This window comes from Colias eurytheme, chromosome 28, assembly GCF_061535395.1.
Source record: "Colias eurytheme isolate Ceu_HAF_F1 chromosome 28, ilColEury1 Martin Lab GWU primary, whole genome shotgun sequence".
NCBI lineage: Eukaryota > Metazoa > Arthropoda > Insecta > Lepidoptera > Pieridae > Colias > Colias eurytheme.
The window spans coordinates 1,065,586-1,130,420 of NC_143007.1; the positions used below are offsets into that span (position 1 = coordinate 1,065,586).

General features: G+C 34.4%; 2 protein-coding genes, 1 long non-coding RNA gene and 1 pseudogene across 3 annotated transcripts; 1 reads left to right on the forward strand and 3 right to left on the reverse strand.

Annotated features, from left to right (window-relative positions):
• LOC149896439 (uncharacterized protein B0403.1-like) overlaps nucleotides 1–2,209 on the reverse strand; it is a 4,881-nt pseudogene extending 2,672 nt beyond the window's left edge.
• Nucleotides 2,210–24,842: 22,633 nt separating this feature from the next.
• LOC149896440 (uncharacterized) lies at nucleotides 24,843–26,579 on the reverse strand. The gene is made up of 2 exons (XR_016458321.1): nucleotides 26,210–26,579; nucleotides 24,843–25,412 (listed from the first exon to the last, which is right to left on the reverse strand). It is a non-coding gene; the product is annotated as an uncharacterized LOC149896440 (long non-coding RNA).
• A 751-nt stretch (nucleotides 26,580–27,330) lies between these two features.
• LOC149896441 (uncharacterized) lies at nucleotides 27,331–30,874 on the forward strand. The gene is made up of 5 exons (XM_090117397.1): nucleotides 27,331–27,366; nucleotides 27,798–28,106; nucleotides 28,296–28,574; nucleotides 28,945–29,406; nucleotides 30,152–30,874. The coding sequence occupies exons 1-5, from the start codon at nucleotides 27,331–27,333 to the stop codon at nucleotides 30,797–30,799; spliced, it is 1,734 nt and encodes a 577-aa protein (XP_089973523.1). The 3' UTR covers nucleotides 30,800–30,874.
• A 271-nt stretch (nucleotides 30,875–31,145) lies between these two features.
• LOC149896442 (cysteine dioxygenase type 1) lies at nucleotides 31,146–60,519 on the reverse strand. The gene is made up of 7 exons (XM_090117639.1): nucleotides 60,352–60,519; nucleotides 44,863–44,967; nucleotides 43,176–43,325; nucleotides 35,827–35,973; nucleotides 33,857–34,227; nucleotides 33,270–33,439; nucleotides 31,146–31,332 (listed from the first exon to the last, which is right to left on the reverse strand). The coding sequence occupies exons 2-7, from the start codon at nucleotides 44,961–44,963 to the stop codon at nucleotides 31,294–31,296; spliced, it is 978 nt and encodes a 325-aa protein (XP_089973765.1). The 5' UTR covers nucleotides 44,964–44,967; nucleotides 60,352–60,519; the 3' UTR covers nucleotides 31,146–31,293.
• Nucleotides 60,520–64,835: the final 4,316 nt, after the last annotated feature.

Genomic DNA, 64,835 nt, shown 5'->3' on the forward strand with positions numbered 1-64,835 from the left:
TACTTTTGAGTGCTAGATAATGTTTTGGAACCGAAGCCGTACTTAGTCAAATGACCCCCTGGAGTGGGGAAAGAGAGGGGATTGCAACTCTCGATTTTTTCCCCTTGTCCCCATGATTTTTGTACGGCGTTGCGGAATAATGGATTAAAAGCAGTATAGCAATAGTATGACACAGATGCCGTACATGGTCAAATGACCAAATTTACCCCCGGTAACTCTCGGAAATGAAATTAAAATTCCGACTTGGTGGACCAACATTTTTGTACGGCACTGAGCGGTTTCTTATTATTTTTAATGGATCTATCGATGGTTAAGAATGCCGTACAAAAATATATGACCAAAATTTACCGAGTCTACCTGTACTTTTCAATTCTCATCTGCACTCAGTTGGACAGCTTACAAGTGACGGCATAGTGATGAATCTTATTATTTTTTGCTCTTCTTTCGTTCTAGATATGACCCCTGGTGGTTCATTTGACCCATATTTTTTTCATATGCGGGCTTGTAGTCTATTACTATTAATATTATAAATGCGAAAGTAACTCTGTCTGTCTGTCTGTTACTCAATCACGCCTAAACTACTGAACCAATTTGCATGAAATTTGATATGGAGATATTTTGATACCCGAGAAAGGACATAGGCTACTTTTTATTGCGAAATATGTACCACGGGCGAAGCCGGGGTGGACCGCTAGTAAGAAATATGTTTCACTAAAGCTATTCTAGATGGCGCTGAACATTTTGAAAATACATACCTCCTTTTCATCACTAAATCATTAATTGTGAAATACCTAGCTGATTACAGTTTCTACTAAGATTCAACGTTTGTTTTGTGAAATAGTTAATTTATAATTACCACATACCTAAGTAATAGGTTTTAGTTTATTTCTAAGAATGGAAAGATGTATCTAATCTATTTAAATTAAAATAACATGTACATGATGTACAGTGATTAGATATTGTTTTATTATTATAACCCTTCTTCTACCTTCCTGGTGCTTTTCCACTAGAGATGTGCTATGCTACTTGGCTGGCACTAATCATATTATACCTAATAAATATTTCAGGACATTTTTCACACACGGCACGATCTGAACCCATGCTAAGCTTTTCACTTGTGTTATGGAAACCAGATTTTTAAATATACCTACACTTAAATAGATAATTAACAAACAGACACAGAGCAAACATCTATGTTCATCACACAAATATTTGCTCCGGGTGGAAATCGAACCCACGACCTCATGGCTTGGAAGGCAGGGCGAACCAAGCCAACCAAGCCAACCGGTCAGTCAATATTCATTGATGCTTATAGCACTAGTGGAAACGGATTCAACTAAGATACGTTTTTTTATTTGGAAGGATACGAGCTATGAGCAGAATTCTTGCATGATCTTCCTTAACTGTAGTAACTGCTTTCCGAACCGGTGGTAAATGGTTAAACTATGTTATGATTTTAAATGTTTGAGTTTGAAATAAAGTATGAAAAAAATGAAAATGAAAAATATATTTATTTAAAAACTATACATATGTTTTATACAGTTACAATTGTATTTATGTTGCACGTTTTACATACATTTGGCTTTATCTAGGTTTATAATAAAGGTTTACCAATAGTACCCACACTAGGCAAGCCTGTATCGTGGGCACTGAGACGATTTTACAAAAAATTGGGTGTCCTCGGTATAATCAACTCTGATAACAATACGTTCAAAAGCATTCAATGACTTTAATGCTATCTTTCCAGTAAATAAAAACGATCAATGAAATAAAGACCATGGTCTAACTCCTAATATAAGATTAAACGTCACGAATTTAAGGCATTTTTTTAAGCTATTGCATAGCTTCTATCGCGGGCCTTGAGCGCGGGGACCGAATCCAGAAATTTTGTAACGAAAAACCTCACGCTCCCCACTCCGACGGGCGCGGAGGTGTGGCTTGAAGGCATAGCATGCAATAGCTTTACCGCGGCAGTCCCCGAGTGCCACACGTCTTTTTTTTAATATAAAGAAAGTGTTAGAGTGCCCTCTTTGCAATGGGCAACGTTGGACCAACAAAATATCGTTGATGTTTGCCGCCTTTGCGTCGATAAGATTATGAATAAACATTTACTATGACGGCCGAACATAGACATTTCGACTCTTTGTGGTGCTTTTCCACAAATAATGTGCGAGAATGTGTAGCGAGGAATGTGTACAAAACCAATCATATCGCTTCATGCAGTTTGAAGTTGGAAGAGCGTTTGAAGCGATACTATTGGTTATTTACAAACACATTCGTCGCTACACATCCTCGCACATAAAGCGCGTCACACACGGTGAAGATACTATAATATTTTATCTTAAGATACTGTTATATTGCACGCCTCATAAGAGAAGCGTTGAGGTGGGTACTACTGTCACTTCGCGCAAAACATCTGATTTTTCAAACTTAAAATGTCTTTATGTATCATACATTGCACTTGTAAGATAATACATACACACACATATTAAGAAAAAACACTATTTTTAACGTTCATGATATTTTTGATGTCATTTTTGTTATTTAAGAGGAGGCTCCCTTTCTCATTTCTGGCACTGAGAGACCGGTTACGGTACTAGACGCTAATACAGGCGTAATAAAGTTGAATATCGCGTGCGCTCTTTGATCGCGTTCGAGCTCGAAAAGTAAGTCTCAATTCTTATTTCGTCTATAACTAAAGTAATAATTGATCTAGAGAAAAAATATCTTGGGATTCGATAGTAAACTCTATTTTCTTACTGTTAACATTTATTTTAGACATAAAGTCCAAGTAAATCTTTAAAAAAATGTAATAATCCTTAAAAAAGGCATCATTTTTGAATAAAAAATGAATCGAGCGAAAATGTTACAATTATGTTTCTGTCTTGTACATCGAAAGAAAAAGACCCAATAAACCATATACTAAATTTCCATTTTGATTGTATGTGTGCCTGTTTCAGAATATTAATGCAAATTCACATAAAATTTAGGGAGCTTCCCCTTAAACTAGTTAAAAAACAGTTTAAAAAAGTTCTGTCTTGGACGTCCGTGTGTCTGTATGTGCGGATCCTTTTTCTTGTTAACACGATAGCGACCGAAATACTTTACTAATCGAGTCTTTTTTTTTCTCTTACGCTTGAGTATGCTCAGGAATAGAACCCTTTCATTTTTCAGGGTCTGATTCGATGTGGTTTAATTGTTATTAAATAAACAAAAATAATAATTAATAAATATTTATTAAAAAAAATTATGAGGCGTGCACTTTTGGATTTTCCAAATTATTTTATATTACAGTATCTTAAGGTATCCGGTATCAGCGTTCTGACCATGTTGATCTGACCCTGTTACAAATGACCCGAAACACTGACACAAAATTTCGGGTCATTTGTAACAGGATGGCGGTTCTACAGGGGTCTTAGTACGCAATGACAAAAAGAAAAATTATGGTCAGGACGCTGATACCGGATACCTTAAGATACTGTAATATAAAATATAACAGTATCTTAAGATAAAATATTATAGTATCATCACCGTGTGTGACGCGCTTTATTGGTGGAGAAGCACATTTAAACTATCGTGATTGTTACTTGTTACGCTGCAATTTGTGAAAAGGGCCCATAAAAATTACAAGTTGTAATTTCATAAAAATATTACAAACATTTTCTACATGCTGAACAAGGCTTAAGAAATTTTCTTTTATATTATAGAAATATATTTTTTTTCTTCATAAGAAATGTCTATATTCTATCCTACCCTAATCCTTCTTACTAATATTATAAATGCGAAAGTTTGTGAGGATGTATTGTATATGTATGTGTGTTTGTTAATCTTTCACGCAAATACTACTGAACCGATTACACGTATAGAAGGTAATTTGGAGTATCACATAGGATAGGTTTTATCCCAGAAATCCTACGTGAACGGGAACTATGCGGGTTTTTCTTTGAAAACGCTGGCGAAGCCGCGGGCGGAAAGTTAGTAATACATAAACATCCTTTTTTTTAAGTGGGGAAATCTTCCAAAGATACCCACGGCTCCCGGGGAAGGAGCCGTGGGTTATGCCGGATTCTTACCGATGAAAACCCCACTGTGTTCCTTCGAGCCGCTTATACATAAACATCCAGGGAACATAGCATTTTTCCATATCTAAGTTGGCGATATAGGTATTATCAATTCCGATAGGTCATTGGAAATTAAAATAAATCAGGAAATGATAGTGTCATAACAAGTTTTGATTAATTTGATGATAATTTAGTTAATGAAATAATCATACGGGGCAACTGATAAATATTTTTATATTATTTCCACGAATCAATTAAGTTTTCTTGATATGTTCGTTATTTCTAATAGATTACTCTACTACAGGATAGAGTAGAGGAGAAGAGTAAATTATGTTATAAAAACAGGGTGTCGTGGACGAATTCCAACCAATACCCGTGGCCCCATCATTAATAAATAAATATTTCAGGACAATTTTCACACACAGCACGATCTGATCCCATACTAAGCTTTCGCTTGTGTTATGGAAACCAGATGGCTGTTAAACTGTTTTTGTGAAATCCAACTTGTAAGCTAACGCAATCAGAAGATACGTTCATCCTGCAAATTTTCGCAATTTTTACATTAACATGGGAATCCAAACCTACAGGTTACTTCCCGTGTACGCAGAGTCTTGAAATTTGGTAAAATACACCGTCTTATGAGTTATGGCACAGATAAAGGAAAAATGACATAATGTATAATAGACTACAAGCCCGCATAGGACAAAAATATGGGTCAAATGAACCACCAGGGGACATATCTAGAACGATAGCAGAGCAAAAAATAATAAGATTCATCACTATGCCGTCACTTGTAAGCTGTCCAACTGAGTACAGATGAGAATTGAAAAGTACAGGTAGACTCGGTAAATTTTGGTCATATATTTTTGTACGGCATTCTTAACCATCGATAGATACATTAAAAATAATAAGAAACCGCTAAGTGCCGTACAAAAATGGTGGTCCACCAAGTCGGAATTTTTATTTAATTTCCGAGAGTTACCGGGGGTAAATTTGGTCATTTGACCATGTACGGCATCTGTGTCATACTATTGCTATACTGCTTTTAATCCATTATTCCGCAACGCCGTACAAAAATCATGGGGACAAGGGGAAAAAATCGAGAGTTGTAATCACCTCTCTTTCCCCACTCCAGGGGGTCATTTGACACAACACGAAATAAATTTATTTTTAAAGTATTTTATGCATAGATAATATTTTTTCATGTGCCGTACATTTTCGTTGGTTCAAAGGGGAAAAATCTTAAAAAGAAAAAAATCCATATAACGAAATGTTTGCTTTATATTTTTATAATAAAATATAAATATACATTAATATTAAGAAGCTCGAGGTGGTTAATTATCACCTTGGAAAGTCGGAGTCAGGTGGAATGGACTCCGTTAAATTGATGAACTAATAAAAAAGCTATGAACGAAAAGATGTGAATTATATGCAATCAGTCCATGAATACAGGTAAAGTCACAAGCAAATGCTAGTAATATATACATATTCAAAATGTACAAGTAAAGCGCTTTCAAATGATACCAAACACTGCATATTTATCTTAACTTTATTTTTTTACTCTGTATGTTTTGTCCGCTAGAGGGCGCCACATTAGATTTTGTGAAACCCCATATAGCTTTTAGCTAGCTGGTCGCTGGTTATCCAGTGAACAATTCAGACGCTTCTAATGATATGTCATTTGTCGAATTCTGATAAGTAGTTTAGAAGTTACGAGGGAATAGATGAACATACATACATGACCTGTAAACAACCATAACCCTCCTTTTGCTTTGCCGTAGTTGGGTAAAAATATGTTAATGCCGTACTGTATCAAATGGCCATAAAGCACCCTTAAAATTGTAGCTTTCGTCGCTTTCATCAGCCTAAAAGATGTGGTCTGCACAAAAATGTACGGCATCGTTTTTTCCTAATTTATCTATGTTAATACTATTTAAAACAACGGATAAAGTGTAGAAAACTATTATATTTCATTAATCTACGATGTTTAAACTTTAACAAAATTTCTGGTTTTGCATTTCTCTATAACTTTTTTTAGAACGGTTTCTTTTGAACGGCAATACTATACAACAATTGAATTTTACAATATCATGTTAAAAAAAAAGTTCCCGTACAGGGTCAAATGACCTTACAGCTCTTTATATTAAGAATTCGATGAAATTAAGATGATTATTGGTATACATTTAAAAGAACAATTATTTTTTGACGGCATTGCTTTTAATAGTACTTTTGAGTGCTAGATAATGTTTTGGAACCGAAGCCGTACTTAGTCAAATGACCCCCTGGAGTGGGGAAAGAGAGGGGATTGCAACTCTCGATTTTTTCCCCTTGTCCCCATGATTTTTGTACGGCGTTGCGGAATAATGGATTAAAAGCAGTATAGCAATAGTATGACACAGATGCCGTACATGGTCAAATGACCAAATTTACCCCCGGTAACTCTCGGAAATTAAATAAAAATTCCGACTTGGTGGACCACCATTTTTGTACGGCACTGAGCGGTTTCTTATTATTTTTAATGTATCTATCGATGGTTAAGGATGCCGTACAAAAATATATGACCAAAATTTACCGAGTCTACCTGTACTTTTCAATTCTCATCTGCACTCAGTTGGACAGCTTACAAGTGACGGCATAGTGATGAATCTTATTATTTTTTGCTCTGCTATCGTTCTAGATATGTCCCCTGGTGGTTCATTTGACCCATATTTTTGTCCTATGCGGGCTTGTAGTCTATAAATTATAGTTACAACATATTAGGAGCTCTCGGTATTTAGCTTTTAGTTTTAGCTTTAGCGTAACTAACGCTTTTTACAAATTAGTAGCATTTTAAGAACTACTACATCTATATTATTTTCTGAATATTTTAATTTATCTGTATCTATTGGATAAAATTAAAATAAAACAATGCTGAATAACACAGACAGTATTTATCTATTTATTCATATATAATTTTGTATCGTCGTAATATTATGTACGCGGAGTTCCTTGCCGATTCTTCTCCGTAGATACTGCTTTCCGAATCGGTGGTAAATGCTAAAACTATGTTATGACGATTCAAAGTGCTTCTAGAAGTCTAATTGAATAAATAAATGTTTGCGCTTGAGTTCGATGTAGATTTAACTGCATCACGATTGCATTTCTGGCACGTCATTTCAAAAAAATCTGCAAAAAATAATAGTCCGGGATACATCGCCCATTTTTGCAAGTGATTACTATCAAGCTAATTTTTCGTGAGTAGCTTTATTTTGATGAGATGCCCAATAATTTCATGTATGAAACTCTCGATTGTGGTAGCTACCAGAGGAAACAAGGATAAAATATTTTGATTTGATGGTTCTCAAATATTAATTACTAACTGAATGTTTTTTTTTGTTCAATCTCAAGATAATTATCTAAATTATTCGAAAAAATATTTGTCCTACAAAATCTATGGTTTGATCAAAGAGTCCCCCTTTCCAATGTGTATCGATAACGAAGTCATCATAAATGATTACTAACAAGCTGTTTTTTTTATTTTCACTTATTTAATACTTATATAATTCAACAGACATATTGTCCTACAAATTGCGTAATAAATATTTGAGAACCGTCAAATCAAAAATTTATATCCTTGTTACCTCTGTAAGCTACCACAATCGAGAGTTTCGTACATGAAATTATTGGGCATCTCATCAAAATAAAGCTACTCACGAAAAATTAGCTTGATAGTAATCACTTGCAAAAATGGGCGATGTATCCCGGACTATAATAAAAATATTAATATTGCATTGTCATGATGGGTTTTATAAGATATTGATTTGATTCTTGTCTTAGATTATCATTTAAGAGATCTTATAAGAATGCAACATGATAAAATGTAAAGTAGTATAATTTTTCCTTAATATAATATTAATCATGAGCCGTGAATTAAAAAAAATGTAATTATTAGGATAGTTCTTCTAAAGTTTGATGTTCAGTTTTGACTTTTCTACTACAATTTTACATATTGTATTATGTACTACCGGCCCGCCCCGGCCTCGCCTGTGGTACATATTTACGTTTTCTCACCATAAAGCGCGTCACACACGGTGAAGATACTATAATATTTTATCTTAAGATACTGTAATATTTTCTATTACAGTATCTTAAGACTTAAGGTATCCGGTATCAGCGTTCTGACCATCATTTTTCTTTTTGTCATTGCGTAATAAGACCCCTGTAGAACCGCCATCCTGTTACAAATGACCCGAAATTTTGTGTCATTGTTTCTTCACCGTGTGTGACGCGCTTAAGAACCATCCTCGTACTTCAAGGAATATACATATAATAAAAAAAAATTTCGAAATCGGTTCACCCGTTCACGCGTGATGCCGAGACCAAGGAAAACGGGTTTCATTTTTATATACATATACATAGATAGATAGTTATTATTATGTATATCATATTATTATCAATTGGAATAGATATGATTTCAAATTTTTAATTACTCTGATATTGCCTATTGTATAATAGAGATCCTACAGATAATAAATATTAATAGATTGATAAAAAAATTGCAATCATGACTCTATATTATGACGTCTATTTTGTTATTGTTAAGAAAATCTAGGTACTAGCTTTGACAGAACAAAAAAAATACCTAGATAACTATATTACTTTTAGGAAAGCACAAACTAATCTGCACTAATATTAGAGACAGGAATCATTCCTTCGCCCGTGGTACATGCTTACGCTTTATCTCCGTAAGAACCACCCTCGCACTTTAAGGAATTAAGTATTAACGAAATCGGCACAGCCGTTCTCGAGTTATGCGCTTAGACATTTGGCGATTCATTTGTATTTTATTTGATAACGTTTATGCTCAAAAACTGCTCTATCGAATTTTAAATTCTGTTTTTTCCATAAAGAAGCTACATCTTTACCGAGTTAAAAAAAGCCTCGTGTTACAAAAAAATATGTGAACCGATCGGTTCTGGGTTCGATTTCAAAAGGGTACAAAAAACCCCACTTACTGATAAAACAGAAGGCTCACCTACTTGTCTGTCAAACATTTATTTATTCAATTAGACTTCTTTTAGAAGCACTTTCTAATCGTCATTACATATTTTTAACAATTACCACCGATAAGGAAAGCAGTATCTATGGAGAAGAACCGGCAAGAAACTCCATAGTTGCTAGATTTTAAAATCACGTCAATATTACATGTCAAGAAAATCGATCAGTGAAACAGATGCATAAATTTAATGGACCTGCCTTATAGGCCATATACCACAGAAGCATACTACACTCTAAATTACATTTCTGTCGTTTTATTTCAACTACATAAAATACTAGGTATGTTCTGGCCCGGTTTCACCTGGCTACTGGCTAGACAATTTTGTTTTTGTAAGTTTTTCAATTGTTTATCGGTTATTACCCTAATCTAAATGGACTATAACAAAGCAAAAATTATTTTAATCCGTCCAGCTGTTCTTGAGATATATATATATGAAGTAACTAACACGACTTTCTTTTATTTAAAACTAGCGGTCCGCCCCGGCTTCGCCCGTGGGACATATTTACGTTTTCTCTACATAAAAACCATCCTCGTACTTCACGGAATATAATAAAAAAAGAATTATCGAAATCGGTTCAGCCGTTCTCGAGTTATGCGCTTACCAACACATTTTGCGATTCATTTTTATAAGAAGAGTATAATATTATGAGCCCTCTTCACAATGGGCAGCGTTGGCCCACCAAATGATCGTTGATGTTTGCCACCACGGCGATTATGAACAAACATCTACAATGACCGATCATAGACATTTAGGCTCTACACTATCGTGATTGCCTCTACTCGCCCAACGCTGTCCATTGTGAAGAGTGCCCATTATTAATAACTAGCTGTGCCCCGTGGTTTTATCCGCATTGCTCCGCTCCTGTTGGTCTTAGCGTGATGATATTTAGCCTATAGCCTTCCTCGATAAATGCGCTATCTAACATCGAAATATTTTTTTAAATCGGACCAGTAGTTCCTGAGAGTAGCGCGTTCAAACAACAAACGCTTTATTTTATAATATTTAGTAAGTATGGATTGACCCCAGTAACAAAGGTCAGTAGAAACAAAGTGTAGTGGAAAATCCAGATTTCAAAAGATTTATATTTTTCATAAACAAAATATCTTATTATTGGAAATAAAGATTAATTGCTGATTATTATAGGAACATAATTAGAATTATCGCAATGTCTTTAAAATCTAAAGATAAATCTACGATAAAATGTACTTGAAAATGCATTTAAAATTATACAGGCTGTTCTAAATAGTGTGTTATTTCCTCATAATTAAGCAGTCATCATCATCATCATCAGCCCATATACGTTCCCACTGCTGGGACACGGGTCCCCTATGAAGGTATAGGCCATAATCCACCACGCTGGCCAAGTGCGGGCAGATGTCACATGTCATCGAACTTTTGAACCTTCGACATGTCGGTTTCCTCACGATGTTTTCCTTCACCGTTCAAGCTTAATGTACTACTGTAAACTATCGAGATAAGATTATTAAAAAGAAATATATGAACAGTACTGATGGTATGTATGTAGCTTGAAAAAAACCTTACTTTTATTTTTGGAAGACAATTATGACATACTAGCTGTTGCCCGCAGCTTCGCCTGCGTGGAAAAGATAAATTTACATAATACAAATTTTCCTCCCCTATTTTACCCCTTTAGGGGATGAATTTTCTAAAATCCTTTCTGAGGGGACGCCTTCATTATGACATCTACCTGCATGCCAAATTTCGGCCCGATACGTCCAGTGGTTTAGGCTGTGCGTTGATAGATCACTATATCAGTCACCTTTGAGTTTTATATACATATATAGATAATAATAATAATATAGGTACGTATGTAGTAAATTGAAAGCAATTAATTAATTAATTAAAAGAAAGCATTCTTTAGGTTAATGTGTTTAAATTTGCGACAATTTTTATTTACAACATTTTTAAAGCTCTGCAGTCTACCTTATAAAAAGGAATACTAAAAGCTTTGGTCAACAATTAGAGCTAATCCTGTCTTTTTTAATATAGTATGTTTGTATTGAGAAAACAAGGCTTGATTTATTTCACCCTAGATTTCCGCCCGCGGCTTCGCCCGCGTTTTCAAAGGAAAACCCGCATAGTTCCCGTTCCCGTGGGATTTCCGGGATAAAACCTAGCCTATGTTACTCGTGGATAATGTAGCTTTCGAATGGTGAAAGAATTTTTTAAATCGGTCCAGTAGTTTATGAGCCTATTCATTACAATCAAACAAACAAACAAACAAACAAACAAAGTTTTCCTCTTTATAATATTAGTGTAGATGTAGATTAAAAGAAAGCATTCTTTAGGTTAATGTGTTAAAATTTGCGACAATTTTTATTTAAAACATTTTTAAAGCTCTGCAGTCTACCGTATAAAAAGGAATACTAAAAGTTTTGGTCAACAATTAGAGCTAAGCCTGTCTTTTTTAATATAGTATGTTTGTATTGAGAAAACAAGGCTTGATTTATTTCACCCTAGATTTCCGCCCGCGGCTTCGCCCGCGTTTTCAAAGGAAAACCCGCATAGTTCCCGTTCCCGTGGGATTTCCGGGATAAAACCTATCCTATGTGTTAATCCAAGTTACCCTCTATATGTGTGCTAAATTTCATTGTAATCGGTTGAGTAGTTTTTACGTGAAAGAGTAACAAACACACACACATCCTCACAAACTTTCGCATTTATAATAGGAAGTAGGGTACTTATGTATGTTTGTATTGAACAACAAGATTCTTGATTAATTTCACATTATTATTCAACACTTTCAAATACTGCAAAGTGTATATTAGATAATAATCGATTTTATTAAAATTCCATTAACATTGATAATGTTCAATCCAATCTTGATTTGATATCATGTGACCATTTTGATTATCGACAAAATCTTCAACAGTGCGATTTGAAAAGTTAAAGATCTTTTATCTAATATTTTATAATATCCTCGTTATTATCAAGTCTATTATTGTTTAAATTTCAAAGATTTGAGCCTATATAAAGATAGCATCTATTAATTAAGGATATATGACTCAGTCAAACTCAAACATCTATTTATTCAATTAAGACTTCTTCTAGAAGCACTTTTGAATCGTCATTAGGTACATATTTTTAACATTTACCACCGATTCGGAAAGCAGTATCTATGGAGAAGAACCGGCATGAAACTCCATATCTATACTAATATTATAAAGCTGAAGAGTTTGTTTGTTTGTTTGTTTGAACGCACTAATCTCGGGAACTACTGGTTCGATTTGAAAAATTCTTTCAGTGTTAGATAGCCCATTTATCGAGGAAGGTTATAGGCTATATTTCATCACGCTACGGGCAACAGGAGTGGAGCCACGGGGGTGAAACCGCGCGGAGCAGCTAGTTGGTTAATATACCCACTAGGTTTATTCATTCATTTTCACTCACACTTCATTTTTTGCTGAGTCTGTGTTCCCCGACGAGTACAATATGGAGGTCTTCAAGAGGAGAGTGAGTTTAGAGAAGCGCGCTCCATCTTAGACCACACCTCAGCTTACCATCAGCGAGATCGTGGTCAAGCGCTGCCATTTCATACAATAAAAAAAAAATTTCATCCACACTTAGCGAGACACAACAAACGACAATTTATCTTACCTATAGGTATCGTGCCTATATTACAATAATAAAAATGAACCGCCAAATGTGTTGCGCAAAAGTCTCATTAATTAATAATTTTTAATGATATTCCTAAACACGTAACCACGTAAACACGGGCGAAGCCAGGGGCCAGGGCGGAACGCTTTTAACTGATATTTCTGTATCAGTATATTATTATTTAAAGACAGGTTACCTATATTAACTAGCTGTGCTGCGATCCTATTGGTCTTGGCGTGATGAACGCCTTCCTCAATAAATGAGCTATCTACCACTGATATAATTTTTCAGATCGGACCAGTAGTTCCTGAGATTACCTCGTTCAAGCTAATAAACTCTTCTCACAACTCTTCTGCTTTATTATGTTAGTATAGATACTCATATTTTATCAACAAAACTAGATATTTCGTAGAAACTTTAAAATAAGGATCTAATCTATTTCATAATAATTAAGCTCGATAAGCCATTTGTATAGAGACGTACCGACAAAAAATATGACATTTGCAAAATAAACAAGTATCATTCGTTCTATTGCATTCAATGCTTTTTATAGGAGATTTTTAAACTATTGCATAGCTTCTATCGCGGGCCTTGAGCGCGGGGACCGAATCGAGAAATTCCGTAACGAAAAGAAACCTCACGCTCCCCACTCCGACGGGCACGGAGGTGTGGCTGGAAGGCTATGCTATGCAATAGCTTTACACTACCCGATATGAAGGGCCCTGCATCAAGGGTGGGCGTGTACCCTAGTTAGTGTGGCGCTTATTACACTTCTCTGCGAATTGGGCCCTAACTCAGTTTATACGCGAATGTCTAGAGAGATAAACGTATTGTTGCATTTTACATTATGCCGTCTCAGTATCGAAACTTCAAAAAGTTGCTGTAGCCGTTGTCGCAATAACAAATATTAAAAAAAGAAATAAGAGAAAGATCTGGGTGAGAGAGTATTTGCGATTACGTGAAAAGCTTTCAAATATGCAAATATTAAGCGTGGTTGAACCGGGAATTAATTAGAGTAGGTGCAGAACAATTTGAACACTTGTTGAGTTTGGTGACACCTTACATACAAAAGCAGCCACTCCACGCACTAGTCGCGCGGCAACTGAGCTCCCTAACCGCCCTAAACGTTATTACATTACCCAATCTGCAGGGCGCTTAGGGAGCTAGGCAGATCGGGCAGACCCGATCGCCCTAAATCGGGACACTAACTCCCTAAGTCTTATTACACCACTCTTAGTTAGGGTTAGGGTCCCTAAAAATTGCCACACTTCTTTTTTACACGCTTTATATTAGCTTCACCTGTAGGTATGTTTGTAACCGACTTCTTTGGGCGCGATTTTGACCCACTTTAAACGGCCAGATTTCGTTCTTCTTCTATCTTTGTAGATTTATTGAGGACCGATGACAATACACTAATTTGATAAAATTTTCTATTTTTTAGTTCGGTTTTCTATAAAAAGCGTGTTTTTTAGTTTTTTTTAACTACATATTTTTTAAATAGAAGGACAGTTATCATTTAGCGGGAATCGAACCCGCGTCTTTCGGTTTACTTTGTTGTTTGCACAAATATTTGAGAACCATCAAATCAAAATATTTTATCCTTGTTACCTCTGTAAGCTATCACAATCGAGAGTTTCGTACAAGAAATTATTGGGCGTCTCATCAAAATAAAGCTACTTACGGAAAATTAGCTTGATAGTAATCAAGTGCAAAAATGGGCGATGGATCCTGAGCTATAAGAATCTAAGGCTATAAGCATTGTAACCTGCATCAAGCTCTCTCTTTACTAATGTATTTACGAAGTAACTATTCTCTAATCTGTGGTATTACGGTGCGAGCGAATGCTCATTCTAACAAATTAAAAGAATTTGACATAGTGGGGCTATGTCAAATTCTTTTAGTGTAAACAGGCGTAGAGCATTCTTTCGTTGTTCTTAGTGCGTTCGATACGATTCTATACAATGTTCTAATACTGAACAACACTGAATACGAGTTTTCCTTTACACTAAAAGATCACGAAAGAATGCTCTTGCTCTAGCTCTATGTTAGTTTGATGTAAATGCTAATAACTAACAACTGTAGCAAAAAGTGACATAAATCAAACAAAGAAAGAGATTACACAGAATAACATATTTTTAAATTAAAATGATAACAGGTGAAACCCCGATTATCGTATAGAATTGACTCATGTGTCTGTTTATAACCGACTTCAAAAAAGGAGGAGGTTCTCAATTCGGCCGGTATATTTTTTGTAATAGGGTAAACAGTAAAATTAAAATTACAGTAAACCGTTTCAAGTTTGGAAATTCGATATTAAATATAGTTAAAAATAAACTAAAAACACGCTACTTATGGCAAATTATTTAGCCAGGATAATAAAATAAACTAATGAAATTATTAAAGAACTACTACCGCCCCGGCTTCGCCCGTTGTATATGTATAATGTATATGTTTACGCTTTCTCTCCTTAAGAACCGTCCTTGTACTTCAAGGAATATTATAAAAAAGAATTAACGAAATTGGTTTAGCAGTTTAGTTCATTGGTTGGGCGAAGCCGGGGCGGACTGCTAGTATTATATAATATTTTTTGTATACTATTCGTCTTATTTATGTGATGCTTTGTGCCGTTTATTTAAAACGATTTCTTTCTTTATATCTAATTTTATTTGTATAAACCAAAATAAAATATATTGGTCCTGTCTAAAATTTTATAACCCACACGCATGTTCATTAAAATTGACATGTGATTGCTAGAAAAGATTAGAATTATAACATCAATTGGAAAAGCTTTTTTATAACAATGATTTTTAATATTAGATAGGTAATCTTTAAAATCTTTGCGAATTTAATAAAACGTATAGAAAATTTTCACGTTTTTTCCTCAATTATGGAAGGATGTCTTGGTAAGGGTGCTTTTCCACCAATAATGTGCGAGGGCGTATACCGAGGAAATAGCCAAAAGTGTCACTTCAAACGCTAAACGCTTCAAACTTCAAACCCACAGCATGGCCGCCAGCAGCGCGTCACTCACCCGCCAGCAGCGCCGCCAGCTCTAAATGAAGCGAAATGATTAGTTATTTACAAACATACTCGAAAATCTCAGATGGAAAATCACCCTAATTTTGAGCAATAAAAGACATTTTCACAGCTCAGCTAGACATTCCTCACAAATTTCCCTCGCACATCTCTGGTGGAAACGCACCCTTAATTACAAATATCGTATTTAACAGACAAATCGTATCGTAGACGTGTCGTTTAGTACGATCTTCAACTTAGCTGATATTATAGCACCAATGCACAAGTACAAGATATTTAACATATTTTATTAGCTGATGAACTGACTGGTTCTCTGGACGAAGAATATTTTTATTATTTTTCAATTATGATAAGAATACAAAGAAATGTGCTTATTCTATCCATCAATTTTTCACAAATAGGTACATAAGAAGTACTTTAACATTTATTTTTTATTTTTCTTTATTAGAGATAATAAACAGCAGAACAGTGGTTAATAATTGTACAATAAAACTTAATCTAAATACAGGTATAACTGCCCAACCAACAACATTATCCACAATTTGGATACATAATTTTTTATTTGTTTCCTACACGTGTACTTTAAAAAGATAATTAGGTACATCCGATATATGATTATTTAGTCAGATAATAATATTTTGTCTTATCATTTATAGAAAATCAATTTTCACGCCTGCGTTTTAGTTTTTAAGACAATACTATAAACACCTAGACTCGCAGTTCTATTAGAATATCGACAAATAATGTCAGAGCGGCGTTTTATAAATCGTTCCTGGAAATAAACACCTTATTTGTTATTTCATAGCAGAAAATGAACATGATTTACGCTACACTGCATCGCGAACGAACCATGCACCGTCCGGGTTCTTTAAAGAATAAAATAAAAATAATAGTAAAAAAACTAAAAAACACGCTTTTTATAGAAAACCGAACTAAAAAATAGAAAATTTTATCAAATTAGTGTATTGTCATCGGTCCTCAATAAATCTACAAAGTTTGAACGAAATCTGGCCGTTTAAAGTGGGTCAAAATCGCGCCCAAAGAAGTCGGTTACAAACAAACATACAGGTGAAGCTAATTAGCGTGTAAAAATTCGATCACGGTGCAGGATTTCAATCCGCGTATTACACCAGATGCAGAGGCGACGCTTGACTTCTCGGCCACCCGTGATTCCACTAATCGAATTTATTCTACTCTTTCGGTTTTATGTGTCCAAGGAAGAAGTTGGTGCTTATTCCTTTCGAATAGATTATGTCCACTGCGTAGTACTTGTATACGTAGTTTATTATTATTAGTCTGTGGTAGAACGATACCACTCCATGTCCATTTAGACATTACTTTAAAATCAAATTTCTTTTCGAATGATAATTAAAATTTAATCTCTTAATACATTAAATTGGAGCAAAGGCTTTTGTTTCAAAAGGTTTTCGGATTTAAAAGAAATAGATGCAATAAATCCAACGGATTACTGATAAGGGGCATCCATACGAAATGTATAGAGATTTCAGATAATTTCGAATTTTTAATCACTACGCCTTATCACCATTATCGAACATTCAAAATAATATATAATTGCGATTTCCAAATTGCAACCGTAGTTTCAATAGAGCGAACGTTAAATTAAGTGTTTATAATAAAAAATACCTTCATGATAAGTAAGTACCTTAGAAATTTTGCTTTAGGTTAAGTTAAACGTAATTTCATTTCAGAATATATCGAGGTGACGTGTTTTGTCAGTGTGTGCGTTTATTACGATTATGGAAGTTATCTTTGTAGTGAATACGGTGATGTGCAAAATTATTTGAGTGATCAAATAAAGGATAAAGAATTTAAAAAATATGAACCGAGAACCATGGCTTAAATAGCTTAGTTAGCTGTAAATGACAGTTTAAAATTATGCAATTTAGTATTACGCATTGTGAGCAAAATGGTAGAAAGATAATTTGGCTTAATAATTAGAAGTAAAAATGAAAATAATATGCAAGAAAGAAATCATCAAAAGGACAATTAGCAGGCAATGAATTTAATTCGATTAAATTGCACTGAATAAATAAAGTGCTTTTAGTAAAGTGACTATCGAGCTTCTAGACAATTCCATTACTAGAAACAAAATTCTGAAAAGTGCTAGTTTTCATATAATTGAAAAATTTGACAGTAATAATATAGAATTCAAAATTGATGAAAATCCTTTATCTGTATTGGTTAGGGAGCCAGGTGCAAATTTGGTTAACTATTTCCTCTCAAGAGATAATTCGTCAGACGCATGAGAGTATAGTATTATAAAGCCTCGTGAACGTCAGCTGGCGGTCGGTTGGGGGGGTGGCTCCCACGCACATAGGAAAAAAAATACATTCATTCATTCATTTCCTCTCAGCTAAAAATTTGTCAAATTGTAGCTAACCCAATATCTCAACGAAAAAATATAGTCAGCTGGTTACAACATGGTGTATTATACGTCAGCTGGTGTCTCGAACATGAAAGTTAAATTTAAAGAAAAATTTATTTTCCGTTATTTCCTCTCAAACAAAAATTTACCTGATGATACCTTATATGTAACTGTGGATAAATATATATGTCAGCTGGCTGTATCTTGGTGGAAAAACCGTCAGCTGATACGGGAGGCTACAACCGCTCTTCCCCCCAACCGAGCTCCAGCTGACGTTCACGAGGCTTCATAATACTATACTTTGATGCATTTTACTAATTACCGCTTGAGAGGAACTTGGTCATAAAATCTGCTGCTGGCTCCCGGACCAATATTATTTTATTACTTTGTTAGGGAGTGGCAAATTGCTCAAAACAAGGCTTGGCAAAGCTTATGCAATACTTATACAAATGTCTGCTGCCATTTATGCTATAAATTTCGAAGATAAATACATATATCGCAAATTTTGCTATAGAGAATACTTTTAGTTACATTCAAGCAATATAAACTTTAATAGTGGAAGTTATAAATTTTACTAAAGACGAATAAACAATAATAATAATAACTTGTGAAACATAATGAAATATAAATTATCGAATATGATCGTGGAAAAAGATGAAAATATAAGAAGGAACAATGATAAATTAGGTGCAGATAAGGATTTTAGCATTAAATAAGATAGTGATCAATTAATTGCAAACGTGAAGCTGATTTTGAACAAAAATTTTCATAACTTGATAAATCGTTACTACTTGTACATTTTTGTTTTAGATTCTCTTCGCAATAGAATAAAATCAATATCCACTACTTCAAGCTTCTGCATTCTTATTCTTTGTTTGTCCTGTTAAGGATGCTTTTTGCTCGGAATAGTTCCAAGTAATAGCTTGGGTTACCTTCTATCTGATTTGATATGATTCTGACTTTTACATTTTCAATATTGTTTATTTTTTATGAATCATGCTGAGCTTCTGATTTAAACTCGATAACGATTAGCTTCACTCTTCAGCGAATGACTTTGCGTGGTAACTGGATAATAAGTAGCTTACAAATTTCAAATCAAGCCATCATGTTTAGTAGCATTTTTGCTTTAAAGGACAACAAAATACATATCTTTCTTATCTAAAATAAAACCGGCCAAGTGCGAGTCGGGCTCGCGCACAAAGGGTTCCGTAGCAGCAAATATAATAAATTACAGTTAAATCAACCTATCTCAAAAACTATAAGAGATACTTTGATCAAACCAAAAATCGTTGAAAGAGTTAATTAGCATGCATCACCTCTATTTTTTTTAGAATTTTATACCCCGTAGTTATAAAAATAGAGGGGGGGGGACATACTTTTTACGACTTTGAGAGCTGATATCTCAAAAACCGTTCACTTTAAGAAAAATGTTTTTTAGAAAACTTTATATCATTTTAAAAGACCTTTCCATTGATACCCCACACGGGTATGTACATCGAAAAAAAAAATTTCATCCCTCAGTTACATGTATGGGGGGCCCCACCCCCAATTCTTTTTTTTACTATTTAGTGTCATATTTTTGTAGCGGTTCATACAACACATATTCCCATCAAATTTCATCACTGTAGTACTTATAGTTTCCGAGTAAATCGGCTGTGACAGACGGACAGACGGACAGACGGACAGACGGACATGACGAAACTATAAGGGTTCCGTTTTTGCCATTTTGGCTACGGAACCCTAAAAACTACCGGAATGATAACATTAATAGTATCAATTTACGGTACTTTAAAATTTAACTCAGTTAAAAACAAAAGTACCTTGGAATTTTATTATGGTACCATTATCAGCTACCGTTGTATTTATTATTTTATTTTAGTGAATTACTTAATAAATGTTGTGCTAAAGATTGTACGTCATATTATATTGTATTCGCGATATCAACTCATCATTTATCGATAAAAATAGTATTATTATTGATAATCGATAATTTTCACATTCAGGAAAATTCAATACACAATTATTGTTGTTTTTTTATTTGATAGATTCATACTTTCGATAAATATAATAGATGGTAACAAATCTAGAGATTGATAGCTTATATTAAGGGGAAGCTCCCTAAATTTTATGTGAATTTGCATTAATATTCTGAAACAGGCACACATACAATCAAAATGGAAATTTAGTATATGGTTTATTGGGTCTTTTTCTTTCGATGTACAAGACAGAAACATAATTGTAACATTTTCGCTCGATTCATTTTTTATTCAAAAATGATGCCTTTTTTAAGGATTATTACATTTTTTTAAAGATTTACTTGGACTTTATGTCTAAAATAAATGTTAACAGTAAGAAAATAGAGTTTACTATCGAATCCCAAGATATTTTTTCTCTAGATCAATTATTACTTTAGTTATAGACGAAATAAGAATTGAGACTTACTTTTCGAGCTCGAACGCGATCAAAGAGCGCACGCGATATTCAACTTTATTACGCCTGTATTAGCGTCTAGTACCGTAACCGGTCTCTCAGTGCCAGAAATGAGAAAGGGAGCCTCCTCTTAAGTGCGAATCTTACATAATTACTTTTTTTTATTGAGCTTATTTCCAGACCATTTCTTCGGACTCAGTTTCTATATTAAATTGCTGCTTTACCACCTGTACAGTTTGTGATTGTCTGGTAGAGACAGCTCAATAGTGATAAGGCCGCGTATTGTATTTAAATCAAAAATTTATTCTTATTGCTTTCAAACATACAGTAAATAATTCTCAGTTTTATTTAAGCCATTACTGTTATAATCCATACTAATATGTATTATAAATGCGAAAGTAACTCTGTCTGTCTGTCTGTTACTCTATCACGTCTAAACTACTGAACCAATTTGCATGAAATTTGGTATGGAGATATTTTGATACCCGAGAAAGGACATATACTTAAAGCTTTTGATAAAGATGCCGTAACTATAAACTAGGTACAAAGCCTATTTAACCTGTGTATTTAACCCTCTTTTTAGACGTTGAAAACAATTAATCATAACATTGTGTCACTAAATCCATTTTAACCAGCGTTATGCCGACCAGGTCGGCATGACATATATGCTGAGGGCCTCACCATTTAGGTCGCCACACAAATTTTTTATAGTGTTTTGATTTATTTTTTCTCATTCCTCCTTATTTTTTACGTGTCATTTTAATTATTTTCTCTGTTTTGCGTTCTGTTCTTTGTTTTTTTTTAATTTTGTTTTTATGTTTTATGTGTCAATGTGGTGTACCTAATAAATGATTTTTCTTTCTTTCTTTCTTTCATTTTAACATGCGTTTGTTTTAGCATTTACTAACTATTTATCTTAAATCAACTTAATTCCATAAAGGTGTGGTACAGGGATCTATTCTAGGTCCGTATAGCTTTAGAATGTTTTTGTTTGTTTTAATCAGAAACTTAAATTGATAAGTTTCGAAAAAATGTGAATATCATGTAATAACAGGACATAACTCATAATGATTATAATGACTCAGTACATATTCACCTCATTCTGAGATTTTAAACATTATTGCTTGTAAATGTTGTTTCTTCAAAGTTCAAAGTTTCTGTGTGAACGAGAAAGGGATTTTATCGTTATTATTAGTTTTTCATTCAATAGTTACTACTCCGATATTTATTTTTTTAGCATTCCAATGCCTTATAAATATACATTTTTAAATAAAAGGAAAAATTCCGCTCACGAGGCGGAATCGAATATTTTAATCATTAAAATAATGTAGCAATCGCTTGAGATGGTTGTTTTATCGAGAAAAAAAAAAGAGTAGATTAAATTCGATAGCTCTGGGGGTATAACGGGTGGTCAGGCGTCACCCCGGAATGGCAAAAGACGCAGGTTCAAATCCCGCCTCGTGATCGAATTTTTCCTATACTTTTTTTCTATTTAAAAATCTAATAATATCGCTTTTCTTTGCAGAGACAGTTCTCTTCCTGGGGGCCGTAGGTCTTGCCTACGGTCAACCTCAGGCTGAATGCCCTAAAGATGGCCACCATTATTTAATTCCTGACGAGTCTGACTGTTCGAAGTACTACCCTTGCGTGAATGGCAGGAAATTTGACGATGCATTCCATTGCCCTGAAAACACACTATTTTCGTTTGAAATACAGGTAAGTTTATTTTATTTAAAAACCTATTGGTACGAAGTTTTAAAGAAGTTCCATATCGCGCGTTGCGAAAGGGGGCTAGACGGAATTAAGACCAAAAGTTGTAACTCAACATTTTTGCTATAGTTGAAAACCGTGCGGCGTGCGCGTGTTTCTCTGTATTTCTCTCTCTCATAGAAAGCAAGCCAGATATTTTAGTAACTTCGTTTCATTCGGTTGTCCCTTGACACCTCTCAAGCTTTTTGTCTAGTAGGTATCTTTGAATGAGATGATTCACAGCGCTAAAAAGTGGCCAATGTCACTCTAACTTCCTAACTATTTTCAACTACAAAAATCTATACTAAGTAATATAATAAAGCTGAAGAGTTTGTTCGTTTGTTTGTTTGAACGCGCTAATCTCAGAAACTACTGGTCCGATTTGAAAAATTTTTTCGGTGTTAGATAGCCCATTTATCGAAGAAGGCTAGGCTATATCATCACGCTAAGACCAAAAAGACCGGAGCAATGCGGGTAAAACCGCGGGGCACAGCTAGTCTTATCATAAAATTACTCCTTTGGCCGTGTAACACAAGACAAAAATCACGCGTTCTCATTTATAATATTAGCAAGGATATTAAGTAAGAAATAATAAGGATACTAATACTATTAGAAACAATATTGAATTACACAGAATTTATAGTGTAATCGGGCATATTATCCGTAACCACGCTCGCTGTAAAATTTTCGAGACTTCGGGATAATATCATTAAATAATCGATTTTAAATAGTGATAACATGTGTCAAGACTTCCTAATAATGTACTGGCTTAAAATCAAACAAAAGAAATTACTTAATAAGTAGAACTTTAAACAGAATTTCAAAATCGACAAAACTTCCTGATTCAAAACTTTCACGTCTGTAAAACAATATTAACAACGTGTAACATGGTTTGGTATTTATTTAATTGATAAATGGAATAGATAGTAGGTAGGTATTTACAACTGCAATATAATGTTCGTATCTGATAAAATGTTTTGGGACTATTGTATTGAATACAAAGATCTGTAAGAAATAACCTAAAAGTTCACTTATCAGTCAAAATAATTCTATCGGTTTGATAATTAAAAAACATAAACAATAAACATACGAAAACAAAATAAAAGCAGTATTTTTCTTTAAATCCTTCTGAATAGTTTTGTCTGTTTTCATACTTCTCTATTCATGTTTTCTATACAATAAGTAATAACATCTTATATATAAAATTCTCGTGTCACAATGTTAGTCTGCATACTCCTCCGAAACGGGTGGACCGATTCTCATGAAATTTTCTGTGCATATCGGGTAAGTCTGAGAATCGGCCAACATCTATTTTTCATATGTACCACGGGCGAAGCCGGGGCGGGCGGCTAGTCTTATATATAAAATTCTCGTGTCACAATGTTAATCTGCATACTCCTCCGAAACGGGTGGACCGATTCTCATGAAATTTTCTGTGCATATCGGGTAAGTCTGAGAATCGGCCAACATGTATTTTTCATATGTACCACGGGCGAAGCCGGGGCGGGCCGCTAGTTGTATTATAATATTCACATTTACTTGACGCCCCGCACCGTTCTCTATTTTCAATAAATTATTGGACCCTCATCACAATGGGCAGCGTTTTTCCAACATAATATGATCGTCGATGTTTGCCGCCATTACATATACGGCGTTTACGAATAAACATCTACGACCGCCGATCATAGACATTTAGGCCCTACACTATCGTGATTGCCTCTACTCGCCCAACGCTGCCCATTGTGAAGAGGGCCCATTAAAATACGTATTGGTCCACATATTTTCAAGCTATTGCATAGCTTCTATCGCGGGCCTTGAGCGCGGGGACCGAATCGAAAAAATTCCGTAACGAAAAAACCTCACGCTCCCCACTCCGACGGGCACGGAGGTATGGCTTGAAGGCATAGCATGCAATAGCTTTACCGCGGCAGTTCCCGAGTGACACACGTCTTTTTTCTGTTACATCTTTTAATTTTAAAACTAATCATTAATCCTTGAAGGATAACATGACTGATAAAGGTAATCTCGCAAAAGCAATTAAATACCTAAAACACGAAATACAGTTTCAGGAAATCAGTAATTATTATTGTAAATGACTGATGTTCTGCTCCTGTTGGTCTTAGCGTGATGATAATATATTATAGCCTTATAGCCTTCGTAGATAAATGGGCTATCTAAAAGTGAAATACTATTTTAAATCGGACCCGTAGTTTCTAAGATTAAACCAAGCAAACAAACAAACTCTTTAGTTTTATAATATTAGTATAGATGAAAAATCTATTAGTTTTTTTGTAAATAAGTCTCTATAGTTTTATGTAGAACACGTTAAAAAATTGCAAATTAATATAATCACTAATCAAAAACTTAGTCATAAAATAGTAATACAAATGAATCAGTTACACCTATAAAACAATTGACTAATTTACTTTTTTAATCAGAAATAAGCCGTGTAATAAAATAAGTCGGACACAGATAAAAAAACTTCTATTTCAATCTTTTGATAGAATGACTTTACTAATCATAATTGTCCGTATTTAAGCAAAAAGGAACCACCCAGCAAAAACGCACTTCTGAGATATTAAAGGATTTACAAAAACATTTGCAGCTCTGTCAGATGAAGTAAAATTAAAATTTATTTTATTTAAATTCATTGATAAATTACTTATTTAAGTATGTGTATATAAATTTGCTCTGAATATTCTTAAACTTTCTAGATAATTAAGAAAATGTGCATGTGGTTCCTTTTAACATTTATCAATTGATAGGTTTTCTCTTATACAAAAAGGAACCACATCCCAGGGATTTAATGATATAAATGAAACTATGTATTTATAATATCGTAATTAAAGCTTTAATTAATAAAATATATAAAATAATACTTATATAGGACGTTTATTCGACGTTAGCATCAAATTGGATTTCGAAATCCACCGTGTCTAGTCCATCTATGTGGTCTTCTATTGCATCATCACTAATGAGACCGTTATAAAAACTGTGCATCTTGTGGAATGAGATGTTATATGGACTGAATATCGCTAGAAGGTGAAGAAAGCTTCTCCAGAGGCAGCGACGTATAAGGTTCTTCGTTATCTTCTGTAATAAAAAGAAAAAAAGCTTTAAATCAAAACAATAAAGCCGCGTGGCTTTTATACGTAGGTATATGGCGACAGCAAAATATTATTAGTTCTTATAAAGCCGTGTCCCTACTAGATGACTAAGTATGTTGTATGTACATGCGCCATGTACAAAAAACTGGCTAAGTGCGAGTCGGACTCGCGCAACGAAGAGTTCCGTACCATTATCTATAAAAACGGCAAAAAAATCACGGCTTATTGTATGGGAGTTTCTTAAATATTTATTAAGCTATTGCATAGCTTCTATCGCGGGCCTTGAGCGCGGGGACTGAATCGAGAAATTCCGTAACGAAAAAATCTCACTCCGACGGGCTCGGAGGTGTGGATTGAAGGCATGCTATGCAATAGCTTTACCGCGGCAGTCCCCGAGTGCCACACGTCTTTTTTTATTCTTTTTTTTAGTATTTGTTGTTACAGCGGCATCAGAAATACATCTAAACGTATTTTACCAAAATAGTAGGTAGGTACCTAGATCATCGACAGTTATTTTTAAAACAGGGTTTAGACTTTAGTAGTTTCATCTCACAATGACAGATGAATCGTAACAAAATGATCTCTTAATTCGACTCGCCGCGCCTTCGTGAACAACGACATTGTCGTTAAAATACGTAAATCCACAGAGGATTCCTCTTGTACTTACTTAATGAACTATCTTCTTAAAATCACACCACAATCGGGAATGAATCAAAAGTGGATAAAGCGTACCTGCATCTCAGATTCAATAAGTACTTAAATGCATTAAATAAAACTACTTACCCGTTGTATCTTCATTATTATCTTCGGTGTTCGTCTCCAATGCTTTTCTTACCCATTGCTTGCTTATTTATTTATTACTAAACATTTTCACATTTAATTTTAAAGGTAATTAACAAAAACAATAGAACTTACTTCGCGGAGGAAAAAAACACCGTCACGTATTCGAACTACTTCGCTGAATGTCACCTATATTGACAGATGTTCGACGTTTTACTTTAAAAATTGGAGTTTTGCACTTTGAGCTATTTAAGTAATGAAATACGTTGTTTAAAGATGAGAAGCATTGTAACAAGTCAAGGCATTTGGTTCCATATAGCGATGATGGGTTTCAGAATGTTTTACAATATTTATTTATGCATAATAGAACCGAATGCTTGTAGTTTTATTTTGCAATAAAAAATTACAATTAAATTATGTATTTATTTTACGCATAACCATACCACAGAAACCTGGTTCCATTTTGTGTATTAAAAATAATTGTTATTAATAGAAATATGTGTAATGTATAATGGTACCAAGTAGGTGTGGATCTGTTTTGTATAAAATGACATGATAGTAATATCGTTTATTTGTTTGAACAAAGCAGTCCCGTGGTGCTGTGGTTCGGTTTTGCTTAATATGGTATTATTCGTTGTTGCTGGTGGTTCCTTTCTGCTTTTAGTATACCTTGTTTCCAACGTAAAAATCATGTGGTTCTTGTTTGTATAAGAATTTAGACCACTTTTGGATGAGTATTCTTCAATAAAAGCAAAAAACGAAATTTGTCGAGTGGTTCCATTTTGCATAAATACGGACAATTAAGAGTTTATTTTAAGCCATTTAACATTGATTTAAGTTTTATCATTAATTCACGTTACCCGCTTTTATTTATCTATAATATTATTAAAACGAAAATATTTGTATTCGTTCTGATAAATCGTGAAAACGCAAACAGACTTCGATAAGACTAGTATATAGCCATTTGATAGGCTTAACGCAAAATTTAATGAAATCAGGAAAGTTATTTGAATTTGAATTTGAATTTGAAAGTTCTGGATTCACAAAAATAAAATCGTCAACAATATAGCCATTCCAAAAAATCGCATATGTAATATATGAAATACAAAAAGGGCCAGGACAACATGAACGAAATAAAATGTAAAATAAAAAAGATAAAGGTCTGGTTTCACTTACCAATATTGTTCGTGATACCTAGTATCTATACTAATATTATAAAGAGGAAAGGTTTGTAATATGTATGTATATATGGTTTTTACGCAGTAACTACTGGACCGATTTCAAAAATTCTTTCACCATTAGACAGCTGTATCTTCACTGAGCAACATAGGCTATAAAACATGTAGGTACCACGGGCGAAGCCGGGGCGGACCGCTAGTATTATTATAAGTCTGTGGTGATACATTATTTGCCATTTTGAAGATAATCTGAACACAATATACCTAATATCTAGAAGTAATGAAACTGGTTATTACAAAAATAAATATGATTTACGGCCGGATATTTGTATAATTTAGTAACAATAAAAATGTATGTATTTTGTTTTTTTTTGTTGTATTTGTATTTTGTATAAACAAATTCAATTCCGCAGGCCTGCGCGCACGCCTCTCAAGTAAAATGCCAAGTCGGTCCGATCGCGATCGAAGCATTCAGCTGCTGCAACAGCAAAAGCGGTAACTGCGTGTGCAGACCACCTGTAAAAGAGAGCGAAGAGATAGAAGAAGAAGAGATAGATGAGGGAGAAGTTGTATGGCTCCCCAATGGTTGTCCAGACCCTAGGAATAGGACTGTGGACAAACTGCTGCCCCATCCAGACTGCTCGAAGTACTACCAGTGTGTGGCTGGTGATCTGGTTGAGAGGCCTTGTGCTGATGATACCTATTTCAGCTATGAACATCAGGTAATTCAATAAATTGTTATTCATTTGACTAGGTAAGCAAAACGAGCCAGTGCGTCACATATAGGAAAGTTTGTCGTCTCGTCGCTAATTACCTATAAAAATTTAGTATATGTATGTCACGCACAAATTCCTTTTTATTCCTACAAAAAGAACTCCTTGCCATATTACTGATCCAACATACTCTTTCAGCGTTGTGAATGGGCACATATAGCAAACTGCACACCTGGTGAGATTCCCCCTGGTGCACCAACACCAGCCCCATCCCCAGGAGACAATGGTAACAACAACTGCAACGGTGGTCTCTGCCCTGAAGGGGAAATCGATTTACTGCCAAATGGATGCCCTAAGAACTACTCATATGAAATGCTGTTACCCCATCCCAATTGTGAGAAATACTACCAATGCGTCCACGGTGAAGTTGTGGCGAGGCCATGTGCCAAAGGCACACATTTCAGTTTTGAATTACAGGTAAATAATCGTAGAAAGTTTCTATAAAATAATATTTTGAAATTCTGCTCTAAACTGTCTATCGTCACAAAATTCACAGTTAATTAGGGAAACATAAGACACAAATATAGTTAATTAATTTAAAGTTTAATAATTATATTTCTTGCTGTCAGTCATAATTTTATAATTAAACAATATTATGTCTTAACTATTTAACAAAAATATGTACAGCAGTTATTTTAGTACCCTATTTACTTGATAAATTTTTACCTTACCATACATTCATCACGATCCTGCTTTATACGATTATGCTTTACATATAATATGATTACCTGATTTGTTATCATATAAAGCAAAATTCACTAAAATTAACATCAAATTAACATTTCAGCGTTGTGACTGGCCCGAAATAGCCAAATGCGTGCCCGGAGAGATTCCAGATGAAGATTGCGACTGCGAATGTGACAGTAGCGAAGAGGCTGGCAGCGGTGGTGATAGTGATGATTGTCACTGTGAAAACACACCGGCCCCTGGTGACAACAATCCTCCCGGCCCTGGTGACAACAACACTCCCGCTCCCGGTGACAACAACACTCCCGCTCCCGGTGACAACAATACTCCCGCTCCCGGTCCTGGTGACAACAACACTCCCGCCCCTGGAGATAACGGCAATTGCAACGGAGGAGCCTGCCCGCCTGGAGAAATCGAATTGCTACCAAATGGTTGTCCCAAGAACTACTCATACGAAATGCTCTTACCTCATCCAGATTGTGAAAAGTTCTACCAATGCGTGCACGGTGATGTTGTCGAGATGCCCTGCGCTCCAGGCACTCACTTCAGTTTTGAACTACAGGTAATAAACTCAATACTAACAATTACCCTAACCTAAGGGTATTTTTCCACCAATAATGTGTGTAGGAAGGAATGTGTTTGTAAGTGACCAATCATATCGCTTCATTTAGTTTGAAGTTTGAAGCGATACTATTGGTTATTTACAAACATTCCTCGCTAACCATCTTCGCACATTATTGGTGGAAAAGCATGAAATCTATATTTTAAGCGTATTAAAGAAGCCTGAAACACTAATACAGCAAAAATAATATGGTGAAATAAGTATACAAAATTAAATACATCTAACGAACAGTATTTTCCATTTGCAAGGTCGTTAATTACGTGTTCAGCTTAAGTTTGAGTATTAGCAAATACTTTAAATGCTATCTAATAATTTTATAATTGCAATTTCCCAATTCTAAGAGATTAGTATTGCTTTTTAGTATACGTCAATTCTATCAGTAATCGATTGAATGATTTCTGTAAACGTATAGTATAATCTATTAAATTTGATTTGATGAGCTTCAATAATGTGTTTAATTGTAACTAACATTAACATTATAAATGCAAAAGTTTGAATATTTCTTCGTTTGTTTGTTACACCTTCACGCAAAAACTACTGAACCTATTTTCATGAAATTTGGCACACATATAGGGTCAACTTGGATTAACACATAGTTTTTATCCTGAAAATCGCACGGGAACGGGAACTATGCTGGTTTACTTTTGACAATGCGAGCGATGCTAGTAATAACTTTTTTCTTTAATTACAGCGCTGTGAATGGCCAGAAATAGCAAATTGCAAACCCGGAAACGGAAACGAAGATGGTGACAAGCCTGGTGGTGGAGGTGGTGGTGATGGTGGTGACAGTTGCGAGTGCGAAAACCCAGGAGGCGAATGTAATCCCGGTGAAGATGGTAGCTGTGAATGCGAAAATGGACCCGAAGGCCCTGGTGAGGGCCCTGGTGAGGGACCTGGTGAGGGACCCGGTGAGGGACCTGGTGAGGGACCCGGTGAAGGACCCGGTGAGGGCCCTGGTGATGGCCCCGGTGACTGCGACTGTGGACCCTCTGAACCAGTAGACAACGACAAAAAATGCAAAGAAGACTGCCACGTGCCTTTCTGGAAACACGAAACAGACTGCGACAAGTTCTGGAGGTGTGAAGGCGAGAAAGCAGTCATCGGTGTATGCTCTGAAGGTCTATTTTTCAATGAGGAGAAACAGTCTTGTGATTTCATGTGCAATGTAGATTGCGTGAGGTCGGAAGTACAGTCGACACCACAAGTTGATGGGCTCAAGATTTTCCTTCCTTGGAATAAGGTGGATAACCTTGTTGAACTTGCGCACAGGCCAAATCAACATATTATAACCAAACACATAGCACATGCTAAACACACTTACAATAAGAAGTGAAGAAACATATTTTTGGTTGACATCCAAAATTGATACTGTGTTATTTATTGATATTAATGAAATAAACTGATTTTGTTGCACTATTTTTGTTTATTCATTACAAAGAAACCTTCACTTAATTTTAAGTTATATTTTATAGTTTAAATCACTAAAATTGTGCTTAATTTTTTTGGAAAGAGTTGCTTTTACCACCAATAAAAAACATAATTATGAACCATTCCATAATTCAAACTGATACCTTGTTAGTTATTTAGATATGTATAAGAAATATTTTAATGCATAGTAAAAATATATGTAAGCGAACGAAGCCGTATACAGAAAACTAGTTAAGACAAATAAAAAACCGTTAAAGATACAAATATTTATTCCAAAGTAAATTATAATTTGTAAAATACCTTAATTACTCTTACATTTATCATACAGTAAATAAAATACATTTATTACTTATGTAATAATTTAAATAATATACAAAAGTTATTTTTTCATGAAACAGTTTATTGTTGACTGTCAGCTATTTCGCTGGCCTCCATCACCTGAAAAAAAAAATGAATTGATTACAGCGCCATCTATTTTCAAACAAAATGAAGCTATAGTCACTACATAGTATAAAACAAAGTCGCTTTCTCTGTCCCTATGTCCCTTTGTATGCTTAAATCTTTAAAACTACGCAACGGATTTGGATGCGGTTTTTTTTAATAGATAGAGTGATTCAAGAGGAAGGTTTTAGTATATAATTTATTGGGTTTTAGACAAAGCGGGCGAAGCCGCGGGCGGTAAGCTAGTAATATTATAAAGCTGAAAAGATTGTTTGTTTGTCTTGTACGCGATAATCTCAGGAATCACGGGTGTGATTTGAAAAATTATTTCACTGTTAGATAGTCCATTTATCTAGGAAGGCGTATAGGCTATTATTATGGCCGTTTTCCAATTACAGAGTATAATGCGCTCTAGTGCTGTAATTGGAAAACGGGGTATATCATCACGCTAAGACCAATCGCGGGTACAACGGCAAACAGCTAGGGATTAAAGTTGTGATTAAAACAGGACATAAAGGAATTTTTTTGTTGCTAATTACATAAAAATATATAAAATGCACGTAATAATAGGGTAAAAGTGGGATAGATGCCGCACTAGGATAGATGCCCCATTTTCAAAAAACCTCACTTCCCAGAGTCCTGACTACGAATTAATGATTTAAATAGGAGCTCCTATCACCCCGCACCTCGTGTACGCATGAGCTGTTGTTTGGTGAAGACGTGTTTCGCTAGTGCGTGTTATAATATCGGCGGCGAACTTCACGAACACGTTAAAATTTAAAAAGGTTGATATTTGCCTTTTCATAACTTTATAAGTATTAATAAATTTCACTATATTTCTTATTATGTCTATACACTGGTTCATTAAGTACAAATCTAAGTGAAAATAGTGGCTCTTTTGTTTTTATTTAATAAAAAAACTACTGGGGCAGCTATCCTTATCAAAAAGGATAGTTGCCCCTTTTTTTTCGAGGGATAGATGCCCTTAGGGGCCTCTAAGGGCATCTATCCCTCAATACATATGTACATGTTAGTATCGATAATCACAGGTACTGTTTATATTTTTACCCGATTGCGTCAGAGGTTTTCTCTATGTTAACCGATTTTACTCGTTTAATTTGCTTTTTTTTTGTTATGTTTACTTACTTATTAATGATCTGCCCTTATACTGATTGTAGGAGAACCACGCCACGAAAATACAAAAGAAAAGAAGGAGTGCGAGCGCAAGTATATTCTTGGACAACAGAACAACTATGTGAACTTGACATTTGCTGGTTTATCATATTAATTTTATTAGATTTCGCGTTTATAGAGTATGTCAGGCATCTATCCCACTCTGCAGGCATCTATCCTCCTTAGTATTTTCATGGTGGGGCAACTATCCAACTAGGTAGGCATCTTTCCTCAAAAAAGGTGTTCTACAAAAATATTTATTACACATTATCTATAAATGATAGGATTAAAAATATATATAGTAATTCAAAACAGATAATTAACCTAGCTATATTCATACAAAGTGTTCGTATAAGATTCATGTTTTTTAAATTATGAGGCTATTTCAAAAAGTGGGGCATCTATCCCACTTTTACCCTATACAGTTTTAAATCAATGGAATTATTGAAAATTTTTCTTAAAAAAAACGATGCTTTATTTTCAGGATTTTTGTAAGTCTACGCTGCGAACGTTTTATTAGTTATTTATGGGTATTATTGTTATTATTGGATATCATAAGTTTATATTTTGGTATCTTTGAATCTTGCCGAAGAAGTTTCACTTCTGACACGTGTGCGCGGAACGCGCGATCTTTTTTTTGAACACAAAAATCATAAAAATTACATTAATTTACCCTCTCAACCACCGAGAGGCCAGATCCGACCGCGACAATAGATTTTCTATTGTGTCTGTGATTCCGGGGCCTGATGGATTAAACTTACCCGTTTAATCTTCTTTCCATACATGGACCAGAACGTAACTTTGACTTCTGTAGGTTTGCCTGTCCGTGCGTCGAACACTCTACAACTGTCAAACGGTGGACAATACAAGTGTAGCGACACGGCTCCGTCTACGTGGGAGGGGTTCTCCATTCTGTGGAGGCCGAGGGCATCTGAAAAGGAAATCAAACTTAAACTCAATCTTAAACTCAAACTCAAATAAAAAAAAGAGAATATTCAACTAGACTTTCTTCAAAAGCGCTTTTAAATCGTCAAAATACAGAAAAAGGTCGGTGAGATAATGAATTCTTTATTAAATTAAATCTATTACAGTCTACATAAATAGACAAAAACGATTCGAAATCGATGTAATTATTTCAGAAGTTAAAGATTTTAACGGATTTTAAATGCGATTTATTACTATCCCGATGTTTCACACACTTTGTGCGTGTGCAAAAAATCTTTCTAAGTACAATACTCGCTTTAAATCAAACACAACAAAATACTATTTCAGAAGTATTAACATAATCTATAATTTGAAAATTGAAATATACAAAAATAATAGAAAGAAAACAGAAAGATTAACGTACCATTAATATAACAAACGTCGTTAACTTCCAATCTCGTACGCCCAGTCTCCTTCATACTCTGAACATCATAACCATCAGCATATTCATCGTTCGACTTGTCAATTTTCCCGCCATTCTGACAGCTGTCACTGTCACCATTCCCGTTATGACAGCTATCACTGTCAACGTTCCCGTTCTGACAGCTGTCAAAATTCGCGCTGTCAGTTTGACAGCTCTCAGTGACGTTGCTCTGACAGTTGCCGTTTGGGCACTTGACGCCCATTCTTCTCATTTCTTCGGTTAAGTCTTCGCTTTCTGAACAACAACGTCTTGTCGGTTTCCGTTTTAGTTTTTTCATCACTTCTGGCTCGATGTTTTCCGGCCAGTCGTATCTGAAATTGATTAAAAAACAATTAATGTCTGGAAAGTTTCTAAATTTAAATTTTAATAGAATAAATGTGTTTGCTATGACAAAACGGAAATATTCTAATAAATACATGAGGAAGTACTTAAAATGCAAAAAATGCATTTTTGACAGTCTGTCTGTTTCCCATACCCTGAAACGTTAATAATAAGTACATACCTAACTTTATTGTCTTATAATATATGTTCAAATGTTGGAAAATGATAAAATATTTACAAAAAAATTATGTACACCATAATATTATTATTAATTACTTAATAGCATAGCGGACACGTTTACCAGTGTAGTATTACATATATTATACTAGGTTTCCGCCCGCGGCTTCGCCCGCGTTTTCAAAGAAAACCTCGCATAGTTCCCGTTCCCGGGGGTTTCCGGGATAAAACCTACCCTATGTGTTAATCCAAGTTACCCTATAATAAATGTGTGCTAAATTTCATTGTAATCGGTTCAGTAGTATTTGGGTGAAAGAGTACACACACACACACATCCTCACAAACTTTCGCATTTATATTAATATTAGTAGGACAAATATTATAATATTATATTTATTACCTACACAAGAGAAATTTCAAGGGGAATCCCTTGAAATGTATTATTATTTGATAACAGGCTTTTCTTGACATAATCCCTCATTCAATATTTGATGGCAAATATTATATGATACCTGGTAATTGGTATTTATTATCATTGTTTATATTTAACCGACTGCGCCAAAATTAATTCGTCATTGTTTTAATACATGTGTTTTGTGTGTTAATTGTGATATTATGAACAAGAATAAATATACCTATATCAACTAACTGTACCCCACGTTTTACCCGCATTATTTTAGCGTGATGATTTTTAGCCTTCCTCCATAAATGGGCTATCTAATACTGAAATAATTTTTCACATCGGACCAGTAGTTCCTGAGATTAGCGCGTTCAAGCAAACAAACAAGTAAACTCATAAGCATTATAATATGCTTAGTATACATTTGTGTATCTGAGACAGTGTATTTAAAAATGAGCAAATATAATTTATCACAGAATAAGACTTAATTTTTTTTGTAATAGAAATGCCTGTAGCGATTAATTAGCAATTTTACTTGCGTTAAATATTGCTATCGTTCTATCTGTTGAATATAATAAATAAATTAATAAGTAAGAGCTTTGAATTTTGTTACGGCGAAAAGTTGGCATATTAATTTATTTTTTCCCCAATAATTTTAAAAATATAAAACCGGCTAAGTGCCAGTTGGACTCGCGCACCAACTACCAAGGGTTTAAAAAATAAAAGCAGATGTTTCAAATGATTAAATAACAACTGTTATCCTACTAATATTATAATGCGAAAGTTTGTGAGGATGGATGTAATATGTGTATGTGTATGTATGATTGTTACTCTTTCATGCAAATACTACTGAACCGATTACAATGAAATTTAGCACACATATAGAGGGTAACTCGGATTAGCACATAGGATAGGTTTTATCCAGGAAATCGCACGGGAACGGGAACAATGCGGGTTTTTCTATGAAAACGCGGTCAAGCCGCGGGCGGAAAGCTAGTATAGATATATTTACCTGACTTCATCTAAATTCCCGCTCAACAACTTCATAAAGCAGTGCGAATCTGCGTGGTCGTGTATCGCGGACGCGTGCCCGGGGCCCCAACATAGAACCATGATGTTAAAGGCCCCGTTCCCCGCGTCCACCAGGTTACGGGTATACCTGTAAATAAAGATAATAATGTTACATTATAAAAAAAAATGAAATTAATAACTAATGTTAAATTAGATATTTAGATTCACAGCAATCAAATCCTGATAACTTTTTGAAGTGGAACTTCTTTATCGGGGTTGGAAAAAAATTGAGTGTAACATTTTTTCGTTACGCGTGACATTTTTCCGTTACGCGCCATCTTTTTCTTATCCCTACCACGCGTGATTCGTCGTATTTCTGTAAAGTTGCATATAGTAAATTATTTTTTGAAAAATAAGGTCATAAAGAAGTTTCACTTCGTACGTGTGTACACTAGTACACGCACACATTTTTTTTAATAAATGGATTCAAGAGGAAGGTCTTAAGTAAGTATATAATTTGTTAATTTTAAGACAACGTGGGCGGAAACGTAGTTATAGTCCTTTTCAACTAGGATGATTCCTGTGACACTTCAGCGTGTTCCGAATTACGTTTTTTATGTTTAAAACGCCAAAATAATTTTAGTGCATAATATCATATTTTATGGCGGCATTATTACCAAAAATATAAAAATGAAACATCTTAAGCTTATAAATCAAAAACAGTATTGTTTATTTTAATATAATGAAAAATAAAATAAAATAACACAAAAATATAATACCTACGCAATTCGTGTACATGAAATGGATCGTTGAAAAATCATAGAGTTGGAAAATCATATAATCGGCGCCCATCTTGTGATCGTTTGTCAATCGAGTCAATCGTCTGTACGAGTGCGTCAGCCTTGTATACAAGTTGCATTTTTGTATTGATACTTTACGTGGTATTCTGTTATTGTTACTAATTGTTATTGTTGACTTTTTGTTGCTGTTGTTTGCTAAGTTTCCTTAGTTAATTGTTGGCGAAATGCCGAAAAAACTAATTTTGGTACTTTATTCAAATCGATTTCATTTCCATATAGAATATTATCGATTATCGGAAAAAATTGATATGATTTCAGTAAAGACATCTCTACACGTGTCAAAAATCGATGTGTCACAGAAATCATCTTAGGTGGAAAGGACTATAATTAAAGGTATAACATAAAAAGACGACAAAAGTAATAATCTTAAATTAGTTAAAACAATTAAAAAAAAACACGCTCAAACGATAGAATAAACTGACTGTAAAAATTTGAGCATAAAATTGAGAATAGAGCATAGAGCTAGAAAACGTCTGAAGAATCTGTTCAATGAAACCCTGTAAAAAAAATAGGCCTAGAAAATTACATTATCTATACTAATATTATAAAGCTGAAGAGTTTGTTTGTTTGTTTGAACGCACTAATCTCGGGAACTACAAGTCGGATTTGAAAAATTCTTTCGATGTTAGATAGCCCATTTATCGAGGAAGGTTATAGGCTATATTTCATCACGCTACGGGCAACAGGAATGGAGCCACGGGGGTGAAACCGCGCGGAGCAGCTAGTCCTACATATTTCGCACGAAGAATCAAACTACGTAATAATTATATTTACCCGAAAACATCAAGATAAGAAAGACTATTAATAACTACGACGTTCCAGTAATGCGATATTTATTATTATAATATTATCTTATCTATGACGTATTATGTGCAAACATGTTTTTGCAGATTGTCTAGACTAGCTACATAGCCTGGTTTTGCCCGGACTCTATCAAGCTGACTTTAATTTAGCTGTAGCTATTCCAATGCTTAAAGGGTGTTTTTTTAAGTTATACAGGGTGTCCCACTGTTGGTATACCAAGCTCAAAGGAGGTTATAGATTTGCACGCGCTGTACCTATTACGCTGAGTACCTACGTAAAAAATACTTATAAAATTCCAGACACAGTTTTTTTTCAAATAGATGAATTCTTAAAACTCTATGTGTATAGTGTATACCCATAACAAGCAACGCCCAGCTTTGCTAGCAGCACGTGACCTATCGTTTAAGATTATGTTTTCATAGACAAAATGCTCACATTAGCGAAGCGGTATATGCCGGCTGCGCGTAGCTAGAGATGAGAACATGAATTTTCAGGAAAAATTTAGCAAAAATTTTTTGATGTCATTTTTTTGTTTAAGTATTATTTTCGTGATCAGTGTATGCAAAACTACAAGACCCTTCGCGCTTAGTATACCAATAGTGGGACACCCTGTATATTTTTGACTACGTCGTTAATGGATTCAATAATCAAAACATTAGTAGTTAATGGTATAAATTTTTAAAGAACAGAAAAAATTTGATCAACAGGCGGGATTTAAACCCGCATCTTTCACGCCCATCCGGGGCGGACGCCTGACCAATTCGGCCACGCGATCCCGCCAGAGCAATCGAATTTATTCTATTCTTTCAGTTTTTATGTGTCTAAGGGACACACCGCGCGCCATCTATTGGTAAAGGTACGTTTTACACCAAAGTGTAATTTTCTATTAAATTACGTTTCGTTGACTACATTTTGGAGGAGTGCGACTACAATCACTGTGTTACTAGATTTTATTATTAAAGTGTTTACACTTTGGTATCTATATTATAATGTTTAAATGTCTATGCGCAACTGGAATCACACAGCTTTCTAATAATTATTAGATAAGTATTTTAAAGATCGATACCATAGAAATCTAAATAACAAGGCAATAGAAGTGGTAAGCGCGCGTGACATTGTCGCCGCTCAGGTGGTTACCATGCCCCATGACCATGACCATTCTTATTATCACGTTTAACACAAATTTCAACCTTATTTCTATGAGTTTATGTTCAAAGTTATATCTATTGAAAATTGACAACCTCTGTTGTAGAAAAGCCGAATTTTTGCGTATTGGAGCAAAAATAAACAAAACGTCTCATATGCTTAGGGATGTTATTCTAAAATAAACCGTAAATTCGTGCGTATCCTAAGATACATATTAAAAAGCTTAATTTAATATTTAACTTAGTTTTCACTAAAATCAAGCTGTCCAATAAAAGGCATAGTTTACTTGTGTGTACTGTTTAGCTATCGGTTTAAACTTTAAATGTGTTGATTTTGGCGACAGCGGTTTTCATACGAATTATGACATTATAGCACTTCTATGTGTCTTGTTATTTAGATTTCTATGATCGATACGCAGTTTTAAATTAACCCAATCTTGAAGTAAGTATCTTATATCAAATATAACCTTATATAATAGCAAATCATTAAAGTAGCAATTCCAATATTCAAATCTATACTAATACAATATTTTAAAATTGCAGAGTTTGTTTGTTTTTTCGAACGCGTTAATCTCAGGAACTACTGGTCCGATTTGAAAAATTCTTTCAGTGTAAGATAGCCCACTTATCGAGAAAGGCTATAAGGCTATATAATTATCATCTCGCTATGACCAACAGGAGCGGAGCACCGCCGGTAAAACTGCGGGGCACAGCTAGTATAATAATATAATAATATGTAGAACAGTCCTTTGATGGCATAGCATGCCTTTGTTATCGAATAAAACCCCACTGTGTTCCGTCGAGCCGCTTTAATACTAGGGCCGTGGGTATTGGTTCGAATTCTTCCGCGACTGCCTTCATTAGCCTAGCCTAGTCCAGTTTTTAAAGTCGATTTTAGTATATTTTATTCAAATTGTATGATAAATTCATAAAATTATAAAGATTAAAGAAATAGGTTTAAAAATACATCTCTCACATTTTAACACAAGGCATTATTGACCTTATTAATATGATGTTAAGGAATAATAATTCTGATTGATAAATAAAAAATTGTTTTAAGTAAAGAAAAAGAGGCAAATAACGCAGTGCGTCATTATGTTATAAAAAGATGCTCTTAGCAACGTCTCTTATCAATATTTGTTTTATTTTTAATGTTAAAATATTTACTTTGCCCGCCCCTCTTATTAAAACACTAGCAATGCCCTGCGGTTTCACCCGCATAGATAGCGATATCTTTACAGTGAAAAGTCTACTATAGGTCGGACATGAAAATCACCTTTACCCCGTCCCGCACTACGGCCTTTTTTTTTTTGTTTTAGTGGGGAAATCTTTCATAGATACCCACGGCCTCCAGGGGAGGGGCCGTGGGTTATGTCGGATTCCTACCGACCAAAACCCCACTGTGTTCCGTCAAGACGCATATTGGTAGAATTCCTCCGTGACCCCCGCACTACGGCCTGCTCGAACAGTATACCTACTATTTTCTGTAGATTGACACTTTTAAATTCGTTATATCTTTTGAATGGAATATCCAATTCTTTTCATTTAAAAAGTATTTTGCTGGTATTGAAACAGTCTATAATAAAACATCATTTAATGGGATAAGGATTAATATATGTGTATGGATAACATGGTTTGATTACTGTCGGCACTTCTATTTACTTTGAAAACGTAAAAAAGTTGTTGTAGTAACATAACTACTGAAGATGGACATATGGTATCGCGGACTTTCTTGTAGATATTGATCCATTCTATAATACTGTAGAACATTTTTTTGTTCTATCTTCAATAGATTCCGCAGCGCACGCGATGACAGAAGTTTTATTGAGGATTTTTTTACACCTTGGGTTACATTATTGCATTTTTGGTAAGGATCTCTAATTTTTTTGAAAATGCAATATAGCCTATGTTGCTCAGTAAAGATGCAGCTTTCTAATGGTGAAAGAATTTTTGAAATCGGTCCAGTAGTTTTTGCGTGAAAACCATACATACATACATACATACTTACATACATACTTACAAACTTTTCCTCTTTATAATATTAGTATAGATGGAGCAGAATTAATTTTCCTCGTACTTCAAGAACAACTAATTAAAACAAGCTATTTTCAAAAAACAGAAAACAATTATCAAACGATTATTTCCTTATTCTAATGTAACACAGACAGACATGAAGAATATTTTTTACATGTCTAAATTTTTTTTATTATTGTTGAAATAGAACTATGTATCGTTTATTTGTTTGTTTGTTTGAACGCGATAATCTCAGCGACTAATGGTCCGATTTGAAAAATTCTTTCGGTGTTAGATAGCGCATTTAACGAGGAAGTTTTATAGGCTATATATCATCACGCTAAGACCATCAGGAGCGGAGCTATGCCAGTAAAACCGTGGGGCACAGCTAGTTACATGTAAATGACCCGTCCTCCCTCTTTCAATAAAAGCGACGTCATACAAAGACATTTTAAACAACATCAGCAAATAACTGTTATCTATATTGATAATAAGAACAATTCTGTATTTATCAAATGTGTCAAGCCGTTCATTGACTATTTTCTCTCTTATCATGTACCAACATAATTACATAAAACCTATTTGTATAAACTTTAAGCTGAGAGTATTGTTTTTTTTTAATTACAAAAAAATCTCTACAATAGACTAGCTGCGCTTAGCGGTTTCACCAGCATGGCTCCGCTCCTGTTGGTCTTAGCGTGATGATATATAGCCTATAGCCTTCTTCGATAAATGGGCTATCTTTCACCGAAATAATTTTGCAAATCGGTAGTTCCTAAGATTAGCGTGCTCAAACAAACAAACTCTTCAGTTTTTTTTATATTAGTATAGATTAGTTTTTGTCAAGGAGAAACTCAAAAACTGTATAATTTAAAGAAGCTACTAAAGCTCAACTATATTTTTTTTAGTTGTTGTAAAAAAGTGTAGTAATTATAAAACTAAATCTAAAGTAATATTATACAGATTTGAATTTATGTGTGTTTGCAATGAATAAATAAATACTAAACTACTTTTGACAATTATTCTTTTACCAGTAAAAAGCTAAACTATGCCGTACTTAAGCTAAACAAGTCAGTATTTGATTAACTCAAAAACTACTGCACCGATTTTTATTCTGTTTTCACAAATGGATAGCGTGGTTATCGACGAATGTTTTAGTATATTTTTACTAAGGGGGGTTGACGGTCAGCGAAAATTCAGCTATTTGCGCCTTAGGTGAGGGGTGAGGGGTCCGCGTTTAGTATGGAATCAACGTGCTGGAAACTAAAAATCGTAAGCGCCATTCACATTTTTATCAAAAAGTGAATAAATATTTATAGACCGGGAGATACTGACACAAAATTTCGAGTCATTTGTAACAAGGATGGCGGTTCTACAGGGGTCTTAGTACGCAATGACAAAAAGAAAAACGATGGTGTGAACGCTGGTACCGGTGGCTTAGTCGCGTGGGCGTTTGTCGAACTCGTCGGAAAAATAGCGAAAGTCAAACGATTTGTAACACAAAAATTTTAGAATTTACCGATAGCCCATAAAAAAGAAGTAGGCGGTAGTGTCATGCCATACTTTTCCGGTGTGACTTACAGCCCGCCATACCGACGCGAATGTGTTGATTTAAATAAAACAATTATTCAACCATTTGTACCAGGCTAACTTTTGCACAGGTAACTATCGTCGTGCAGCCATTTACGAAAATCGCCATGCCATACTTTTCGGACGATTCCAAATGGTCGCCATACCGCCGAAAATCTGCAAAAAATTTTTATTTCGCCAAACTTTTTGTACCAGTATTGCATTTGGATTTTTGGAGAGTATTTGATAAAATGTGACCATTATTATATTTGCCATACTTCTAGTAGGGGGAAAAAGTGCTGTCATACTTGAAAACTTAATTTATTATTAATTTATATAAGTGAAGATTTCCAACACATAGATCTTTGAAATTTTGTATTTATATTTGTTGATCCTCAAACTTACAGGAAAAATAAGTGCCATACTGTTACAAATCGTTTGACTTTCGCTATTTTCCGACGAGTTCGACTAACGCCCACACGACTAAGCCGCCGGTACCAGCGTTCACACCATCGTTTTTCTTTTTGTCATTGCGTACTAAGACCCCTGTAGAACCGCCATCCTGTTACAAATGAGTCGAAATTTTGTGTCAGTATCTCCCGGTCTATTAGTATTTTCCAAATCTAAAACAGTCACGAAATCGAGAAGGTAAATAAATACCTATGTATTTGTGATGTTATACGAATTATTATCGTAAAATACAGGTGTAATGAGCATTTATATGTATGATATTTTAGAGGTAACTTCAGGATTTTTTTTATCGAGCAAAATTTTTCCAATCGTGTTTTGGAAACAGCCATCCCATCACACATAGGTATGTTCTGTAATACATATTAGAAATTTCAGTGCGAAAAACTTCAATATTTTCAATTATAGCTCATAGATAACAGTCCATTTTGCCGTTTTCACTTACTAAGGGCCCTTAAGTTTTACTTGGCTAGTAATTAAAAAATACATACCTAAAACGATCATATTTCGCGTATTTCCTCCAATCTTTAGGATCTGATTTGTAGCTTAGCATCAATTTCTGAACCTCCTGTATATTGACGTGATTCTTTGAGAACACCCTGTGCAGCTCTTCTACCAATCTCTCGAGTCCTGTTATTTCCCTGAAATATAAATTTTGCTAGTAAGTTTTTTTTAACATTATTAAATAAGTAATGAAAAACGATTATCTGCTTGTGATAGTTTCATAAAAAAGAACTGGGTTGCACCCCGGGTCCGCCGGCAGAAGTGAAAACTTGATTATTTACGTTGAGCATATTTGATATTTTGCAGGCCGAGACGAACGTCAAAACGCCAAGGAATAGAATACGCTATCGATAGAAATTGACATAAGCGTATGATGTTTTGCCTAAGGATTCGGTCACCCTACCAACGACAAAGACGACTACGAAAAAAATTTTCATCCAGTCGCAATTAAATAAAATTGTGCAAAACACAATAAAAAATGAAATTTAAGAATTTCCTGTGGTATTGGTGTTTTGTAAAAAAATCTTTGAGATCAATGGATAATCAAACAGGCTTTTCATAGAAACGGTGGCTCCTAGAAAAAAATGTATTTAACCTTTTTTATAGATAATTAGATGATCTACAATTTTGGTTCAGGTGATTGTATGATAAACTTACCGTCTCGGCGAAAATCGCAAAAAACCTATTTTTTTTTATTAATTGACCTCGAAATTTTTTATTTCCGAGTACTAGAATGACGGGAGATTTTAATTTTGATTTTGAACAAATTTCGGCAAGATTGTAATTTTGGTCGTGGTCGTCGTCGTCTTTGGTAGTGTGAACGAACCATTACCAAAATCTCATGAGCTTATGTCAATAATTAGCGTTAGCAGTTTCTATTCCATGGCGTTAGGTACGTTTGTCTAAAGGGGTTGGAATGGTATCCGTCTTACGCTTTTTCGATCAGGTCACGTGTCCTGACGCGAGTTTAAGATTTTATACCCATTACAGAAAAAGTGCTCAACGCGGCTAAAGAAGTTTTCACTTCAACAAAGAAAAAAAGCAGAAAATACTTATCTTTCTTTCTTGGTGGCTCCTATTTCTGTAAATTTAAAGAAACAACGAACTTAAACCTAACCCATCCCCATATCGATAATCGAAACCAACGACTATGCTAAATGACGTTCAGTCAACACGTTGAATGTTACATTCAACAAATTGACGAGTTGTTTAGTCATTCAATTGAATGTCGTCATTCAATAAACGTGCTAGTCATTCAATCTAATAGAATATTCAACCAGACCCAATTCAATTCAAACATTTATTTATTCAATTAGACTTCTTATAAATCATTTTTGAATCGTCATAACATATTTTTAACATTTACCACGCGCTAGTCATTCAAACAATTAGCATATTCAACCAGATGACTGCGACTTACGTACGCTAGTCTCAATACTATTATAAAGGCGAAAATTTGTAAGGATGTATGGATGTATGGATGTTTGTTACTCTTTCATGTAAAAACTACTGAACCGATTACAATGAAATTTAGCACACATATAGAGGGTAACTTGGATTAAAACATAGGATAGTTTTTATCCCGGAAATCCCACGGGAACGGGAACTATGCGGGTTTTCCTTTGCAAACGCGGGCGAAGCCGCGGGCGGAAATCTAGTAGAGAATATACTTACAGATCAACTTTTAAAGGCCTTTCTATGCACATCTGATCCAAATCGAGATTGTGAACACATTCCGACAGCTTCGCTTTGCAATTCGCGTTTTCGATGTCCATTTTTCTGCAACAAAATAATCAAGTAATTATATAGTTTACTAGAGGTCCGCCCCGGCTTCGCCCGTGGTACATAATATTTCGCAATAAAAGGTAGCCTATGTCCTTTCTCGGGTATCAAAATATCTCCATACCAAATTTCATGCAAATTCGTTCAGTAGTTTAGGCGTGATTGAGTAACAGACAGACAGACAGAGTTACTTTCGCATTAATAATATTAGTATGGATTATAAAGCTGAAGAGTTTGTTTGTTTGAACTTGAACGCTCCGATTTTAAAAATTATTTCGGTGTTACATAGCCCATTTATCGAGGAAGACTATATGCTATATAATATCATCATTTATCACGCTAGGACAGGAGCGGAGCAATGCGGGTAATACCGCGGGGCGCAGCTAGTTTATACTAATATTATAAAGAGGAAAGGTTTGTATGTAAGTATGTATGTATGGTTTTCAAGCATAAACTACTGGACCGATCTTGATGAAATTTGGCACAGATAATCTTTACACCCTGAGAAAGAACATAGGCTACCTTTTATTGCGAAATATGTACCACGGGCGAAGCCGGGGCGGACCGCTAGTCTGGTAATAAAGCCACTGCCAAATATTATCAAAATTTGTTCAGTGATTTTCCCATAAAAGAGTAAAAAACATCCATACATCCAACAAACTTTGCAACATTTATTATTAGATATTATTGTAGTTTCTAAGTATTATCTATACATAATATAATAAATCTGTAGAAGGGTCAATTCTGTACATTGAAAATATTGAAAAAATAAATAGCAGGGGGTGTTACTGGATCGATACCAAACCCAAATATGTGATTAAAAAAAATTTTGTCTGTCTGTCTGTCTGTCTGTATGTGAAGACATCACGTGAAAACTAACGGTTCGATTTCGATGAAACTTGGTATAATTATACCTTATTATCCTGGGCGTAAAATAGGATACTTTTTATCCTGAAAAAATACGAAGAAAAAAAATAATCTTAATTTTTCAGTTTTATCCATAGACGTTGTTCTGTAGAACCGCGAACACACGTTGGGTATTATATATATAGGCCTAGCCGTATTTGAGTCCAATAGATATTTATAAGATGTTACTGTCAGAGTTACTCAAAATGGAGAAATAAACCATCCACGCGAAGACCGACATCCGCGCGGACGGAGTCGCGGGCGGAAGCCAGTACGTAAATAAATTTAATCTAGTGTTCTTGTGAATAACAGTATGATTAATGTATTTACAATTATGTAATTAATAATAAAATAAGATAGAAAAGTCCCGGTTCCATCTGGTTTTAATTTGTTTTCATAGAAACTTGTACAAACATAATACTTTGTAGATAAAGTATATTTTATCAAAATAGTAACGTTATCAGTAAGCATAGAAATATTGTTAAAAGAAACAGATTTCTTATTGTTATATATTTTTTGAAGTGAAACTTCTTTATCGGGGTTGGAAAAAAATGTGTAACATTTTTTTGTTACGCGTGACATTTTTCCGTTACGCGTGACATTTTTCCGTTACGCGCCATCTTTTCTTATCCCTACCACGCGTGATTCAACGTATTTCTGTAAAGTTGCATATAGTAAATTATTTTTTGAAAATTAAGGTCATAAAGAAGTTTCACTTCTTACGTATGTACACTAGTACACGCACACATTTTTTGTTTAATATACAATTAATGTTCCAAAAACGAAGGAAGTTATCATATTTTTTTTTTTCGTTGTAAAAAAAATATAGCTATAATATGTATAATATATACACGTGGTATACATGTCGTGCCCATATCGTAGATTTGCTCATTTCATGATAATATGATCGATCATTTCATGAAATGGTTGAATGTCTATTGGCCACAACCCACATCGTGATGTGGTTTGAGCAGGTCAATGATAAAAAATCGTTTCATGATATGGCCGATATGAAGAAAGTCATAGCAAAGAACTTACGACGAAGATGTTCGAATAGTATGGAAACTGCGGATATCTTATATTCAAGAAAAAAAATCCTATAACTAAGTATATTTATATTATAACCTACCTACTATATTATTATAATTGTTTCTTTTCTAAAAAGCGATTCGCTTCTGGCACTCGCCGGCTGCTGCCGCGGCGCTAAATTGAATAACAATAAACAAATTCTTTATATTCTGAATTTTTTAAATATTTTATCGACTCCCTATATTTTATACGATCTGGCTAAATGTGGATGACGAAATCGTAAAACATTGACGATTTAAGGATTTGGTCAAACTATGTTGGCCACATCATGAAATGGGACCATTTCACGAAATGATCAATCATTTCATGAAATGAGCAAATATACGATAATATGGTCACGACATATACACACCATGGTATAATCTATATCTCTTTAATTCTTTATACTGTACACACTACGTGAGTAGCCGGCTTTATTCTAACGTAACTTAGGCTACTTACATTGAAGAATTTATAGTTTCAATTTAAATCTGGTTAAATCTAGATATATAATTTAATCCGGTTTATTTTTGCGTAATTTTCGTTACATCAACTCATTAAAGTAGTAATTACTGTGTATCTAGTCAAGTAAATAATAAACTAGCTTTCTGCACGCAGCCTCGTCTGCTTTAACACATTGCAAATTATTTATTTATCTTCCACATGAACCGTTATATACCTCAAGAAAATCAGCAATTCATTAAATTCATTAATAAACAATACAGCTGAATATCATTGAGGCTGTTAATTAAACGCCGTTCAACAAAGAGTCTAGGCACTTGATGAAACGGCAGATTTAAAAATATGTCTGCGACATAAAGATTGTTTGATGCAATAACAAAATGATAAACATCACAATTGTTTACAAAGCTTTATATAATTAAGTATACTATATAGATAATGTTATTGCACGCCTCATAAGCGAAGCGTTGAGGTGGGTACTACTGTCACTTCGCGCAAAACATCTGATTTTTCAAACTTAAAATGTCTTTATGTATCATACATTGCACTTGTAAGATAATACATACACACACATATTAAGAAAAAACACTATTTTTAACGTTCATGATATTTTTGATGTCATTTTTGTTATTTAAACTAGTTAAAAAACAGTTTAAAAAAGTTCTGTCTTGGACGTCCGTGTGTCTGTATGTGCGGATCTTTTTTCTTGTTAACACGATAGCGACCGAAATACTTTACTAATCGAGTCTTTTTTTTTCTCTTACGCTTGAGTATGCTCAGGAATAGAACCCTTTCATTTTTCAGGGTCTGATTCGATGTGGTTTAATTGTTATTAAATAAACAAAAATAATAATTAATAAATATTTATTAATTATCATTAAAAAAAAATTATGAGGCGTGCACTTTTGGATTTTCCAAATTATTTTAATGATACTGCTGTTTATTTTTTATACGTACATTATTATTATAGATTAACTTTTAACACGTTAGCTGCGAAACAGGGCTTGAAACACCCTGTCCGTGTCTCGTCGTTATAGCGGTAGGAAAAAACTTAAACTTCTCTGTCGTGCGGGAGGCATAACTGCCATCTGGTTCAGTGTAGGAAAGTGATATCTATACAGGGTGTAATCGTTAAGTGTGCACAGGCGATTATTCCGTAACTATTGCAGATATCAAAAAACTTTAAACTGATATCGAAAGTACTTAACCTAATGAGTAAAATGGCCATAATACATTTTTGAAAATAAAACGAGAAATATCCAAAAATGTTACATTAAACGCTCCCATATATTTTATTTCCCATGCATTTTGTATTCATAGCAGATTATCGAAGTGACGTCCTCATTGTGCAATACAATGAGGAGCTCTATTTGCAGTTTCGAAATGAACTTCCCTTCAAATTTGCGAAGTAATTTAAGCAGAAAACCAAAAAAAGAAAGAAAAAGCTAAAATCTTTCATATTAAATGTACTAGGTTGATCCAAAAGTAATGATAATGGGATATTTCCTGTGTACATAAAAATATAAAATGACTGTTTTTTGCTTGCTCATGTTGAGTACATGTACACTAAGTTATCACAAAAAAATCATATCAATAGGCCACGTTTCCAAGTATTTACATTAATTTGAATGTGAACCGTGCGTGCCAGAATTTTTGCCGACAAAAAGAAGAAACAACAATTCGACATTTAGAGGGTGAATTTGAATTTCTAAATTCTTGATGAGATCAGGATAATTGTTTGGTACGATTTGTGACCATGGACGTTACCCGGGTTCACCATGTTTATGCTGAAACCAAGAAACAATTAATGGCCTGGAGGCGAGCTTCCAAAGTGACGATGAAGAAATTCAAAGTGAAAATTAGTGGGATAGATAAAAGCGGCAGTTTTTTGGGGCGCCGAAGGAATAATTTTGATGGAATATTTTAAGAAGGTAGCCACTATGTTGGGCACTTACTATACAGACCATATTAAAAGATTGCGGTAGGTTAGTAAGGAAAAGAGACATGGCAAACTGCGGGCTTGAATGTTGTTTCACCAAGACCACGCACCAGATCACAAAGCGTCAGTTGCAATGGCTGCCATTTAAAAATCGGCATTCCAAATGCTTGAACACCCACCCTGTTTGTTAGATCTAGCTCCTAGTTATTTCTATCTCCTTCCTCGGCACAAAAAACACCGTCTTAGCAAAAAATTTTAAGACGATAGCAAAGAGATGGCCGCGTTGAGGGGTTTTTACGGATGAAGTCAAAGGTTTTTTTTCTAAGTTTTGGAAAAAAAATATCGAAGTATATTCTCTAGTTAGAAGACTACCTAGCGAAATATTTTAACTGTAATGACCTGGTTTAATATTGATTATAATTACTTTTGGATCAACTCATGTACGTGGGATAGTGATATCTCATACTAAATGTATGGGAGGGTTTCAAGTGAATTTTTTAGATATTTCTCGTTTTATTTTTAAAAATTTATTATGGCCATTTTACTCATTGGGTTAAGTATTTTCAATATCAGTTTAAAGTTTTTTGATATCTGTAATAGTTACGGAATAATCGCCTGTGCACACTTAACGATTACACCCTGTATATCTGAGATGTGCTATTGATTCCTAGTTCAATGGTATACCGACCTTAATACCGGGTTTCTTAGACCTCGTGCCGCACTGAACTAATAAAAATTCTAACACAGTGCGGAACAAGGTTGCGAACACCTCGTACCCCGCGAACCTCGTACCGCACCCTAAACTAGCTTCACGCGGTTAGTGTTGTGCAACACATTCGAGACTGAGCACGCGACGAATTACGACTGCTGCCGATTATGTCGAAACGTTGCCGAAAAAAGTTAATCAAGGAGGAAGATGAAGAAAAACAGGGTGGTGAAACTCTAAAATCTGAAATCTGAAAAAATATTATTGCTTGGCCTGTTTTAATGAAAAACATCCATAAGTTTGATAAATAAATACAATTAAATAAAGTCGATATTTCTTTTCCCATCACTAAATTATATGAAAAACTGCTATCGTTCAGTGCGGTATGGGGTACATCAGACCCCACATTTTATTTTACCCATAGAATCTAAACTAACTAATCTAACCACGGGCGACGGTAGATTTAGGTTAATGAGCTCATTGTTAATAATAATCACGACAAAAGCCGCACACTTTGTCTTATTTGGCGCCAAAAAAAGGATTTTGATCTCCTACGGGCGGTGGGGTTTAATATGCCTCGTGCCGCCACAATGTCTCGTATAGGACAAGGTTTAAAACGACCCGTAACGCAGTAATGGAAAGTACAGATATATCTGTGCCGCAGTCAACGTGTTAATAATATTAAAAGTTAATATATTATATTGTTTTACGAATAAAACCATATAACTGACCATACTCACATCTTAAACATAATTTGTTTTCAGACTTTTTACGTATAGACCAGTACCCTTCCAAAATGTTATGTATGTTTGTACTATGTATGTTTGTTACTCTTAAAAAATATTATGTATGTTTGTTACTCTTTCACGCAAATACTACCCATGCTACCTAAACTCATGAACCGATTACAATGAAATTTAGCACACATATAGAGGGTAACTTGGATTGACACATAGGATAGGTGGTTTCCCGTTCCCGGAAATCCCACGGGAACGGGAACTATGCGGGTTTTTCTTTGAAAACGTCGGCGAAGCCGCGGGCGGAAAACTAGTAAAATATATGACATAGAGCTTTTATTATTTTTGCCTTGCCTGTAACCTGTTATTATTATTTATTTATTCGTATATAGAATAACTTTATTTATCTTCGAGATGACAATTATTCCATGAACGCTATAGAATGTAAATAAAACATTATATTTATTACCTATTTCTTGTTCATAAAAGCTTATGTTTCTAGGTAAATACCTTCCGTAAGATCTAGGCCGTCTACTTAGTGACTACCTAACAGGATTTTTATATATCGCCGTCATCTGGTTAAATCTGTTATTTGACTGAATGACTAGCGCGTTCATTGAATGACGATAATCAAATGAATAATTAGGCCGAAGGCATTGAGATAATATTACTACGTATGGAGGAGACACCACGAACAAAATCTGTGCGCCATTTTTTTGCTCTAACTAAGTTTTAAAAATTATTATCTAGTTAGGTACTTACGGATGAAAGTTATTCCTTTGCACTTTTCCGTATTATTTGTATTATTTGTGCAATATCGTAACACACACGAAGGCATATTTGATGCGTTTCACCTTAAAACCATTTAAAAAAACCGCTCAACATACGCCACATGGCGTATATTGAGTGGAACATAAGTGATGTAGGCGGTGTCGTCTCCATATTAATATTATCTCAATGGCCGAAGGTTGATTTAACAAACGTAACTCAACGTCAAACTAGTAAGCGGGTTATAATATAGCCGTTTGAACAGAGCGCATCTAACGCCCGGCATATTGTTGAATGACTAGCATATTCATTGACAGAATTTACTTTTTCCAGTTCCTATTTCTGTGTAGTTAGAAAAAACACGAACCTAACCTAACCCATCCCCTTATCCAAACCAACAAACTATGATAATTGACGTTCAATCAAGACGTCGAACGTTACATTCAACAACTTGACAAATTGTCGTTTAGTCATACAATTAAATGTCGTCATTCAATGAAGGCGCTTATAGTCATTCAATCAAATATCAAATTCCACCAGATGACTGCTACATATATGAATGGAAATTAATATAAATTAATGTTTTTATTATAAACGTTATTTGTGCGATTTATTACAGCACAGATAATAATATAAAACTGATTTAACGAAACAAAAAACAAATATTGATTTATTTGATGTTTATTTTTTAATTTCCGAAACGCTTCAAAATTAAATGGAACGTTTTATTGAATATTTTGAAAATAGGAAACTGTACAGGAATAAAAGATTTCTTTTTACTCAATTTCTTGTTATATTTAATCACGAGCTTTTGTGATTTTATTAGGCAGATCCTACTAATATTATAAATGCGAAAGTTTGTGAGGATGTGTGTGTGTGTGTGTTTGTTACTCTTTCACGCAAATACTACTGAACCGATTACAATGAAATTTAGCACACATATAGAGGGTAACTTGGATTAACACATAGGATAGGTTTTATCTCGGAAATCCCACGGGAAAGGGATGTATGCGAGTTTTTCTTTGAAAACGCGGGCGAAGCCGCTGGCGGAAATCTAGTACTATTATATATTTCAAAAGTTACAACAATTTATTTCAAAAATTTATAATATTCTTTTACCATCAGTAAGCTATGACCGCCTCCTTGGTACAGTGGTTGACGCGTGAGCGTAGAACCGAGGGGTCCTGGGTTCGATTCCTGGTGGAGACGAAGAAAAAAAAAATGTCTCGGTCTGGCAGGACACAGAAGGCTGATCACCTACTTGTCCCTAAAGAAAATCGATCAGTGAAACAGATGTATGAATAATGCATCTGCCCCTTACCCCACTAGGGGACATGGGACTTCACTTATCAGTAAGCTAAGGATATGATTTATATAATTTCTCCTCCTTTTTTGAGGTAGGTCAAAATGTTCAATAGTATAAACAGTTCAACGTAAGTATCAATAAAATCGTTTTTATTAACATAAATATTAATATAATATGCTAAGTTGAAATTATAATTGTTAATTTAAATAAATATGTTGATAAGAATTAATTAAATATATAAATAACTAGCGGTCCGCCCCGGCTTCGCCCGTGGTACATATGAAAAATAGATGTTGGCCGATTCTCAGACTTACCCGATGTGCACAGAAAATTTCATGAGAATCGGTCCACCCGTTTCGGAGGAGTATGCAGACTAACATTGTGACACGAGAATTTTATATATAAGATAAGATTATATTATTTATTACTTTAGTGATTTGATTCTATGACGTAGTAAGTTGCTTTGAATTGGTTCAATACCGACTTATCTATACTTAATATTATAAAGCTGAAGAGTTTGTTTGTTTGGACGGGCTAATCTCAGGAACTACTGGTCCGTATTGAAAAATTATTTCGGTGTTAGATAGTCCATTTATCGAGGAAGGTTATAAGCTACATATCACCACGCTAAGGCCGACCACCGAGTTTGGGACCACCAAAACGATTTTGTGACTCACTGTCGTACATTAATTATTGTAAAACATAAATCTATACTAATATTATAAAGAGGAAAGGTTTGTATGTATGTATGTATGTATGTATGGTTTTCACGCATAAACTACTGGACCGATTTTGATGAAATTTGGCACAGATAATCTTTAGACCCTGAGAAAGAACATAGGCTACCTTTTATTGCGAAATATGTACCACGGGCGAAGCCGGGGCGGACCGCTAGTGGACAAATAAAAATAAATCAATATAGTATTCACTATTCACAAATTCATATTGATTGAGATGGTTGTTAATCATCTCGATAGATGGCGCGCGCTGTGTCCCTTAGACACATAAAACTGAAACAATGGAATAAATTCGATCGCTCTAGTGGGTCACGAGTGGCTGAATTGGTCAGGCATCCGCCCTGGTTTGGCGCGAAAGGATGTGGGTTCGAGTACCGCCTCGTGATCGAATTTTTTTTATTCTTTATAAATTTATTTCATTTCAATATTAGTATTCTTTGTTATAAGTTGTGTAACACAACTTTCTTTTATCTATCTAGATTACTAAGAAATAAGAAATGGTACCTATAGATCAGTTTCAATTTATGTAGTAATATGCGCTCTAAAAATAATATGTAGTTCATTCGATCTAGGGATGTCGATCTCAAATCGATTAATCGGAGAATCGATTTTTCGGACCAAATAAATCGATTTTTTAAATCGATATGTCGTACTGAATCGATTCAGTGAATCGATATTTTACCCTTGAAAATCGACTTTCTATTTTTTCTTTTATGGTAAAAAAAATATATTTAGAATTAGCTGAATGTACTCACAATATAATGGATATATACATACTTTATTGGCAAGAACAAACAAACTCTATTTATCACCATGTTCACTCAATAGCCGTGATGTTTATGAGTATCGTAGGATCATCTGATCCCTGTGAGCGCCTTTTTTCGATTGCCGGCAACATCGCAAGTGATGAGCGGAACCGCTTGGATACCAGTAGACTTGACAATGTTATCTACTCTCTTGAATTTTTAATGTAACAAATACATTTAGAAAATAAATATCTTCTTTTATAATATGTGATCTGATAGTTACATGGTAATAAAAATAATTGTAATTATCTAATTCCCTGAACTAAAAAATTCCTGATTTTACTGATAAGTGATCCCAGAGATTGTTTATTATGGTACCATTCTTGTTTTTCATAAAATGGATTTATATTTACATTGTAAATACAAAATTGAAAAAAATCGATTTTTAGAAATCGATTTTTTAGACCTCGATTTTTTTATGAATCGATTTATCAAGTTACGATTCGAATCGATTTAAGAATCGATCTTTTTTGGAATGAATCGACATCCCTAAATTTCGATCTAGATAGAAAAATATTTTTAACACGCTTTTATTAGCTTCACCTGTATGTGTGATTTTTAGTCATTTTTTTATTATATTTATTTTCTAGCGGTCTGCCCCGGCTTCGCCCGTGGTACATGTTTATGTTTTCTTTCCATAAGAACCATCCTCGTACTTCAAGGAATATTATAAAAAAAGAATTATCGAAATCGGTCCACCCGTTCACGCGTGATGCCGTGACCAAGGAAAACGAGTTTTATTATTATATATTATACTAGTGGTCCGCCCCGGCTTCGCCCGTGGTACCTACATGTTTAAACTATCCTATCTCTCAAGTTGGATCGAACTGCACATGGTGTGCGAATTTTATTATAATCGGTTAAGTGGTTTAGGAGTCCATTGAGGACAAACATTGTGACACGAGATTTATATATATTAAGATATAAGATATTTAGGGAAAGCATATATAGTAAATGGTAATAACTACATAATAAGTAAATACTTATAGTTAACTTAAATTTGTCAATTCTTGTCAATTGGCCTACATTGTAAGTGATAACTTAGTTGACTTAAGTTATTCTCAACACAGAATTCGGTTCAAAGCAGTTATTGCTATATAATAATGTAAATATTATTGAACTTATGCGTATTTAAAAACTTATATATATATTATTACTAGCGGTCCGCCCCCGGCTTCGCCCGTGGTACATATGAAAAATAGATGTTGGCCGATTCTCAGACTTACCCGATATGCACAGAAAATTTCATGAGAATCGGTCCACCCGTTTCGGAGGAGTATGCAGACTAACATTGTGACACGAGAATTTTATATATAAGAATTATTATAATGTAGATTCCATTTTTTTTAATCTATATAATAAAAAAGAGCGTATGTGCCGAGACAATTTAGAGGTGCTTTAGTTTATTTTAAAAATAATTACATAACTATAGAGATTTTGCACGCCTCATAAGCGAAGCGTTGAGGTGGGTACTACTGTCGCTTCGCGCAAAACATCTGATTTTTCAAACTTAAATTTTTAAATTTAAGTTGAACTGAAATCTTTGAATATGATCGAATTTTCAAATATTTATCCACTAGCTGTGCCCTGTGGTTTTACCCGCAGTGCTCTGCTCCTGTTGGTCCTAGCGTGATTATAATTGATATTATATAGATTATAGCCTATAATAGCCTTCCGCGATAAATGGGCTATCTAACACCGAAATAATTTTTCAAATCGGACCAGAAGTTCCCGACATTAGCGCGTTCAAACAAATAAACTCTTCAGCTTTATAACATTAGTATATTATAGTATACTAGCTTTCCGCTCGCGGCTTTGCCCGCTTTGTCTAAAACCTAATAAATTATATACTAAAACCTTTAACCTGAATCACTTTATCTATTTAAAAAAAACCGCATCAAAATCCGTAGCGTAGTTTGAAAGATTTATGCATACAAAGGGACATAGGGACAGAGAAAGCGACTTTGTTTTATACTATGTAGTGAAATTTAATGCTAGAAAAATAAAAGCTGAAAAAAACATCGCGAGAACAGTCGCGGGACACAACTAGTATTATTGTGTATGTATTGAAATAAACGTCATGTATCAATAAAACAGTTTATTATTATCAATCAATGAGTTCCATTGACATCTATTGACTCGTTCTGTAGGTACAAACGAATAAACATAATTTATTTTTTCCACTAATTGTAAGACCTGACTTCGCTTATATTATAATTATAGGTTCGTAACTAACTCCTAAATTCTACTAATATTATAAATGTTAGAATGGATGGATGTTTAATACTCTTTCACGCAAATACTACTGAACCGATCACAATGAAATTAGGTTTGGAATAAGACATAGGCTTCTTTTTTCCGAAGATCCCACAGGAACGGGAACAATACGGGTTTATTTATTTATTTATTTATTTATAACACTTCATTGTACAAAACAATATAGGAAATTTGGTACAAATTAGTGAGGTACAAAAATTTTGCACAATAGGCGGCCTTATTGCTACACAGCAATCTCTGCCAGGCAACCTGGTAGGAAAGGAAATGTGAGAAGAATAAGGATAGCGCAAAAAAGAAATAAAAGAAAGAATATATTTAAAAAAAAATGCCTACATACTAGTTACATAAACTACATATATTTTTTGTTGGTTTTATTTTTTGAAAACGCGGACGAAGCCGCGGACGGGAAGCTAGTTTTTATATAAAATCTATGATACTGTGTAATAAATCATAGTTGCTAAGGATGTAAAACGCGAAAGTATGTGTTTGGTTTGTCTTTAACGTAAAAACTGCTATTCTGATATGGATGAAATTTGACATAGAGATAGATTATAGTCTGGTTTAGAATATCCAGGGTATATTTTGCGGGTATCAGGCGATTGAAGCGGGTTAAAGCCTAAAGATTATATGTATTAGAAAATATTTACATTATAGTAATTATATTATCCCTACTAATATTATAATGCGAAAGTAACTCTGTATGTCTGTCTATCTGTCTGTTACGCTTTCCCGCTTAAACCTCTCAACCGATTTTGATGAAATTTGGCACAGACAGTCTTAAGACCATGAGAAAGAACATAGGCTACCTTTTATCAAAACACCACGCGGGCGTAGCCGCGGCCGTAAGCTAGTTGGAAATAAAATTTTCAACATCTATACAGGGTGTACCAAAAAGTAGTGATGAACGGAAGCTGAGAGGTAGAGGACCTAGAGGGCTATCCGAATCACCCCCATGTATGTTATGCGATTTTTCGTATTTTCGGAGTTATGACGTTTTTTTAAATTTTTCACCTATCGCCGAGTACGATGATATTTTCACTCATGCTGACGTCAATAATTGCGGAAGATGCTTGATTTTTTTTGTGTGCTAAGCTGAAAGATAGGCCAATTCAGTATGGTAACATTTACTATCGTTAGATCTTTTAATGGAATAAAAAAAAGAATTAAATGGCAAGAAAGATAAAATTACCCAGTATGTTCACCACTTCAAGGGCCCGTAAAAAAATAAAATCACATAAAAAAAGTTTTCCGTTTGACTTTTAAAAATTTGCTCTATCTACCAGATAGCTACCCTGAAAATTTAATTTTATTATTCAGAAGGCTTCAATCGAAAAATTTAAATCTAAATGTGGTAAGTGCAAAAATTGAATTAACATGATGATCATTAAAACCAATAAATAGGTGTTTAATTACCAGAAATTTTTAAAATAACCCCGCTGTTGCTCAATGCAAGTGCGACATCACCGTAAAAAGGTGTCTTTTAAATGTCTGAATGCCCTTTTATCATTTTTAATGGTTTCTTCTGCTACTATGAATTTCCGGGTTATTTCGTCCAAATTGTGGCAGTCTCTCGTCTTTGTAGTATCCCCACGGAAAAAAATCAATAGGGTTTATGTCCGGGGACCGTGCAGGCCAGGCTAAAGGGCAAAGATACCCTGAAAGATGGATTGGTCGTTGCAGCCTGCGCATGCGCCGGTGACGCCTGCCTTAAAGCCTGGCCTCCACGGTCCCTCGACCTAAACCCCATTGATTTGTTTCAATGGAAATACTAAAAAGACCTCGGCTACTTGAGAGAATGCCACAATTTGGACGAAATAACCCGGAAATTCATAGTAGCAGAAGAAACCATTAAAAATGATAAAAGGGCATTCAGACATTTAAAAGACAACTTTTGACGGTGATGTCGCACTTGCATTGAGCAACAGCGGGGTTATTTTAAAAATTTCTGGTAATTAAACACCTATTTATTGGTTTTAATGATCATCATGTTAATTCAATTTTTGCACTTACCACGTTTAGATTTAAATTTTTCGATTGAAGCCTTCTGAATAATAAAATGAAATTTTCAGGGTAGCTATCTGGTAGATAGAGCAAGTTTTTAAAAGTCAAACGGAAAACTTTTTTTATGTGATTTTATTTTTTTACGGGCCCTTGAAGTGGTGAACATACTGGGTAATTTTATCTTTCTTGCCATTTAATTCTTTTTTTTATTCCATTCAAAGATCTAACGATAGTAAATGTTACCATACTGAATTGGCCATTCTTTCAGCTTAGCACACAAAAAAAATTAAGCATCTTCCGCAATTATTGACGTCAGCATGAGTGAAAATATCATCGTACTCGGCGATAGGTGAAAAATTGAAAAAAACGTCATAACTCCGAAAATACGAAAAATCGCATTACATACATGGGGGTGATTCGGATAGCCCTCTAGGTCCTCTACCTCTCAGCTTCCGTTCATCACTACTTTTTGGTACACCCTGTATATGTATATAAAACTCAAAGGTGACTGATATAGTGATCTATCAACGCACAGCCCAAACCACTGGACGTATCGGGCTGAAATTTGGCATGCAGGTAGATGTCATAACGTAGGCGTCCCCTAAGAAAGGATTTTAGAATATTCATCCCCCAAGGGGATCAAATAGAGGATGAAGGTTTGTACCATGAAAATTTATCTTTTTCACGCAGGCGAAGCTGCGGGCAACAGCTAGTTAAAAATAATTTGTAACTATAATGTCAATAATTATTTTAAAAAGTTGCAGCATGCAAAAGCTTCAATTAGCTATGAAAAAAGCTTACTTCGTGTGCGTTTGTTTGCACTTGTATCTTAGTTTTTAATTGACGGAGTTTCCTATTATTAATGCATAAATATAGATAACTACCTATTTTATTTAAGAACTTTTAAACGATAAAAATAATTTTCTTAAATGAAATGAAATGAAAAGTTATTTGTATTACTAGCTTTCCGCCCGCGGCTTCGCCCGTGTTTTCAAAGAAAAACCCGGTCCCGTAGGATTTCCGGGATAAAACCTATCCTATGTCCTTTCTCGGGTATAAAAATATCTCTATACCAAATTTCATGAAAATTGGTTCAGTTGTAAGGCGTGATTGAGTAACAGACAGACAGACAGAGTTACTTTCGCAATTATAATATTAGTATGGATTAAATTTATTTGTATTTTATTATTAAAAATTAAAACATTTAAATAGGTCACAATTCTTTGTAATACCAAATTCAACATTTTCGAAGAGAGTAAATTAGCATACTTAATAAGTTACGTCCATAACGTCGAAACTTTTAATATTTTATTTTTTTGAAAAAATAATTACCGATAATATTTTTTTTTAATTTACATTTTTTTCCTCTTTTTTTATTACTTTTTTTTCTCCATGATATCGCTCTAAAAATCTTAAACTAGGCAACATACGTAACATTTTCCTTTAGAAACATACAAACTAACAGACTGCACAATATTACAGGTTCTACATTCCTGTTACGTGCACTATAAAGAACCAGTTGTTTTTACAACAAAATAAACAAATAAAAAGCGCGCAAGGCCTGACTTTCAACCTTAACTTTAAAACTCTAAAAATAACTTTTCAACTAAGCTTTAGATCACTAAATTAACGTCACAAGAACATGCATAAGACAATAATAATATTTACCTTGGTTTATCTAGACTTCAAGTAGCAAAACAACTCTCAACAGGTTACACATTCACTTGAATAACACAGAACATAAATTATATACAACCTTTTTGCAAAACCGTTAGCGCAACCTCGTTCGCGCGCTGTCAATTGGCGAATGACAGATAATTTTCCCGCGCGTAAACTTTTATTTGACAGTTCTGGAAAGTTATCGTGTCTAAAAGTATCCCTACTATCCCGGTGCGTGGTAAAAGTGTGTTTGCAATAGATTGCTGGCTCTGTAAGCGATGATCTGTATATGACATGCGCGGAAAGCATTGTATTGATTACTTATCTTTAAGGTACAAAATGTGAACCTTAGTGCAAATTATTGCTAAAATGATTCTGAATAATGTAAATATTTACTTGTAGGTACTTGAATATCCAAATATTTATTATAAGAAAATGATCACGTGTTTTATAATATGGCTATGTCGTATTCATTGTTTTCCATGTTGTTCTGTTTCCTTACTTATTAAGGGCCCTTAGTAGGTGAAAACGGAAAAATGGACTGTTTTCTATGAGCTAAAACTGAAGATATTGAAGTTTTTTCGCACTGGAATTTCTAATATGTATTACAAAACGTATGTGTGATGGGATGACTGTTTCCAAAACACGATTGGAAAAATTTTGCTCGATAAAAAAAAATCCTGAAGTTACCTCTAAAATATCATTTAAATGCTCATTACAACTGTATTTTACGATAATAATTCGTATAAAATCACAAATACATAGGTATTTACCTTCTCGATTTCGTGACTGTTTTAGTTTTAGAAAATACTAGATATTTTCATTCACTTTTTGATAAAAATGTGAATGGCGCTTACGATTTTTAGTTTCGAGCACGTTGATTCCATACTAAAGGCGGACCCCCTCACCTCTTACCTCAGGCCCGAATAGCTGATTTTTCGCTCACCGCCTAACCCCCCTTAAGTATTTTATGTAGGTTTCTAAATAAAGGCTAGGAGGAAAAATTATTATATAACTACAAAAATTAATTATACTTACATCTCACTTAATTTGAAGTTTACATATTTTTTTGGATTCTGTCGCTCGAACTAAAATCGTAATATCCTGTTAACGGCTGTATTACTTCTAATTTAAATACGAAATTTAACTAAAACATAATAAGTATGGTTATTAAACAAAATTTATACCTATGTAAGTGCACTAAAATTCGCGTTCGTTGAATGGTTTGTTGCCTGCAGGACCGAACGCGATGGCGGCGCACTGTGGACGCCCTCTGCCCCACATAGGGGCCACCGGCCATAGGACCGTCAAGTAAGTCAAGTGTACTAAAAAAACTGCAGCTACCACTATCCTTTCAAGAATGTAATACTTAACGTCATACCAACCTTATAACCTGTGAATCACAATAAATAATTTTGAATTTTAAATAATTTTGAATTTTGAATTTTTTGAAGAACTGTCCCTATTTACTTAGAAATTTCTAAAAAAAAAACTTATAAAATTAAATTTTTAAACGTCAATAATTCCGAAAAGAATAAGTGTGAGAAATTTAAACAAAGAATCACTTTACAATACATTGCTTGTTTTGAAAGTCAAATATGAAAGTTACGCTTGTTCACGAGGCAATGTAAAACAAACATTAATTTCACTTCGTGACATTGACAAACAAAAACAAAGATGGCGTCCATTTTCTTTGGCGCTAAAATATTATATCATACTAATAACCATATACTAACGTCATTTGTTAACAAATTTGTTTTTTTGCATTGTTATGATTTCCATGTGATTGTTTTATGACGTATGTTTGTTTTATTAGTTCTATCATTCGGTAAAATATTTTAAAAGGTGACAATAAACACTAATTGAACTAGGAAAGATTATTTATTATCTAATAACTAGCTTTCCCGCAGCTTCGCCCGCGTATTCAAAGGAAGAATATATTATTATATACTTGCGGTCCGCCCCGGCTTCGCCCGTGGTATATATTTCGCAATAAAAGGTAGCCTATATTCTTTCTCAGGGTCTAAAGATTATCTGTGCTTAATTTCATCAAAATCGGTCCAGTAGTTTATGCGTGAAAACCATAAATACATACATAATTACAAACCTTTCCTCTTTATAATATTAATATAAGTAGATGTATAAATAGTTCCGCTCCCGTGAGATTTTCCGGATATAACCTGGAACATGAACAAATTTTCATCCAAATCTGATCAATGGTTTTAGACTTTAGGCTAAAAGAATTGACAGACAGAGTTACTTTCGCATTTATATATATTATGGACGTATATCATGAATTATGTGATATTTTTTATTTCTTGTAAGTTAATTATTGATAAAAAAAATATTGTTTTAAGTAATCATAAATTGCGAATTTTGCATGTCTGTAGGCAAATAAACGGCTAAGCTTTTGCAAAAATTATTTCACTATAAAAAAAATAATAGTAAAAATAGTAATATTTAATTTTATCTAACACAAATAAATTTTCTGCACAAAGACAGAGTGGCTTGTATACTCTGACATATAAAATTTCCTTTGTTTGCTTATGATAACCTCCAGATCTATTGCTCTGTTGACAGTGAAACGTCTTTTACTTTAAAAATAAATTCAGTTTAATTAATATTGATTTAAATAAATATTAATTTGATTGTAGGAGATCCGAAGATAAATCTTTGAACGCGCTAATCTCAGGAACTACGGGTCCGATTTGAAAAATTCTTTCAGCTTTAGATAGCCCATTTATCGAGGAAGGTTATGGGCTATATATATCATCACCCTAAGACCAACAGGAGCGAAGCAATGCGGGTGAAACCGCAGGGCACAGCTAGCACGTTGTATACTGCCGATCTCATTGAACACATTAAACACGGTAAGGTACACTTATATGCCGACGATACACAGCTATATTATCCTATAGATCCCAATAATTCTACAGTCACAGAACGCCACATTAACGAGGATTTAGAACAAGTGTCGTTATGGTCTAAACAAAACGCCCTGGTACTTAACGCGTCCAAATCTAAATACATAATCCTAGGTACAAAAAATCAAATTCAAAAAATAAAAAATCTTAATTTTAATATAAAAATTAATAATGCACCATTAGTTGGAGTGGATAAGGTTAGGAATCTCGGTTTGATCTTGGATGGGCAGCTTAAATATGAGGATCACATAAGCATCACAATCAGAAATGCCTTCTACAGACTGAAAGTACTGTATGGTCTTAGGCAGGATCTATCAGAGAGCGTTAAAGTAATGCTGACTGAATCATTAGTTTTGTCACATCTTAATTACTGCGATACCGTCTATGGCCCCCGCCTATACGCCAAAACCGAGCGAGCAATTCAGCGAGTGCAGAACGCATGCGCTCGTTTCTGTTTCGCCATACCAAAGCGTGCGCATATCACACCTTACTTGAATAGCCAGAAAATCCTCAAGATGGCGGGTCGTAGGCAGTTACATTTAGCAGGTCTGATACATAGGCTGGTGCACACGGGGGCTCCTGTCTACCTCTATAAAAAACTAACATGGACTCAAGAGTACCATACGAAAAATACACGAGGTAGAAGCAACAATGCCTTAATCATACCGAAACACCACACGTCAGGTTTTAAGGGTGGATTCAAGTATTCTGCTTCAAAGATCTGGAACGACCTTCCACCACCCTTAAAGCTTAGTATGTCTTATGTATCATTCAAGTGTAAATACAAAAGGATACTCTTGAACAAACAGACAGCAGAATCAACACGCAGGTAAAATAAATTATTGATTACAAATATTCCCATCCATATACATATCTATCTGAATTATTTTTAATATCTATGTAAGTATAATATCTATATCTATGTTGTTTATTTTATAATATTTATATGCATATATTATATGTACAATATGTAGACGTATTTATAAATTTTTACTTTTATTGGTAGGAACAGTTGTGGATGTAATTTTTTTTTAATTTTATAATTAGTATTTATATAAAATATGTAGGACCTCGGAAAATACGCGGGCAGACTGAAAATCAGCGCTGTTCGGGTGTTAGCCCACAGCATGGCTGAGTCTGTTCCGATTGCCTAATATATTGTGTTTACTTTTAAGTTAAGATAGTCTAAGTTTTTTGTTGGCAATAAAGCTTTTTTTCTTTCTTTCTTTCTTTCTTCTTAGTGAAAAATAGAACCAAAAACGGTCAGTATTAGTTTTAGCTTGAACTAATTTTATGCAAAAAATTGTAATATTATTATGTCATGAATGATAAAACGTTAAAATAATTTTTGTTCCGGAGGTTGACCTAAAGCAGTATTATTTCCAACTAGCTTTCCACCCGCGGCATAGTCCGCGCAGTCGAAGAAAAACCCGCATAGTTCCCGTTTCCGTGGGATTTCCGGGATTGCGTCATTTTCCCGGGATAAAAATAGATGTCCTTTCTCGGGTATCAAAATATCTCCATACCAAATTTCATGAAAATTGGTTCAGTAGTTTAGGCGTGATTGAG

Bases quoted from the DNA above. Each gene is read 5' to 3' on its own strand.
- LOC149896441 (XM_090117397.1), top strand. From the start codon at position 27,331: ATGAACGAAATAAAATGTAAAATAAAAAAGATAAAG. The intron at 27,367-27,797 runs GTCTGGTTTCAC...TCAATTCCGCAG, and splicing joins GTAAAATAAAAAAGATAAAG to GCCTGCGCGCACGCCTCTCA. The intron at 28,107-28,295 runs GTAATTCAATAA...ATACTCTTTCAG, and splicing joins ATTTCAGCTATGAACATCAG to CGTTGTGAATGGGCACATAT.
- LOC149896442 (XM_090117639.1), bottom strand. From the start codon at position 44,963: ATGGACATCGAAAACGCGAATTGCAAAGCGAAGCTGTCGGAATGTGTT. The intron at 35,974-43,175 runs GTATGTATTTTT...CTTTATTTACAG, and splicing joins GCGAAATATGATCGTTTTAG to GTATACCCGTAACCTGGTGG. The intron at 33,440-33,856 runs GTACGTTAATCT...TTTCCTTTTCAG, and splicing joins CGACGTTTGTTATATTAATG to ATGCCCTCGGCCTCCACAGA.